The 60948-nt window shown below is 48.3% G+C and overlaps 1 protein-coding gene across 1 annotated transcript; it reads left to right on the top strand.

The window, feature by feature from the left end:
* The first annotated feature begins 412 nt into the window (after nucleotides 1-412).
* Nucleotides 413-25646, top strand: LOC114888696 (disintegrin and metalloproteinase domain-containing protein 29-like). Its single transcript, XM_029211000.1, has 2 exons — nucleotides 413-572; nucleotides 17937-25646. Exon 2 carries the CDS (start codon nucleotides 23001-23003, stop codon nucleotides 24813-24815), a length of 1815 nt encoding a protein of 604 aa, XP_029066833.1. The 5' UTR covers nucleotides 413-572; nucleotides 17937-23000; the 3' UTR covers nucleotides 24816-25646.
* Nucleotides 25647-60948: the final 35302 nt, after the last annotated feature.

Raw genomic sequence — 60948 nt, 5'->3', positions numbered from 1 at the left:
TGATCTACCTAATCAAACACAAGTTCATGTAGATTTTCTCCTATGTTTTCTTCTATAATTTTGAAGTTGTGCCTTTTAAATGTGTCTAAGAATAATTTTGAATGAGTTGGCATAAGTTGTAAAGTTCGTGTCTACCTCCATTTCATGTCATACGGTTTCCAGTTAACGGCTCCTTAACTATTTTTGGAGAAGTTATGGGACACAGTCTCCGTGTCAGTGAACGCCCAAAGTTGGATGTGTTCCGCAGTTCTGCCTGCAGGGAGCGCTGTGTCCTGTGAACTGTGAGGGACGCGCGGCCTGCAGTTCCTGCACTGACCACACGGTGGCGCTGAGCTGGCCTCTCCGACCCAGGGCGCATGCGTGTTCCCCCTCCCTGCCTGCAGCTGAGAGGAGTTGTGTCTCCTCAGGCACCGCCGAGGCTTCGGCTGGGACGCCCGGCTCAGCGTCTCTGCTGACAGCAATTCAGTCTCCTTAGGACTCGCTGGGGTTTCGGTTTCAGGACGACGCAGGCCTGTGTCCACGCTGACGGAAGCTGGGTTTCCTGAGGACCCAGGCGACGCCGGGAGGAAAAGGTGAGAAGAAGTGGGGAGAAGCTTCCTGTGGGCGACTGACGGCTGACGGGGGTGCGTCTTCATGCGACCCAGGAAGGGCTTGGTGTGCGAAGCTGGGTTTTTAGTCACTTCGGCGTGCTGTGTAGCCAGCATGTGGTATGGGGTGGCCAGTTTTCCCAGCACCATTTATTGCGGGGCCTGCCCTTCCCCTCGGTGCGTCCTTGGCCCCTTTGTCATAAATGAACGGCCCCACGCGTGCGGGGTGGATTCTGGGCTCTGCGTCCCGTCCCTCGGGACCGTGCGCCTGTCTTTGTGCCAGTTCCGCACAGTTTGGGGACTGCAGCTTCTCAGCGGAGTGTGGAGTCAGGGAGGGAGATGCCTCCAGCCCGTTCTCCTTGCTCAGGGTCGCTTCGGGGTCCTTTGCGGCGCCACACACGTTAGGAGGATTTGCTCTGTTTCTGTGAAAACTACCATTGGAATTTCGGCAGGAGTTACGCTCACTGTGTACATTGCTTTGGGAAGAATGGACGTTTTAACACGATGAATTCTTGCGTTCCATGAGCACGGGGCATCTTTCCATTGACTGTGTCTTCAGTTTCTTCAAGTTTTCGGTGTGCGGGTCTTTCACGTCCTTCGTTAAATTTATTCTAGGTATTTTGTGCTTTTTGATGGAATTGTAAATAGCTTTTGTTTTTTCCCTCTTTCTGATGGTTCGTGATTAGTGTTTAGAAATGCAGTTGATTTTCTGTGTATTGATTTTGTAACTTCACTGAGTTCATTTATTATTTCTAATAGTTTTTTGGTAGAGCGATGTAGAAAACTGGAACTCGAAAATCCCACTGTTTCTGTCATATTTAGGTCATCCACAACACCAAAGACACAGTGTCTCCTACTAGAATCTTCCCACAGTGCCTGTCAGTTCCATGTGGACTCCTATAAGGGCAGTTAGGTTCATGACTTTGTGGATCTGGGTTAAGGCTTGGCCTCCATAAGGAAGTGTAATATTTTCTCTGCCTTTCTGGTGTGGTCTTGACATGGTGTTTTGGAAAGTTATTGACTTTGCAGTAACTCCAAACCTACAGAAACTTGTAATAGCAGAACAAGGTACTGTGTGTCTGCACACTCAGATTACCCAGACTTCCTTGCTTTGCTGCTTTAGCCACTGAACACAAAATACTCCAGTGCATTTTACCCAAAACGGGGCCCCCCTTCCAGGGAACCACCACGTAACCTCCAAATGAGGAAATTATGATGGTTTCCACATTGCAGTCCAATCCACAGGCCCACTTCAACTTTCACCAGCTGCTCCAGCTCTAGGGGAATGTCTTTTCCCATTCTGATCCAGGTTTCTTTTTCTGGAACAATTACTGATACTTTCCCTCATTTTCACAACCCTGATGGATTTAAAGCACACAAGATGAGTATGATCTGGGTGGCTTTTCTGTATTGTCACATGTATCAGTACTTCATTTATTTTGTGTGTGTGTGATTAAATGTATCGATCATTTACCATTTAAACTATTTTAAGCACACCATTCTATGGCATTAACCACACTCACATTGTTGTACAAACATCCTCACCATCCACATTCAGATCTTTTCAGTTTTCACCGGTGAAACTCTGTAGCCGTTAAACACGAATTCCCCTCAGCCCCTGAGGGCAACCACATTCTACTTTCTCTCTCTGAATTTGACTTTTCTGGGTACCTCATATAAGTGGAATCATATCATTTTTGTCCTTTTGTGACGGAGTTATTTCACTTATCTTTTTTTTTTTTTTTTTTTGCGGTACGCGGACCTCTCACTGTTGTGGCCTCTCCCGTTGCGGAGCACAGGCTCCGGACGCGCAGGCTCAGCGGCCATGGCTCACGGGCCCAGCCGCTTCCCGGCATGTGGGATCCTCCCGGACCGCGGCACAAACCCGTGTCCCCTGCACCGGCAGGCGGACTCTCAACCACTGCGCCACCAGGGAAGCCCTATTTCATTTATCTTAATGACTTCAAGGCTCATATATGTTGTAGCACGTGTCAGAAGTTCCTTAATTTTTAAGGCCGAATGACATTCTTTTGTGTGTATACCACATTTAGTTTATCCGCTCATCCATCAATGGACACTTGGATCGCTTCCACCTTTTGCTATTGTGATTAATGCTGCTGTGAGTATGGGTGTACCCTTATCTCTTCCAGTCCCTGCTTTTAGTCTTTTGGGTATATACCCTGATGTGGAATTGATGGATCATATGTTAATTCTGTGTTTACCTTTTTGAGGAGCTGCCGTCCTGTCTTCCACAGGGGCTGCACCATTTCACTTTATTCCTTTCATGCCAGAATAACATGGCGGTTTATGGACCAACCCCATTATGTTTATCCATTTACCCACTGATGGACGTTTGCATTGTTTCTTCCTTTTGGCTCTTGTGAATAGTGCGGCTATCAATATATATGTACACCTGTTTTCAGTTCTTTGGGGTCTCTATCTAGGAGTGGAGGTGTTGAACCATATGGTAATTGTACATTCATATTGTAAACATAGGTTGCACCCTTTTCCATTTCCGCAAGTCATGTTTAAAGGTTCCAGTTTCTCTGCATTGTTGCCAACATTTGTTATTTTTAATTCTCTTGATGATGACCATTTTAGAGTGTGTGAAGGAGTTATTGCATGTGGTTTTAATTTGCATTTCCCTCCTGTCTTGTCATCTGCTTGTTGACCATTTTCATGTCTTGTGCAAAAAAGGGTCTATTTAAGTCCTCTGTCCATGTTTAAAATTGGGTTGTTTGTTTTTGTTGATGAGTTATGAAAGTTCTTGATATACACTGGATAAAGAAAGACTCATCAGATATATAATGTGGAAATATTTTCTTCCATTATGTGGGCTGTCTTTTCACTTTCTGGATTGCATCTGGTCATTGTCAAGCCACAGAGAGAGGCTTGACAGACAGGGCTGTGAGGGACAATTATGTTTGACTTGGCCAACATGTCAAATCGACTTGGCCGACACATCACATTTCCTTCAAGCCTCCAGATCTGTGAGATAATAAATTTCTATCGCGTATAGCTGCTCAGTGTGTGGTATTTCATATGGCAGCCCTAGAAAATAATAAAGATTTTGGTATCAGGAAGAGGAAGGCTGCTTAACACTTACCTACACATGTGGAAATATTTTTAGATTTGGGTAATGAAAAGAGGCTGGTGTTGGTGTGCTTAGTAGGAAAAGCTCAGATAGATTGGAAGACCTGTTGGTAGAAAATGTACATTGATGGAGATTATGGTGAGGGATCAGAAATGAAAGAGGAAAGCTGAGAGAAAGCTTCTGTATTCTTAGAAATACATATATAAGCATAAACAAATGAATGTTGGTGATATCTCAGATGGAAATGGAGAACATGCCATTGAAAACATGTGGAAAGGTGAACCTTGTAATAAAGTGGCAGAAAACTTTTCTAAATAGTATTAGGTTGCGTGTACAAATTAGAACTTGAGTGTGATGATTTTGGATGTTTAGCTGAAGAGATTTCTAAGCAAACTATTGAAGAAAGTATGGCCTGATTTCTTCTTGATGCTTGCAGTTATGAGAAGAGAAAGTGAAGTGAAGAGACAATTATTAAGAAAAGCAGAAAGAAATCCTGAAGTTTTGGAAACATCTCAGTCTATCCAGATAACCTACTTTTGAAATAGAGCCAAGGGTGTGCCTGGAAAAACTTTTGCTAAAGGGTTGATGCCTGTGATTCATACAGTCAACCATCTCAGCAGAACCAGGAATAGCTATGTGGTCATACAGGAAAGGCCTGTGGAGGATCCTCTTGTCTGATGACCTGAATCTCATGAATTGCATAGAAGGCCAAGAAGGGTTTTGAGAGTCTGACAGTAGCAGACACAACGTTCCTCTGGACTGAAATAACCAAATGGGATGAAGTAGAGAAAGATTGAGTTGAGGACAGGGACAGACGGAGTGGCTCGCTTGGTTGCTACTGCCACCCAGTGTTCAGAGGGCACAGGCTGAGGTGCCAGGGTCACAGACAGGTGGGCCCAGAGGACAGAGCATGCAGATGAAAGGGAGCAAAATTTGCCACCCTAGTGTGTCTCATTGTCTTGAGGATTAAATTAAGGTTATTCTTTTTAAGAACAGAAGAGTCAGGAAGAAATTTTGACCTCCCCCTTAGCTACCTATAGAATTTAGATAGAGGACCTGTTACCAAAATAGAGCTGTCAGCAGAAATATGTGCAAAAAACATGGGCTAGGTGTGGTGGTGTGGGGGCCAGGAGACTCAGCAGGGCCTAGAGATCAGAGTCCACTCTGTGTCCCATTGTCTCCACTGGCCCAGCAAACATTTATTTATCAAACATCTACTTTGCCATTTTCATGTGAATTGCCTTCTTCCCCTTTGAAGTCCCAAACCACTAACCCCAACCTGCTCTTTCGCCTTTACCTTAAGATGATATTTAAGGTGAGTTACTCAGGTTTCCTGGGTCTCTCCCATGTATACATATTATTGAGTGTTTATTGGAATTTTTCCTTTTAATCTGTTTCATGTCAATTTAATTTTTAGACCAGCCAGAAGGACCTAGAAACGTAGAGGAAAATTTCTTCCTCCTTGATAGAGCCAATACATTTTTTTTTTCTTATCTTAAAATCCAATAGAATTTGCTCTGTTTCTTTCTGACTTGCTTGACACCTGGTTTACATCATTTTCCTTTTTTGCCTTGGGAATGGGAAACTCTATCCTATGCCTGCCCCACCAGTGTAATTTGAAAGCAAAGAACTTGGGTTAAAGAACAACAAATTATAAAACTTATAAAAATAGCAAGTGAGACTTTATTCAATACTACTGCAACACGAGGAAGACTGGACTAAACTCCAAATACAACAGGGACAAGTGGGGATTTATACCAACTGGCAGAGTGATCAGATGTAAACTCACTTATAGGAGGTAACAAAGGTCAGAGGATCTTCTTAAACTGGCTTAAGAGGTTCTTGCTAAATGCAGTCAAGGTCTTATATCTCAAAAGGTGGAAGATCAGGAATTTGATCACATATCAAGGGTGGAGAAATTCTCAGTAAATTGACTTAGTAGGAGTCTTACTAAAGGCAGGCCAAGGTTGAGGTCTCCTCAAGAAGGGAGTTCAGAGGAGCGTCACTAAAGTTTGATCAAGGAGGGAGTCTTTGTCAATCCACCTTTCTGGCTCAAGGTAAGAAGAGGCATTCTTCTTTCCTCTGTACAATAGAAGTCCATTTCTTGTTCAGTGGGTTTTTGATTGTTAAGGGCCTCCTGTACTGTGTGTTGAGAGTTTATAGTAGAGGATATTGTTTGTATGGTGTGAGCCTTTAAACCTGCAATAAGGGGGATTATCAAGAGAGTAAAATAAAAGCAAAGATTAATGGTTGAGCTTTGTTTTTATTTCCATTTCTCTAGGAGGTGGGTCAAAAAGGATCTTGCTGTGATTTATGTCATACAGTGTTCTGCCTATGTTCTCCTCTAAGAGTTTGATAGTGTCTGGCCTTACATTTAGGTCTTTAATCCATTTTGAGTTTATTTTCATGTGTGGTGTTAGGGAGTGTTCTAATTTCATACTTTTACATGTACCTGTCCAGTTTTCCCAGCACCACTTATTGAAGAGGCTGTCTTTTCTCCACTGTATATTCTTGCCTCTGTTATCAAAGATAAGGTGACCATATGTGTGTGGGTTTATCTCTGGGCTTTCTATCCTGTTCCATTGATCTATATTTCTGTTTTTGTGCCAGTACCATACTGTCTTGATTACCGTAGCTTTGTAGTATAGTCTGAAGTCAGGGAGCCTGATTACTCCAGCTCCGCTTTTCTTTTTCTCAAGATTGCTTTGGCTATTCGGGGTCTTTTGTGTTTCCATACAAATTGTGAAATTTTTTTGTTCTAGTTCTGTGAAAAATGCCAGTGGTAGTTTGATAGGGATTGCATTGAATCTGTAGATTGCTTTGGGTAGTAGATTCATTTTCACAATGTTGATTCTTCCAATCCAAGAACATGGTATATCTCTCCATCTATTTGTATCATCTTTAATTTCTTTCATCAGTGTCTTATAATTTTCTGCATACAGGTCTTTTGTCTCCTTAGGTAGGTTTATTCCTAGATATTTTATTCTTCTTGTTGCAATGGTAAATGGGAGTGTTTTCTTAATTTCACTTTCAGATTTTTCATCATTAGTGTATAGGAATGCCAAAGATTTCTGTGCATTAATTTTGTATCCTGCTACTTTACCAAATTCATTGATTAGCTCTAGTAATTTTCTGGTAGCATCTTTAGGATTCTCTATGTATAGTATCATGTCATCTGCAAACAGTGACAGCTTTACTTCTTCTTTTCCAGTTTGGATTTCTTCTCTGATTGCTGTGGCTAAAACTTCCAAAACTATGTTGAATAATAGTGGTGAGAGTGGGCAACCTTGTCTTGTTCCTGATCTTAGTGGAAATGGTTTCAGTTTTTCACCATTAAAAGCTTTTGCACAGCAAAGGAAACCCTAAACAACACCAAAAGACAACCCTCAGGGGCTTCCCTGGTGGCGCAGTGGTTGAGAGTCCGCCTGCCGATGCAGGGGACACAGATTCGTGCTCCGGTCCTGGAAGATCCCACATGCTGCGGAGCGGCTGGGCCTGTGAGCCATGGCTGCTGAGCCTGTGCGTCCGGAGCCTGTGTGCCACAACAGTGAGAGGCCCGTGTGCTGCAAAAAAAAAAAAAAAAAGAGTAATGTACCAAAGTGTTCATTGCAGCTCTGTTTACAATAGCCAGGACATGGAAGCAACCTAAGTGTCCATCAACAGATGAATGGATAAAGAAGATGTGGCACATGTATACAATGGAATACTACTCAGCCATAAAAAGAAACGAAACTGAGTTATTTGTAGTGAGGTGGATGGACCTAGAGTCTGTCATACAGAGTGAAGTAAGTCAGAAAGAGAAAAACAAATACCGTATGCTAACGCATATATATGGAATCTAAGGAAAAAAAAAAGGTCATGAAGAACTTAGGGGCAAGACGGGAATAAAGACACAGACCTACTAGAGAATGGACTTGAGGATATGGGGAGGGGGAAGGGTAAGCTGGGACAGAGTGAGAGAGTGGCATGGACATATATACACTACCAAACGTAAAATTGATAGCTAGTGGGAAGCAGCCGCATAGCACAGGGAGATCAGCTGGGTGCTTTGTGACCACCTAGAGGGGTGGGATAGGGAAGGTGGGAGGGAGGGAGACGCAGGAGGGAAGAGATATGGGAACATATGTATATGTATAACTGATTCACTTTGTTATAAAGCAGAAACTAACACACCATTGTAAAGCAATTATACTCCAATAAAGATGTTAAAAAAAAGATTAATGGTTGAGGCAGACTGAAATGACAATTTCTTAGTCCAGAGTGCAGCTAATCAAGAAAATTTCTAGACATTTGGCACAAAATATCTTTAGATGGTGGAGTGCCAACATCAGTGCCAGTCTGATGGATTTCTTGGATGGATTTACTGAATGTTCCAGGTGGTGGCATAGACATCAGAGGGATTTTGATAAGATTGTCCACAGTCATGGTATTTCCTGGAGCAGAGACTAAAAGGTGCAGAAATTAGGTGAACCACACAGGAGCCTACACAGCGGCAGCTCCAGGCACCAAGGTTATTCGCATACCATCTTCTGAAGTTTCTTTGAAGTTTTTGTCAAGTTGTCCTGCATCAGCTCACACGGCTTCATTAGGTACTGGGGGGAAGATCAGCTACAGACAACTTAGAGTCACAGTGAGGATCTGGGTAGTCACGTTTTGGTTCTTCATGATGTGAATTCTGGAGGGTGGGATAAAATTCGGAACACTACTTTGGAGAGACGTAGCCAGATAGTGAAGGCAGCTACAAGAGGTGAGAATTTGTTAAGGGCCAACTAAATATGAGAAATGGCAGGATCAAAACAAATTTACAGGTAGATAAATACCTTCTCAGAAAATTAACTGGGCTGGAATCTCATAACCCAATAGGACTGGCTGTGGTTTTCTACTGAAACATAAAATCTCTCCATATAGTCACCCTACTTGTGATGAAACCTTAACAAAGTAAGGTTATCCTTTTTTACAAAATTCATCTGTTCTAATTAGATTTGGCCTGATTATTCACACATGTTCAGCAAGAATGATTACTGACCACATGAACATTTTAGTATGTTTTGGTTGAATTTTTCTTAAGGAATCTCAGGTTGTAGTCTTAAAAGCCTCTTGAGGTTAGGAAGACATGCCGAGAACTTACCACCAGACCTCATATGCAGTAGCTATAGATTTGGGTGAATTCCTGTCTTCTGTCATCATTATCTCTTCTATAAAATATTCTAAGGTTCCTGGTCCTATCAAGAAGTGCCTTTCCTTACTTTCCTGTAAGGCTGGGTACCACATGAGCCAGGATGCAGGCCAGTTATCCTGAGATGTCTTTGTAACCATTGGCAATAAAAAACAACTTTAGTGTCTTGAACTCTCAGGACACATCTGATTTTATACACATCACTCTAAAATATGACAGTCCAGTCAAAGCCTTGGTTACATGGCCAATATTTCCAAGTATGTTCTGTTATAAGGAGGGTAGATTCTGAATAAACCCATGCAAAAAATCAAATTCTGGCAGGAAGTGGAGCATTACGAACTTGGAAGACATTTTAACAGTTTCTTATGGAGTTAAACATACACTTACCATGTGACTGAGGAGTGGGCTACAAAGTACCTACCCAACTGATTTAAAATTTTATGTTTGGACTTTTCTGGTGGCACAGTGGTTAAGAATCTGCCTGCCAATGCAGGGGACACGGGTTTGAGCCCTGGGCTGGGAGGATCCCACGTGCCGCGGAGCAACTAAGCCCGTGCGCCACAGCTACTGAGCCTGCGCTCTAGAGCCCGCGAGCCACAACTGCTGAGCCCGCGTGCCACAACTAGTGAAGCCCGCGTGCCTAGAGCCCATGCTCCACAGCAAGAGAAGCCACTGCAATGAGCTCATGCACCACAACGAAGAGTAGCCCTCACTTGCCTCAACTAGAGAAAGCCCGCGCACAGCAACGAAGACCCATCATAGCCAATAAAAAAAAAAAATTTTATGTTCACACAAATGCCTTCATGGGAATGCTTATATCAGCTTTATTTATTTGAACCATTTTCCAGTCTCTGAATTTTGCTCGTATGGTGATTGGTTTATGGAAAATTCCCAAAATAATTAGTGAATACTCATATCTATTGGGTAATTTCAATTACATAAACCCATTTTCTGAGGCACCTTCAACCTAAACATCTCTGTCACCTCCTCAGCCCCAGCACAGCCAACCTCTCCCTCGGGGTTTCTGACATACTCAGGAGGAGGTTTCAGCCCAGGGACTGGGAAGTTCCTTCCACGTAGCCACTGGTGCCAGAAGAGGACCCTGCCAGTCCAGCCTGTGGTGAGGGCTGAGAGACTTCTGTGGAGGATGCTACGTGGTTGTTGGATGATGCTCTCAGGGCAAGACATACCCATATTTCACCTAGGGTATCTCAACTTATTTGCCCATTGATGAGGCAGAATATTTCACATCCAGTGCCTGTCTAGCCAAGGAAAGATGGATATCCCATGGGCCATACTCAGTGGGATGCCAAGGCCCAAGTCCTAATCCTCGTCTGAGAATATGTGTCCCCCATCACATCCTTGACCTCTGTGCAGACAGAGTTCTTCAAACTGAGAAAGAAGCCCCACAGGACATGCCTCTCTCTCTCTTTTTTTTTTTTTTCTGGTACGCGGGCCTCTCACTGTTGTGGCCTCTCCCATTGTGGAGCACAGGCTCTGGACGCACAGGCTCAGCGGCCATGGCTCACGGGCCCAGCCGCTCCGTGGCATGTGGGATCTTCCCAGACCGGGGCACGAACCCGTGCCCCTTGCATCGGCAGGTGAACTCTCAACCACTGCGCCACCAGGGAACCCCCATGCTTCTCTTTATGAACCCACCTTTGAATGACAGGGAAACAACCTGAACATGTTCTGAGCTTTGATAACTAAATGTTACTCCTAGGGTCAGACTGTCTCCCCAAACTGTGCAACCATTGGATTAAAAAAATCCTGTTTTCCACTTCTAAGAATTAGGATATCTAGAAGGCCTACAAACTTACCTGTTAAACACAGTTCTCATTGCCTTATTGAGTTGGGTATGTGTTCCCAATAGAATCCAATATTAGTCACACAGGAGTAAGCAGTCCTTACCAACTCTTAATTTAGATTTGTTTTAGCTGAAAAGAGAAGACTCAGTCCCTGAGAGGAAACCACTCCTCAGTTCCTCCTGCATCTTCTCCTGGGACTGCAATCCTGTGCTGGGTGGGTCCTGAGCACCCCCAGTACCACCCTGCAGGGAAGGGTCCTGCCTGGTCTCACATTGTATTTACCTCAGTATCTCCAGTCCAGTATTCAATGGCTGTGCCTTGCCTTCAGAATCCTTTTACAGTGACACCATATTCTTTCTACATCATCTCTTGAAATAGTGAATCGGCCTTACTAAACCCCCATACTTTACAGGGAGACCCCAAGCAAGGATTTTATGAAACCACAAGGGAGCCCTTTCCTTGGAGGTGGCAGATGCATTGATACAGTTGACAGTCGTGTGAGTCAGTCAGGGGCTTTGGGCGTTCCTCTCATTTCCTTTGGGCTCCTCTGGTTTAATATTATGTCAGAGAACACCTGCATATAGAAGCCATGGATCTCAATGCACACATAACATCTAATATCCCAATAATACAGACACACACGCACACACAAACACACAGTGGCTAATTATCATAGTAATGCACTTGAAATTTCTTCTTTTCTATAACTAGCACATGGGCAGTGCCCTCCGTGCCCTGACACACACTGACCCTAGGCTTGAGTGTGTGACTTCCTTTGACAAACAAAAGCAAACACAGTAAAGTGGAGACTGGAGTGTGCATGCACGTTGGGTTTGCCTGTTCTTGAAGAATCTGGACACTGCAGTTGCCCCATGGGAAGGGTACAGGCTTGCCCCACACTGTCAGAAGTGGGGCACAGTCACAACATTTCTCACTCATAGTGCTGCACCTGAGGGACCCCAGAGACCCCTCCTGCAGGAAGGAAGACCCTGAGAAGTCTGAGGAGGAAGAGGCAGCGTTGTTGTCAGCTGACTTAGGTGATGCTCTTCTACTGGGTCACCAGGTGGGTGGGACAGTAGCAGGAAGATGAGCTAGGTCAGCTCCGTGAGGGATGCCCTGGCTTTTGCAGGACACCTCATCACCAGAAGTTTCTCCATCCTCGGGCTCAACCCTGCTGGCCATCTTTCCTCTTGACCGCCTTCCCTGTGGACCTAAGACCCCAGCATCTGACAGGTACATAGACCCACTGCTTAATCACCCACAACTGCGCCAACTGTGGGAAACCTGCGTCGTCTTCTACGTCTCCGGTGGGACCCGGATTGTGATTACACCTGGGTCCACCAAAAACTCCTGGAGGAGGAGGGAGACTTTGTCACAGAACACTAAGGAAAGAGAGAAGAACAGACTGAGGCTGACGAGCGAGGGTCCTGAGTTTGGTCTGTAAGCTGCAGGTGTCAGAGGCTTCAACCTGATCTCCTGTTCTGGACTTTGTCTCACTGTGGTCTCTGGGCATCCCTAAGTTCTCCTCCTTGGAGGGTCTGTGTCTTGTAGCACTTACAGCTTTCATCCACTAGTGTTATCCTGGAGCCTCAGCACTGTGCTAGTCGTCTGGGGGAGAGGGGTCTTATATATTCTTATGATTAAATCTCAGTGAGGCAGTTATCCCGTGTCTCTAATCTGTGATTCTCACAGGGTTTCTGCGGTGGTGTCAGGGTGGGACTTGTTCCCTTCTGATTACCCACCTGATTCACAAAAAATTATGACCAGGGAGCTTGACCTTATTAGTTGCACAAAAATGTTTCCTAATTTTAGGGAGAAAGAAAATAGAGATATGTGACTCATGAATACTTAAAAAACTTAAACGAAGGAAAGGCATTTAATAAATATAAACAGTATCAGAAATTCTCTTTCAAAAAGAAAATGAAACATTATTCATCTGTTATTTTTTTTAACTTGTCAGAGTATGTTTTCTGCTAAAATATACGTAAAAACCTGTGTGTGTATGTATGTGTGTGTTAAAATGTAGCCAGATTTGTTTTCATCAGGTATGGTGAGACACATGGACGTGGAAGTGATTATCAGTTTACACTCACAGATCCCTAGAAACAGGGGGCACACACCACACAGGGGCCACTCAGGGAGGCACTGGGGTTGGTCAGGAGACAGAAGAGGGGGCTGGACATGCACCAGAGACCTGATTGGGGTTTTGGAATGGATGAGGCAGGGTAGGTAAGCTGAGTAAAATTAGCACTGGATAGCTTGAATAATTTTGTCAGGCTCTTGGGCATGTGCGGTCCCTGGTTGTCTGAGACCTGGCCCTGGGGTGATCCAGGTCAGGAGGAATGTGGAAAGGTGTGTGAGAGCTTGTAAGAGAGACAGAAAATAGAGATGTGCTCTGGATTGGTGGCTTGTATATCAGAGGTACACCTGCAGGAAGGTGTCTGATACCTGCGGGAATTTGCAGCCCAGGAAGGGCAGTCTGTGCAAGATCAAGGCCCCCCAAATCAGAACATTGAGAATACAGAAATAGGAAAATACAGTTGCTACAGTTGTCCCTGCAGTGCTCTGGCTTCAAATTAAGGGAACTTTGCGTGAGTGACTTTCAGAGAATATGGCAGAAGTCACTCTAAATGGAATAAAACATTTTACTATGAGAGTAGGAAGAACAAACACAAGTAAAAATATAAAGATTCCTTGTAAACTGGCTCATCACCAAGTCCCCATTTGTATGGCATTAGCCAGGAAAATAGATTTGAAGTTTTGGGGCTCTCTAACAGTACCTGGGCGGAGTTGTGAAGAGTATTAGAATATGCTCAGGTCAAGGAGACGGGTCCAGAAGTTATGCCCTTTGAGAGTATGAACTGTAAGTAAGTTTATGCAAAGGTAGCAGTATTTGTGTACGGCCAAGGCTGTAGTAGGAGCGGGTGGTCCTGCTCCATAGGGGTCAAGGTGTAGACTGAAAGGAGGCCGGTGCTTCCTGGAGACAACATTTATGTCCATTATTTTCTTTCTTCTTTCTTCTTTAAACTTCTGCTCCCTGCAATCATTCATTCATTTATTTATTTATATTTTTGGCTGCGCTGGGTCTTCGTTGCTGCGCGCGGGCTTTCTCTAGTTGTGGTGAGCGGGGGCTACTCTTTGCTGTGGTGTGCAGGCTTCTCATTGCAGTGGCTTCTCTTGTTGCAGAGCATGGGCTCTAGGTGTGCGGGTTTCGGTAGTTGTGGCCCATGGGCTCTAGAGCGCAGCCTCATCCATTATTTTCTTTAAATAAAGACTTAATTTTTTTGAGAGCAGTTTTAGGTTTACAGCATAATGGGGGGCAGTACAGAGCTATCCCATATACGTACTGACCCCCCACATGCACAACCTCCACCATCATCACTACCCTCAGATGGCACATTTGTTATAGCTGATAAACTGTCACGACACGTGGCAATTACCCGAAGTCCATAGCTTACCTTAGGGTTCACTCTTGTACGTTTCACGTGACTTTAGAAATGTATGACGTGTGTCCAGTATTAAGGAATGATAAGGAGTATTTCCCTGCCCTAAAAGTCCTCTGACTTCACCTGTTCATCCATCTTCCTCTTCCCGAACTCTACACAATCACTGATCTTTTTACTGTCTCCATAGTTTTGTGTTTTCCAGAATATCACAAAGTTAAAAGCTTACAATATGACGCCTTTTCGGATTGGCTTCTTTTACTTAGTAATATGCATGCCTCTTCCGTGTCTTTTCATTCTTTTATTGCCAAATCATATTCTATTGTTTGGATGCACCACAGTTTATCTCTTCACTTACTGTAGGACATCTTGGTTGCTTCCAAGTTTTGTCAACCATGAATAAAGCTGATATAAACATTTGTGTGCAGGTTGTCACGTGGACCTATGTTTTCTATGTCTTTGGGTAAATACCAAGGTGTACGATTGCTGGGTCATATGGTAAGAGCATGTTTCCTTTCATAGAAACTGCTAAAATGTCTCCCAAAGTGGATGCACCGTCTTGCGTTACAACAAGCGGTGAATGAGTTCCTTTCCTTCTACAGCCTTGCCGGCATGTGGCAGGTAATTGCGATGTGTCATGACAGTTTATCAGCCTTGCCGGCATGTAGTGTGGTCCATGTTCCAGATTTTGGCTGTTTGAATAATTGTGTATAGTCATCACATCATGGTTTTACTTTGCATTTCCCTGATCACATGTGAAGCAGAGTTTCTTCTCATATGCTCATTTGCTATCTGTTTATCTCCGTTGGTGAAGTTTCTATTCAGGTCTTTGACCCATTTTTTTTAAAATAATTTTTTTAAAATTTTTGGCTGTGTTGGGTCTTTGTTGCTGTGTGCGAGCTTTCTCTGGTTGCGGTGAGTGGGGCTACTCTTCGATGCGGTGCGCAGGCTTCTCATTGCAGTGGCTTCTCTTGTTGCAGAGCACAGGTTCTAGGTGTATGGGCTTCAGTAGTTGTGGCACATGGGCTCAGTAGTTGTGGCACGAGAGCTCTAGAGCGCAGGCTTAGTAGTTGTGGCGCACGGGCTTAGTTGCTCCGTGGCACCAGGGCTCGAACCCGTGTCCCCTGCATTGGCAGGCGGGTTCTTAACCACTGCGCCACCAGGGAAGTCCCTTTGGTCCACTTTTTAATCAGGTTTTCTGTTTTCATATTGTTGAGTTTCAAGTGTTCTTTGTATAATTGGGTAACAGTGCTTTACCAGATGAATCTGTTACAAATAATTTATCCTAGGCTGTGGCTTGTATTCTCATTGTCTTGACATTGTCTTCCACAGAGCAGAAGTTTTAAAATTTATTAGAATCTAGCTTATCAAAGATTTATTTTATGGATCCTAAAAAGTCATCATTCATTCTACCCCAAATCATCTAGGTTTTCTCCTGTGTTATCTCATGGAGGTTTTAGAGTTTTGAATTTTACATTCAGTTTTGTGAACCATTTTCAGTAAAGTTCTGTGAAGACTATAAGGTCTTTGCCAAGATTCACTTTTTTGCATGTGGATATCCAGTTGTTCCGTTTGCTAAAAAGCCCCATTAATTTTCAGAATGGCACAGATAGGAGTAATGTCTTCCAGACTTTGCTTTAATCTTGGGAAAACGGGGGTGTACGTTTTGGCAGAGAGCAAGGATTATACCAGGGTTGTGGTGTAAGCAGAGGGTGAGCCCAGACACATAGTAGAAATCCCAATATCAAAAGAAGAAAAGCAGTAAAGGTTCTGTGTTCATCATTTGTGTTTTAAGAGGGAACGTCCACAGGCTTTACTGGGGCTCAGGATTTAGCATCCAGGATGAAGTCATCACCAGTGGGAAGGTCTTGAGTTGGACGGGTATCATCTGGGATGTGGACTGGAGAACCCCCAAGTGAGTTCCTGTTGCAGTGGATGTGGGTCTCAGCATTTGCCATGGTTGTTTGAAGCAGTGTCTCTGTGGCAGAGTGGGCTTCCAATTGTAATCTACTGAAAACAACTAGACCGTTACTAATTAGATCAGCAATCATCAGGATGATGTGAGCTGTGCTTGACCCGGTCTCTGTTATTGTTGTTGTTTGTGGGCATATAGGGTCCTGTATCAAATGAGCCACCTGCCCTGTAGGACAGGTTATGGTTAGTGCTTCCAGGAGAGTATGTGCCCTAGATCTGGTGTCCAACCCTTTTGGTATGGGGGAAAGATACTAAAATATATTAAAAAATAAATCAAGCCATGGGGAAAGGGAGAGAAACATTCAGGGGATTATGTGCCAGACTGGAATTTGGAAAGGAATTATTTGAGAAGAGCATTATGTTTCTAATATCAAACATCTGTCTAGGTCCTATCAGGGACATGATGGTTCTGTTGAATGATATTCCAAGACCCTACATTGTGTGTATTGAAAATAAAATGTGTAGTTTAGTTACTATTAGTAAAGTCTATAACTCCAAAGGAAATAAATACTGCCCTAGTAAGGCATTGTAGGTCTTAGCATACATGGAAATATGTGTCATTTTGATTTATGTTTTAGGTATCTTTGAGGCAAGAGATTCCCAGATACTTTTACACCAAAGGGGACAATTTTTGGACAATGGCCCAGTAGTTTATTATAAATGAGAAGATGGGGTTATTTGTTGTCCAGGGTATCTACTGCCAAGACCACTGCACCTGCCCTGTCCCTCAGACTAGACCTCGTGCTCCTGAATCCAGAGAACTCCTTGGTGTCCTGATTACACCCTGCAGCCCAGCCCCTCCTGTCTCCCTGCAGGGAGGTTTGTGTCTGGGCTCACACTGATCTCCCTTTATTGTGTCTCTTGCACAGTAATGCATGGTTCCTGTCCACGGCTCTCAGGCTGTCCATTTGCAGATATAGCATGTTCCTGGCATTGTCTCTGGAGATCACAAGTCAGTCCTTCACAGAGTCTGCATAGTTAGCACTACCAGTACCAATATTAATGGATGAGACCCACTCCAACCCCTTCCCTGGAGCCTGGCACACCCAGCTCATCCAATAGCTACTGAAAGTGACTCCAGAGGCTGCACAGGAGAGTCTCAGAGACCCCCCAGGCTACACCAAGCCTCCCTCAGACTCCACCAGCTGGACCTCTGCAAACACAGAGACATCCTGGTCAGGAGACTGTCACACATCCACTGATTCCCTCACTCATATCCCCTCACATCCTCAGGATCTCTTGTTCTCCATCAATTACCTTGTAAAATAGCAACAAAGACAAAGCAGCTCAGCCCAGACTCCACGGTGAGGTGTCTGTATTCAGTCCTTGCACAGCTGATGCCGAGGCAGGGCCATAACAGTGAGGTGTGGGGGTCCTCCGAAGGACGACTTGGGCTCGAAGATGCCCCAGCTGGTCCCTCCTTGCACTGAAGGACACTTGGTGTCCCATCCAATCTTACTTCTCTCTCTGTCACTCAGGGTCAGAGCTGCATCAGGGCTGACATCGCTCTCAGCGACACAACCGTACTTTCCTAAAAACAAATTCCACGCAGATGGGATCCATTTCCGATGACTGCTTTCAGGTGACCTGAAATAACTGAAAGAATACCTTAGCATAGTTATTGATAATATGAGCCTGCTTCTTTAGGCAAATATAAAATATAAAATAACAAAGGCAATGGTCAGTTTTATGTGTCAGCTAGCCTGGGCTCCCTCTCCAGTTATTCAGTCAATCCCTAATCCAGGTGTTACCCCGAAGGTATTTTGTAGATGTTGTTAAATTCTATCATCATTTTACTCTAACCTAGAAATATTATCCTAAATAACCTGGTTGGGCTTGGTTCAATCACAACAGACCCGAAGAAGATGCAGTTCCACAGTGGACAGCAGCTTCATCTACTACTCGAGATTTCCAGCCTGGCCTTCCTGACGTCTGGCCCCAAGAAGGTTGTATGTCTCCAACCGGCCGCACAGCCTCCATCCTCCAGACTTCCCAGCACAGCAGAGTGTCCATCAGGCTCTGCTGGAAGCCACAGGTCAGGGGGGTGACCCCACAAGAGTTTGATCAGGACAAGTTCAAACTCCACATCCTGTTGTGTCTAAACAAGCATCACTGCCTTGAGTACTCGTGTCCACTTAGCTTCCCCAGCGGGTGCGTGTGCAAAGGGCAGCAGCACGTCCTGGTCCACAGCAAGTCTAAAGTCCCATCACACCTTCCCAGGTGCCTGCAGGAGCCACAGCCTGGGCCACACCTAAGCTCCAGGTAAAGGGTCTGCCCCTGGGGTTTAGACCACAGAAAGGTCATGACCCCTTTTCAGAGAGTGGAAGGAGAAAGGGTTTGGGGACAAAAAGATGAAGGAGAAAGAAAACTGATTCACAGAAGAAGAGACAGCCTGATCAGTGTTCACTGTTCAGCGTTGAGTCTGGTGAGAGGAAGGTTAGATTGAAAATCCATCAGCTTCTCTCAGGGACTCGCCCAGCCTTAGGCTCCGTCTGGCTGGGACCAGGACAGCAAAGACTGTCCTTGTCTAGGATTTCTATTGAGGTCTGTTCTCCCAGTCTGATAGGAAAGCAGCAACCAGCTTCCTCAGGCCTCCTCACATCCCTGTTTCTGGTGGCCATGAGCAGTCATTACTGGCTCCGTAGGTGGGACTCTGCATTGGCGCACGTGAGACTGTGTGCTCGTGTTAGAGCAGAAGCTTCTAATCAGAGATCTATGGTCGGCAAACAATTACAAACGTAGAGAGGGTCTACGAGAGATGGTGAGACGCAGAGGGAACCACAGGCTCTGGCAGGAAACCTCCGCCTTCATCTGCACCTGCTCGTGTGGCTGGTCTCTGTGCTCAGTGGGTCCTGAGCACCCCTGGGGGCCTCAGCCCTGCCTCATGGTCCTCAGTGAAACCTGCAGCCCAGACCCTCCTGTCTCCCTGCAGGGAAGTTTCTGTCTGGGCTCACCCTGACCTCCCCTCCCTGTGTCCCTCGAACAGTCTGCAGCCATGCCCTCGGTGGTTACAGAGCTCAGCTGCAGGGAGAACTGGTTCCTGGGTGTGTCTCTGGAGATGGGGAGTTAACTCCTAGGGGCTGGGGCTGGGGCTGTGTCATCTTTCTAGCATATTCCTGATGACCAGTGCAGCCCCTACCCCAAGGGCTGATGGATCCCAGCTCCAGCAATAACCACTGGTTGGGATGAGGAATCCAGAGACAGCACAGGTGAGGGAGAGGGTGTGCAAGGTGCAGTCCTGGGCCCAACTCCTGTACCTGCACCTGGGACAGGACACCTGGCAACAAGGAGAATCAGTCGCTGTCAGTCACCTGTGGCCACAGCCATCCCCACAGCCCCGTGTCTGACACCTGCGACCCTTGTCAGGTGACACCTGACACCTGGGGAGGTGTCACCAGGCAGAGGAGAAGAACCCACAGCCTCCTCTTCTTCCGGACCACAGTTCTGCCTTCCCCAGGGACCTCAGCCCTGTCTGCGGAGGGAGCTGTGAGCTCCTGCAGCCCAGGGGTGGACTTTACCCTAGAGCTTGAAGAGGAATTTTCATATTGGAAGCCTTGTCCTTAGAAGTGGGGAGAGACTGAAGAACTCCTTTTCTGCCATTTCTTATTATTGCTAACCAACATATAATCATTCTCCTCACTTTCTAAGGACTCAGATTGTTTTCTATCCATAACGGCCCTTTTCTCCTTGCTTTTCAGTTAGTTTTTGCAGGTGTTAAGTGGAAGAAATAATCCTACTCTATCTTCTGACGTTTGAGAGCTGACATCTTAAAGTTCACTCCTCTCTTCTTCCTCTGCCCACTGCTGGGAAATTTGGTGAGAAGCACAGCTTCTCCCTCCTTCGATGCAGGTGGGAGATCAAAACCACGTGAGCCCCGCCTGTGAGCACAACACTTAACCCTCCCACACCCAGGAACCACATTGAAAACCCTAATCCGTCTCCATTGCTGGTGCTCTCAAACCATTTCTGATGTTCTTGAGAGGTCTGCCCTGCTCTCAACAGACACCTCAATAATGGAGGTGATAAATTTTTCAAATTCCTTTCCTGTGTGCCTGTGGCATCATCAGACTGAACTTCTATGTGGAGCTTTGGTGGGGGACGGGTGTCACCATGCATTGCCTTGATGTCCACTGTTAGTACTGTTGGTGCTGTGAGCATGGTGTCAAGCCAATAACCACCACCGCCAGGGCCTGCCTCCTCTTGCTTTGGGTGTGCGATGCCGGTGCCGCCCGATACCCATCATGCACTTTGAGGTGCTGCTCGCTGGCTGGTTGTGCTCTGAGCTGTGCCGCGTAGTGCTGCCTTGTTGGCTGCAGCAGAGCCTCTTGTATGGATTTAGCCAACTTACTTCAGAAGGTTTGAGAATTAACTGGTATTTATGGACAGGAGTAAACAGTCGTAAGGGACTCCGCCTTCTGTGCATGGGAGTGTTTTCCTCCTATGGCAGCACATCTTCCTAATTCAGAGGTTTTAGAGTTAAGCATAGAATCACGAGGCAGAGATGGGCCGGGGGAGACTGCTCTAAGGAGAGGAAGCCCCAGACCCCGGCAGGGAGCAGCCCTGAACCTCCATCTGCGCCTGCTCCTGCAATCAGCCTTGCGTCGGCAGTGCTGACCTCCCTCTGAGGCCCTGAGATCTCCTGGGAGACCCTGACTGTTACCCGCAGCCCCCACACCTGCCCCTGCGAGGAGGCTTGTGTCTGGCTCACCACGCACTCGGACTGCAGTGTCTCAGGCACAGCTGTGCCTGCCTGCACTCCTGGCCTTGGAGCTGCACAGCTGTGAGAACACTTGCTTCTTGGTTGTGTCCATGGAGATGCTGACTCAGGACTGGAGGTCATGCTGTCCTGAGTGTGCCCCTGAGCCCAGGCCACAGCAGCCGCTCCAGCCCCTTCCCTGGGTGAATGTGGATCCTCCACAGGGGATATTCTGAAATTGGGAACATGTGGACGACACAGGTAAGGCCGAGCCTCTCCATGGAGACCACCTCTCCCTCATGCCTTTGTACAATGTGGTTCTCAGCCTGGGTACCTGGGAAGAGAGAAAAATCCTGAGTCACACAGGCACATGGCCTCATCCCATCATCCCATTTCTGAAGGAAAAGTCTGATTCTCTTCAAGTGGTTTGAGGTATGCAGTTAAGTCAGACTTCTCGTCATGATGCGTAGGCAGACAGCAGGGCTTGTGGCCTCCGGATTCTGAGGGGGGAATTAGTGCAAGTCTGTAGTACTGTACCTATGCAACTGGGCCTTCAGAAAGCATTCCATGCTGACGAAAGTACTTTCATGGAAGACATGGTATGAAAAAACAAGCTAGAGTCCATTGTCAGCTAACGGGCACCAAAGGAGATTGTGAGATATAATTTTACAGTAAAATGAAAACAGGCCCAGATAGAAGATGGGAGAAGAAAAAAGAAATGAGAAGCAAAAAGGTAAAAGCCATATGTGTAAGCATAATTAAATGGTGAAGAGAGGGAAAAGAGTACATCATCTTGTACAGGGTATAAATTAATTAAAGAGTAGAATTAACATTCAGAAGGTCAGTGGGAATTCGTTTGAGAGAGCAGAACTGGGAGCTCGTAGGGTGAAGCCCTGGGACTGCACGGGGGTAAGGGAAACATCATTAGGTTTCTATGCGTCAATTGTCCTCACCCTGTGCTCTGCGAAAGCCCTAATGTGGAAGTGAACGAGCGTCTAACTCTCGCCCTCTCAGAGGGGAAAATTAGCCGGTGTGTTAGATCCATCAGGGATGAGCAGGCCCAGTTGGGATGGGGAGGAATACAGAACAGCAGGCAGAAGGCAAGGAGTAAATGTCCTACCTTGGAAGTCCATCCCCGATCACATCCGGTGTAAACGGCAGGACTATGTTTGTAAATTAAAAGGGAAATATTCGTAGTCTGGAGGACAATGAAATTTTTCTTCTGATCATGACCTGATAACTAGATTTTTTTCCTCCCCTCAAAACAAGTACAAAATTTCACAAGAGTGAAATATTTGTTCTCTCACATTGGGAACCAACAGAGAGAAGGGATCAGCACATGCGCAGGAGGAACCTACCGCCGTCCAGGAAAGAACCACAGAGAAGGACTAGAGGGCGCACCCCTGGGGCTCTCGTGGTCAGGAGCAGGGTCTCTCCTCACCCGCTGGGGCAAGGAAAATAAAATCTGATAAATAAGGGAGCACCAGATGGTGGCCTCTGAAGGGTTTTACAGAGCATTGAGGAACGATGCTGACCCCGTATGCCCTCAGTTCCACGGTAGCACTCATGGACATGGTCCTCCGCTCTCCCACCTCAGCCCTGGCTGAGTTCATATCCAGACCTATCCACTGCCACGCCCTGGGACTGTTACCTAATCCCATTAGGAGACCCACCCAGTGACCTCTTTTGCTCTGTCACTGTCTCCTTTTTAGGAAGTGGCCACAGCAGATGGTGTAGACCTGGCTCCTCTGGGATCCTGCTTTTAACTCATTGGCAGATGTCCCTGAGCAGAGCCCCAAGGCTGGCAGAGGGCCAGGTCACTCGGGGGGCAGCCGTCTTGCGGCTTGGACTCTGGGCAGTACTGGCTCCAGTCCAGTGCTCTCAAGGCCGTCCCTCATGGCGCTACATCTCTTCGGAGTTGGTGATACCCAGGAAGGAGTTGCACCGAGGCAAGGGTGTTCAGACGCCAGGCTGGCTCTCCTACAGCCTGCGTTTTGGGGGCCAGAGGCACGTTATCCACATGCGGCGCAAGAAGTTATTTTGGCCCGGACACCTGCTGCTGATGACTCAGGATGACCAAGGAGCCTTGCAGATGGACTACCCCTTCATCCCTTCAGATTGATACTACCTCGGCTACCTGGAGGAGATTCCTTTTTCCATGGTCACCGTGGACACGTGCTATGGCTACCTAATTCGGCTACCTGGAGGAGATTCCTTTTTCCATGATCACCGTGGACACGTGCTATGGGGGTCTTGAAGGTATTATGAAGTTGGATGACCTTGCGTATGAAATCAAACCCCTCAAGGATTCGGAAAGGTTTGAACGTGTGGTTTCTCAGATAGTGGCAGATGCCAGTGCAACAGGACCTGCATATGGACCGGGACACAAGGAGGATAGACACCCACTGCTCCCTGAAGCAGATGTCAGTGTAGCCCCCAAGAGTGGTGCTAGGGTGTTTGCAGCACATAAGGGAATTATGAAAGGATTTGTTCAATATTCTAATTCAATGTATCGTGTATACAACAATGTGTCTAAGTGTGTGGAAATCCTGGTACATATGTGTAGTATAGTGGACTCCTTTCAACAAGGTCTTGCTGTAAGGTTCTATCTAGTCGCAGTGGCACTATTTAATGAAAGAGATCCAACTGTCATGAATGACTATAGAGTACCAGGTGGTGCATACACTCGTTATCACGCAAAGAATTTCAGACTAGTCATAGAAAGCACTCCATCCTTGATGGTAATCCGTGCTGGACCACGGCCAGGCCAGTTTGAGCCAGAGACTTATACCGTGTGTAACACTGATCGTAGCCTGCTCTTCGTTGGTTATCTAGGCAGACATTATTTAATATTAGCTATCGTGTCAACCCAACTCATTGGGAGAAGTTTTGGTCTGTGGTATGACGGTGATAACTGCTATTGTATGCGAAGGACCACCTGCCTTATGGCAAAATACCCAGGCTTGACAGATGCCTTCAGTGACTGTTCCATCGGGCACTGGTGGAACATAGTAGTGATACGGGGCAGTTGTATAGTTAACACGACGGTGAGCTATTTTAATGAAAGCCTGATAAAGACGCGTTGTGGAAACTATATAGTAGAGGATTGGGAGCAGTGTGACCGTGGCTCCTTCAAGCAGTGTTATAGCAACAAATGCTGCGAGTATGACTGTATGTTGGTGGAAGGGGCTACTTGTAATGAAGGACTATGCTGTACAGACTGTATCTACTCTGAACCTGGGACACTCTGCAGACCAATCCAAAATACATGTGATATTCCAGAGTACTGTTTTGGAACAACCAGTCAATGCCCGGAAGACTTTTATATGCAGGATGGAACGCCCTGTACTGAAGAAGGCTACTGCTATCATGGAAACTGCACTGACCGCGCCATGCACTGCAGAGAAATCTTTGGAAGACACGCTGCTAACGCTCATGATGTCTGCTATACAATAAATCAAAAAGCCAATCGATTTGGACACTGTACAAGAAATGATAGGGTGTTGAACCATGCTGCTTGTGGAGAAGCAGACATAAAATGTGGAAGGCTGCAGTGTAGCAATGTCACTCATGTTCCCCGGTTGCAGGAACATGTTTCATTCCATCAGTCAGAGATCTCAGGGGTCTGGTGTTGGGGAGTAGGCCGTCACTATTCCCCAGAAACAACTGATGTTGGTCATGTGAGAAGTGGTACCCCCTGCGCTCCTGAGAGGTTCTGTCTCAATAGCACCTGCAGTGCTCGTATAGGTGCAATAACTTATGACTGTCCCCCTAAGAAACGCAGTCATAGAGGAGTTTGCAACAATAGGAGGAATTACCATTGCCGTGTAGGCTGGGAGCCTCCCCTGTGCTTAAAGAGAGGTCCTGGAGGGAGCATGGACAGCGGACCCAGTTCAAGGAGAATTCGCTCGGTAGAAACAAGCCAAGCCTCGATCCTATATTTGAAGCTGGTCTTTGGTCGCATTTATGCCTTCATAGCTGCACTCTTTTTTGGTGTGGCCACCAATGTTAAAAATGTCAAAGACCTCCAGAGTTAAGGAAGTGTTGTAGGTGATAAATAAATTATAAACCAGCCTCCCGACCCCTGTACAACCATTGGTAATGTAGAAGTAATATCAATATATATGATGAAATCAGTAATAAGATGGCAAAGATGAATATCATGTTCTTGAAATCTGCGGGAGATGACGGCGGGTTTCCGTACATCAGGGGCGGTCGAGAGGCATCGATGTTCTCACATCAGGTCTCTTTGATAGGTCGCTGATCAGCGCTCCGAAATAAATCTTGAAAAACCACTTGTTGGTGCCCTCTAATATTTTGTAAACTCTAAGAGAGCAAATTGAGCCTGAGACTTTGGCCCGGAGAGAGACCTGAGTCAGCAGCTGGGTCTTGACCTGAGTTCACTGGTCCCAGTAATAACAAAAATTTTCATGGGCTTCTTTCGGGGCAGCTTCATGACATTTCTCCAAATCAGTGCTCTTGAACACTGGGGTTTTCCGCTTCCTCTATTTAATCTCTTCTTCTCTAAACCCAAAGTGGGTTCAGGGTAATAGAGGGCCCCTTCCAACCAGCACTGTCTGTCTCCTTCTGGGGTGGCTGTGGTCTGTGGGATGAGAGTGATGTGGGCTCCATTCCCACCTAGCATAAACTAGGACACTCTGGAGAGCATATTTCCCAAGGTGGGACATGGAGATCAGGAGGCTGAATGTAGCATTCACTGAAATTCCATCAGAAAGTTAGGTAGAAATGTCTCTCAGTTACTCTGGCATTCAGAGGGAGTCCTGTGAATGTTAATCCTTCCCTTCCTTCTTGCATCTACATTTCAGTGCACTTTCAGTGAATGTGAGCTGAGGAATTCCTGATGAATAACAGACACTAGTCTTTTTTATTTTATTTTATTTTTTATTTAACATCTTTGTTGGGGTATAATTGCTTCACAGTGTTGTGTTAGTTTCTGCTGTATAACAAAGTGAATCAGCTGTACATATACATACATCCCCATATCCCCTCCCTCTTGCGTCTCCCTCCCACTCTCCCTATCCCACCCCTCTAGGAGGTCACAAAGCACCGAGCTGATCTCCCTGTGCTGTGTGGCTGCTTCCCACTAGCTATCTATTTTACATTTGGTAGTATGTATATATATATAAGTCCATGCCACTCTCCCACTTCATCCCAGCTTACCCTTTCCCCTCCCCATGTCCTCAAGTCCATTTTCTACGTCTGCATCTTTATTCCTGCCCCTAGGTTCTTCAGAACCGTTTTTTTTTCTTTTTTTAGATTCCATATATGTGTGTTAGCATATGGTATTTGTTTTTCTCTTTCAGACTTACTTCACTCTGTATGACAGACTTTAGGTCCATCCACCTCACTACAAATAACTCTGTGGCCTTGCTCTCCTCTCTTAGGGACTGTGGCATCGTCTCCGTAGAAGGAGGTGGGTCAGCTTGAAGCCCGGTTCCCTCTTCTGCACGTTTCTTCTTTCTCTCCCAGCGATGGTGCCGGCCGAGCTGTGCCAGAGCAACCAAGGCAAAAGGGTCGTGCACAGAATGACTGAGAACTTTCACCAGGTGCCGTGGGCTCCGCAGAGGCAGTGACCCAGGACTGAGGCCCCAGAGCCTCCTGAGTGTCGTGGCCCCGGTGCCCCTCTCAAGGGAGTTGCTGTCAGGCTTGATAGTTGAAGCAGAGGTATGGTATGGATACCATACCTCACTGATAGAAACTATTCCTTTTCTTCCTTTGGAGAAGCAGGTGTCCTACTTTGTTGGGGAGACCACCTTTTTAATAAAGAATAATGATAAGCTGTAAGTACATATTAAGGATTAGGTTATATACATGTAAAAAATAATCATAAAGATCAAGAATCAGAACCTGATGAGTGGACACCCAGGAGTGCCCTTCCCTCATCCCAGCCTCCTCCCCGCCGTGAGGTGGCTGCTCTCCTGATGTTGTGTCAGTGACTTGTCCTCATAGCTTATGCCCAAGCACGCATCCCTAAACAACGCAGCCCAGCTTTGCCTGGTTCCAATGTCCATAAGTGGGTGTACCGTGCTTGCTGCTTTATTGCTCTTGATGGCTCAGCATTGTGGCCATGAGATTCTTTCATCTTGTGAATATAGTTTTTTAAAAAATAACTTTTATAGTTTTACTACCTTTAAACACAATGTACTCCATTGCTGTGGAATATTCCTTCCTAGGAGCGTGCATGGTTCATTTCTGCATCCACCTGTGATGGCCTTCGGTTTCTTTCAGGTTTGGCTCCTGTGGCTGCGGAGTCCATGTCCGTGTGTCCTGGTGCAGGGCTGGGGGGTTTGTGTTCAGCTGGGAGGAACACTGTGGGTCTGTTTGCACGGAGTGTGCTCTCTGAGGCCAGATTGTTTCACAAGTGGTTGCACCGCCCGCTGCGCACCAGGCTTTCCGTTGCTCCACGTCCTGCTGAGATTTGATCCTGTGTCTTCATGTCTGCCATTCCGGTAGGTGTGTGCACAGTCGTTTTCTCATGGTTTTAACCCCTCGGTTGTTAGTGAAGTTGTGCATCTTGTGGCATTCATGGACTACTTCCTGTTGTTTTTAAAAAAGTTTTAAAAATTGTGGTCAAATACACGTAACATAAAATTTACTGTCTTAACCATTTTTAAGTGCACATTTCAGGGTCATGAAGTAATTCTCACTGTTGTGCAACCCTGACCGCCATCCTCCTCCAGAACTTTCTCATCTTGCAAAACTGAAACAGTCCCCGTTAAACACTCACTCCCCATGGTCCCTCCCTCAGCCCCTGGCACCCACCACCCTACTTTCTGTCTCTGTTTCCGACTGCTCTAGGGGCCTTGTATGAGTGGATCAAGCACTGTTTGTTTTTTTGTGTCTCGCTTACATCACTGAGCATAATGCCCTCAAGGTTCATCCCTGCTGCAGCCTGTGTCAGAATTGCCTTCCTTTTTAGGCTGAATAACATTCCCTTTTATGGATGGACCATGTTTTGCTTCTCCATTCGTCCGTTAATGGACACATGTAATATCTACGTTCATTTCTCATGTCTTATAATATTTGCGGAGTAACATCGGAAAGTCCTGTGAATCAAAAGTCATTTGCCATTAAGTTTTTTCTTAAACCTTTTATTGTGAAAAACATCAAAGCTAAGAAAAAGGGAAGAATACATGTCAGCGTCACTTGTGTTCAGGAATTAATGCTTTACGGTATTCACTTTATTCCCTGTGTGTGCTATGCGTGTGCATGTTTGCATACGTGTGCTGTGCATGTGCATAGGTATGTGCACTTGCACACGTTAGTGTGTGCATGGGCATATGCGTGCGTGTGTGTTCACATGCTAGTGTGTGAATATATTTGTGCCGTGCACCTGCATATGTTTGTGTGTGTGTTGTGCTTGCCTGTGCGCACACTGTGTGTTTTCTGGAACCACTTGCAAGTTGGTTGCAGACTGAATTGTGCCCCAGATATGTCCGCACGCACCTGCTCTAACAATCCTGTGGAGCCACGTAAAGGTCACAGATCTCAGGGATTTAAATGGATGGAGCAGGATGTCCTGACACAGAGTCTCTCTTCCAATGACTGTCACTGTCTGAGTAACATCCTTCTCACCTTCCTTAAGCCCCATTCAGGGTGCAGTTTAGACCCCCATTACATTCAGTCACCTGCCCCAGGTCCCCTAAATCTACAATGTCACAATGGGAGAGCCCGGCCAGGGCCTGGGGTGCCCCTCCTGTTGGCCTGGCCTCCAGTCCCTGTACTTGGCTCCTGTGTTCCCATCTCTCAGCCAGGCCCCAACTTGGATGGGGCCACCACCTCTTTCCTCACAGGGTCCCATCGCCCAGTCAAGGGGGTTCATTCTCCCAAACTCAGCATCAGGAGGGGGGTTGACCGCCCACACTGGGTCTCCTTCATGTGAGACCCTGTGCTTTTGAAAGAGCAGGCGCCCTGCCCTTGGGGGGTGGGGGGCTGGGGGGTGACATGCGGCCCACGAAGGGCAGGTGGGTCCCCGGGTGGGGCGAACCAGTGTGCAAGGAGTTCCGCGGTGGGTTCTCCTCTCCAATGGCTTCTGTGCCCCTACCTCTCCCTGTGCCTCCCCTCGAAGACAGCGCGGTGCCTGGGACGGGAGCCATAGGAGCCGTCAGCCACCGCCCCCTCTACACACACACACACACGTACACGCACACGCTGCAGGGAAGCAGGACCTGAGTGCAGGGCTCTCAGCGGCCCTGAGCGCCCCGCCCGGAATCGGCCAGCAGAATGGACAGACCGGATCTCCCGGCCCGGACCATGCAGGACTGTCCTGCCTGGGCTTCCAGTGCGGCCGCCTCCTTCTGGAAGCCTGGGAGGCTGGAATCAGGCCCCTTCTTGTCTGTCCTGGCAGCAGACTGGGCTGTGGTCTAAGAAGTTCGTGGCTCACCCGTGGACCCGGACCATCAGGTGGCCAGAGAAATTGGTAGCATGTCTGTTTTGCCTGTTGAAATGTTTAATGACAAAGATTTTGTTCAGTTTCCTGATGTGGGTGTCCAAAGATGAGAGACCCGTGTGTGTGATCTGTACCTCCTATGAGATCAGCCCTAAGCTAGTTTAAACATGATCAAGCTCTGTCTACACGGTAGATTTAGACCTCTGCCTGTCCTGTCTACTGATTATGTTTAGAGCTGACCATGTGTTGTCTATAATAAGAAGATTTAGACCTGACCATGTTCTGTGTACGCTAGGACTATGGGGACCTGGGTAGAGACCCGGCCTGGCCTCAGTACTGGGAAGCTCTGTGCCTGCACCCGAAGGTCAGTGCTTAGATGTCTGGGGTCTGGAGCTGAGGTGGGCTTGTCTAAGTAACAGCCTCTCTTCTGAGTGTGGTTACCTGGTCCTCCCAAGGGTCAGTGCTATGGTCGGGGCCTTAGTCTTAATCCCTGCAAGGTTCACCTTCCCTGGGGCTTGTGGAGAATCCGCAGGGGAGCTACCTGCCGATTATTCCAATTCACCAGCATGTGCATGGTGCGTAGGGAGGCAGGTTTAGCTGGTGAATTGATTGCAGGGCAGGCAGATCGGGCAAAAGGCCGATGGGTAACAGCTGAGGCTGCTGCTGAGCTCTCCTTCCAGTCTCCCGTCCCTACTCAGAAGCGTCCAGAGCTGCCCCTCGGCTTTCAGCCCTGCTCTCCTGTGAGTTTTCTCAACATGTAAGTGAGACAAGAAAGGACTGAGCCTGCCAGAACCAAGCAGTGTGTTTACCTCTAGCATGAAAGCTTTAAACACAGGTGAAATCAACAGAACCAAAGGGAAAAGAGGAGGACTTCTCTGGGACAAGCGTGGGCAGAGGAGACCCACCTGACACTTCTTTTGCCATCCCAGGAGGTCCCAGGAGCCCAGTTTGTTTCCACATTAGGGGAGCCACCAGCAGAGCCATGGTGTCCTGACCAAGGGGAGGTGTGACCCCCAGGTGCAGGGTCTGGGGAGGTGGAGTCACCTGGTGAATGTGGACCTGTGACCCCAGGTGGGGGAGTCTGGGGAGAGCGATTCACTCTGGGACTGTGGACATGTGACTCAGGTGGAGGGGCCTGGGGAGGTGGGTCACCCTGGTGAGTGTGGATGTGCGACCCCAGGTATAGGGTGCAGGGACTGTGTGGGTCTCACCACATCTGCATGGGTCAGGATCACATGTATGGGGAGACCCCATATGTGCTCTTTGACTGCTGTGTGTCTTTTCGCCTCTGAGATTTCCAACCTCTGCATTAAGGGTGTTGCCCTGATTAACCTGTGGTACCTTTTCTTCTCTTAATCTTGTCACATTCATATGAGGTCAGGCATGTTTGAGTGCGTTGCTGCTCTGTGTTCTGGTGAGTGACAACACTTGGTGGTATATTAATATCATATCATATGTCTAATCTATGGGGGTCACCACTGGCTGGGTCCCCCTGGACAGAGGTCAGGTGAGCACAGACTAGCCCCCCACTAAGAATGGTCCTCCACGTGCCATGTGAGGGTACCATGATGGCCCCTAAGTTGGGGGACTGTGTTTGGGCCTCCAACAATTGTGATGAAGGGGAGTCAAAATGGAATCTCAATTAACAAGACATTATTTTAAGAATTTATTTGAAGTGAAGTAAAACACACGTCACATACCTTTACCATCGTCACCATGTTAAGGGCACGTTTCTGAGGCATCAGATATTCTCACCTTCTCGTGGAGCCATCGCCACCATCCCTAGAACTTTTCATCTTGCAAAACCAAAATTCCACAACCATTGAAGTCTCACTCCCCGTTCCCTCCCACTGCCCCTGGCACCGATATCCACTTCAGTTCCTGAGTTGTGGACTCCAGGGCACCCGCTGGAGTGGAATCCTGCAGTGTTTGCTGACGGGTCACTTTGGAAGAGCTGACTTTCAGTCTGAAGCTCTGCCTGTTTGCATGTGAAGAATCTGCATTTAAGGAGAGGGTGTATGAGGAAGGGGGTGTATGAGGGACAAAGGCATCTGGGGTGCAGGTGAGCCAGGACCTGACCAGCTGCCTTTTGGGTCCTCTGGTTCCACCTCTTGGCCTGTGGCTCATCTGCATCATCACTGGCCCCGCTGGCACCCCTGGGGTGTTGTTGTCTGAGTGAGATTCCCCTGGTGCCCCTGCTCTCCTCCCCTCCTCCTGCTGGTTGGGGAGGGAGCTGCTTGCTGTGTGGTCTCTACTCCTGAGGCACGAAGGACCCTGCAACATGGACCTGCAGAGTGTGGGTGTGGTCCCAAGAGCATGGGACCCACATAGGACACAGCATTGGGGCATGACAAGTGCTAGGGCTGCCTCATCACTGACAGGGAATGTTGCCAAGATCCTGCTTGGGAGGGTGCGGTGGGTGGCCTGGGACCCCAGGGGCCCCATTCCTATCCTGGAGCTTGGACAATGCATCCCCATGGGCTCCAGATTCACCCCATATCTCAGCCATATCCCTGTCCTGTCTTTGAACTCAGGAAAACGAGCTCTCTTGTCCACAACATCGGCCTGGTCCTGTTGGTATTAGGGTTCTTTAATTTAGGCGTCCTGGGATAGTAGCTCTTTTTAGGCCTGAGAAGGAACAGCTCAGGAGTGTACAGCAATTTCAGATGAAACTAATATTCAGTGACTATCTCTATACTGCTGGGCTGTTGACTTCTATTAGTCATTATTCTCCTGGTTTTAGCTCTGATGTGGGGATTACAGAGGAGTCAACATTTAAATCTTCATAATCTGTGTATTTGTAGCATCAGTATCATTACTGACCCATAGTTTGTACGGTTTGGGAAGAGTTGATTTCATGTATCATGTAAAGGATTCACAGTGATGATAGGGCAATTAAGATTACAATAATGGCTGGTAAATTGTTCACATTTTCTCTACCTGTGCATCTATTGTATGTATATGAGGTAGTTTAGTTGTCAATATTAGTGAAATAATATAGAGGACTAGAGAACTTATTTTAAAAATAACTATTAATGTGTGATTATGAACATGTAAAAGTTCTTCCATAATCGGTGATGTTACATCTTGAGAGCCTAGAAGAAATTGATATACCTTTTGATACACAGGAATTTAGCCTATGATTTAACTTTGACAAAGTTACATCACTTTTAACTTTTATCTCATTTATTGAGAAAGACATAATTGTTATGGTGTTGGTTTGAAACTGGTTGAAAAGGACTTGAGTCCTTCCTTATTTTACATTTACATAGGTAGGATCTTCAAACATAGGATATGGTGGAGGGCATCCGTGTAACCATTCTAGGTTAGGAGTAGCAGTTTCCACTGCTGAGACTTCTCGTTTGGATGCAAATGCTTTTCAAAGTATGAAGATTATTAGCATTACTGCTGCTACTGAGACGAATGAGCCTAAAGACAAAATACTTCATGTTGTGTGTGCCTCAGGGTCCTCAGACTAACGTAGTGACATCCCTGAGAGGCCAGGAAAGCGCTGCAGGAAGTCGTATTTACTACGGCAAATAAACCTGTGACGTGACTGTTTGCTCATGCTGAGTTAAGTGTATAACCTGAGAATAGTGGGAATCAGTGTAGGAAGCCTCCTATAATAGTGAAGGCTTCTCCCATGGACACTACCTCATGGAAGTGTGCTACTACATAGTATGTATCCTGGAGGACAATGTCCGGGGATGAGTTGGCTAAGATGATTCCTGTCAAACCACCTACTGTAAAAAGGAAAATAAAGCCTAAAACTCATAATAGAGTGGGAGCTCATGTAATATTACCTCCGTGAAGAGTTGCTGATCAGGGACTTCCCTGGTGACGAAGTGGTTAAGAATAGGCCTGCCAATGCATGGGACACGGGTTCGATCCCCGGTCCGGGAAGATCTCACATGCTGCAGAGCAAAAAGCCCGTGCGCCGCAACTACTGAAGCCCACGCGCCTAGAGCCTGTGCTCTGCAGCAAGAGAAGCCACTGCCATGAGAAGCCCGCACACGGCAACAGAGAGTAGCTCTCACTCACCGCAACCAGAGAAAGCCGGCGTGCATTAACGAAGACCCAACGCAGCCAAAAAAAAAAAATTAGGGCTTCCCCGGTGGCGCAGTGGTTGAGAGTCCGCCTGCCGATGCGGGGGGCGCGGGTTCGTGCCCCGGTCCGGGGAGATCCCATATGCCGTGGAGCAGCTGGGCTCGTGCGCCGTGGCCGCTGAGCCTGCGTGTCCGGAGCCTGTGCTCTGCAATGGAAGAGGCCGCAGCAGTGAGAGACCCGCGTACTGCAAAAAAAAAAAAAGAAAAATTAAAAGAAGAGTTGCTAATCGGCGAGATACTTTTACTCCTGTAGGGATAGAAGTAATTACGGTAGCTGATGCAAAGTATGCTACTGAGTCGACAGCTGTCCTTATGGTAAATATAAGATGGGCCCACAAGAGAAATCCTAAAAAGCCAGTGGACATGACTCATAACATTCCCAAATAGATGAAAGGCAGTTTTTGTCCTAAATAGTATGTAATGATATGTGAAATTATAACAAGCCCTGGTAGGCCACGAATACACACTTCAGGGTGACCAAAGAATCAGAATAGGTGTTGGTATAGGATTCGCTCTCCTCCTGCAGGGTCAGAGAAGGTCGTGTTGAGATTTCTGTCTCTTAACAGTATGGCGATTCTGGCTGCTCGGACTGACACTGGTAATTATGGTAATATGGCTATAGCTGGGGAAGATTAAACTAATAATGGTTTTTGGTGTTGGGATAAGACTGCTGATTTTGGATTAAAGACTATAGTAATACAAGAAATAGCACGAAGAATTGAAGAGACACCTGCTAAATGTAAGGAGGAAATGGTTAGGTCGACAGAGGCTTCTGCGTGGGTCAGATTGCAGGCTAGAGCTGAATACATAGTTCCACTGGTACCAGAACCAGCTTCTACTATTGGTGATATGAGTAGGAGTAAGAATGATGGGGGAAGTAGTCAAAAGTTTATATGCTTTATTTGGGGAAATGTTACCTCAGGTGCCCCAGTTATTAGTGGCCCAAGTCAGTTTTCAAACCCTGCAATCATAATGGGTACAACTGTAGAGAATATTATTACAGGTGCAAGGACTGTTATGACTACGTTAAAGATTAGGGCATCTCCAGGTAGCGCTCCAGGTTAGCATAGCTCAGCCTGGATTAATATACTTAAGGTGCTGCCTGCTACTCCAGCTCAAGCACAAAATAGTAAATATAAAATGCTGATATCTTTGTGATTTGTTGAAAATAATCAGCAGTGTATGAACAGAGGTAAAATGACTTGAGCTAGCTTTAGACTGTAAACCTAGAGACAGAGATTGAGCCCTCTGCTCTTGTCCCGTTTAGCTGTGGATCTAGATGGGGTCAATGCAGGTTTCATCACAGCCCCTGAATGAATTTTGTAACAGTTTCTCCCTGTGGTTTTTTTTAAAAATTTATTTTTATAAGGGAGTGTAGCTGATTTTCCATGCTGTCTTTCTTGCTGCTGCACATCCACTTGATTCACTTACAGAGAGACATCCATAAATTCTTTTTCACGTTCTTACCAGTCGTACATATTCTTTTCTGGTGACTAGAGTGTGCTGAGTCCAGTTTCTTGAGCTATAGAGTAGGTCTTGTCGATTACCTCTTTGGTCTTTGGAACGGTATCTGTGCTAATTTCAACCCTCTGGTTTATGCCTCACCCCACCCCACCTTTCCCCTTTAGCAGCCATAAGTTTGTTTTCTAAATGTGTGACTCTGTTTGTTTTGTAATTTAGTTCATGTGTAGCCATTTTTAGATTCCACTTATAAGTGATATCTTATGCTAAGTGTCTTTTTGTGTCTGACTTATGTCACTTAGAATGATCGTACCTAAGTCCACCTGAGTTGCTGCAACTGTCCTTATTTCATGGCTGAGTAATATTCCATTGTACAGAAGTACCACATCTTCTTTATCCATTTTTTGCTTCCAAGGACATTTATATTGTTTCCAAGTCGAGGCTCCTGCAAAAGGGCTGCACTAACAGTTGAAGTGCCTGTGTCCTATGGATTTATGGTTATCCCGAGATATACACCCAGGCGTGGAAGTGCCGTATGCTCTGTAGCTCTATTTTTTTTAATTAATTAATTTTTTTTGCCTGTGGTGGGTCTTTGTTATTGCACGTGGGCTTTCTCTAGTTGCAGCAAGTTGGGGATACTCTTCGTTGAAGTGCGTGGGCTTCTCATTGCAGTGGCTTCTCTTCTTGCGGGGCACAGGCTCTAGGCGTTGGGCTTCAGTACTTGTGGCACATGGGCTCAGTAGTTGCGGCTCATGGGCTCTAGAGCACAGGCTCAGTAGTCGTGGCACAGAGGCTTAGTTGCTCCGCGGCATGTATTATCTTTCCGCACCAGGGCTCGAACCTGTGTCCTCTGCATTAGCAGTTGGATTCTTAACCACTGCGCCACCAGGGAAGTCCCTATAGCTCTGTGTTTTAGAATTTTTAGGAAACATCATACCCTTCTCCAGCGTGGCTGTTAGCAGTTGACATTCCCACCATCAGCGCAGCAGGGTTCCCTTTTCTCCACGTCCTCTCCTCCATTTCTTGTTTTTACACTTTGTGAGGACGGCCATTCTGACTGGGGCAAAGCGATGCATCTTTGTAGTGTTGATTTGTTTTTCCCGCATGTTTGGTTGGCACAAGGGCGTATGGATTTACACTGTACGCCCTTTTTGGCCAACTGAATCGTAGGCAATGTTGAGCAGCTTTCATGTGCTTTAACGGCGAGTCCAGTCTACGTCTTGCAATCCGGTTCCTGCAATTCTGCCTTGTTTTCAAGTCCTTTTCAATTACTTACCCCAAGACATTTTTCCACCATGGTTGTCATTTACAACCCTGCAGGCGTTGTGGATTGCAGTGCCCCTGAGCACCTGTCTTCAACATGTTTCTGGAACCGGCCACAAAGTGGCAGGATTGCTTTAAGCCCCATTCTGGTTACAGGGGCAGCCTGAGCCTTTGGGAAATTCCTCTTCCTGATGGGAAATTAGAGTGTGGTATGTGCTGTCCAAACACGTAGAGCTTGTTTCTCATTCTTTCCCCCCATTCCCCTTCATCCTCCGGACAAATTCCAAGCCGTGCACGACCAGCTGTTGAGTGTGTTGACTTCCCCAGGTGGGGAGACTCTAAGGAACGAGGCTGGAGCGGGGACCCCTCCCCCAGGACATGTGGAGGTAAGGTGACTTTTCCAAACTCTTCCCGCCCATCCGGCCCCCCATCCTCTGGGGTTCTATCCGGACACTGCGTGGTTTACAGCGGTGCGGGGCTCTGGCGCTGCCCTCCAGGGAGCAGCCCTGCTACCCGCGCCTGCAGCGCCGCCTGCTGGTCTCTCGTCCTCCCGCCGGGCACAGTCTTCCACCTTCCCCACTGCCTCGGATGCTCTGCCTCCGCACTGTCCTGTGATCAGCCCCTCGTCCCCACCGCCATCACCCCCAGCTCCACACCCCTCGTCCAGCCTCAGGGATGACCCAGGACCCTTCCTGGGCTCCCCGCCTGCCCATCCTTGGTCGGTATCCCTCAGTCCACCTGTGCAAACAGGTGAGGATCCCCTCCAGAGGTTCCCAAACGCTTCACCCCTACATCCTCCCCGGAGTCGGCCCGTGCCCTGTCGGGATGTTCCACCCTCACCAAGCCCCCAGGTACATGGCAAGGGCAGACATCAGGCCTGCTGCGTGCACTGCTGTGCGTCCGTCTCTATACACAGGCATGACACTGCCCAGGGTGCAGGAAAGGCAGCCTTACCTCGGGATGTGGGGAGAGGGGCTGCCCACAGGGTGGACGTCAGCTCTCGGCTCACCAGGCAAGGGCAGCCGGGTTCTTTCTCCTTGGACCCTTTCTCACCCAGCCGGACCATGACCCGGCTTTGTTCCCACCCCCGTTGTCCCTCCATTGGCCTCGCTCTTGTGAGCAGAGCAGGACAGTGTGGTCTGTGGTCACAGGCTGAGACACACAGACACTGGCTGACCTGCGTGCACCCAGCTGACCCCATGGAACGGGCACTGCACCAGGGCCTGTGTGGTGTGGGTTCACCTGCCCACTGAGAAGCCGGGCCTCTGTCCTGGCTCCAGAGGTCACCTTGAGTCTGACCGGAGTGTCTGTGCTCCGTGGGCCTCGCTCCAGGCTGGTCTGTGCTGACGGCGTGATACACGGTGGCGCTTCCTGAGTCGCCCCCGGGGGCTGGAGGCTAAGGTCAGGCACATGGTGGTCCCCACATTGACGTGACAGACCCCAATAAGCCCTGCACTTCAGGACTCAGGTGGGCTTCCCTGGGCTGCCACAGCCGAGGAGGCTGGACCATGCTCGTCACCTCTGTCCTCGCTGATTTTAACTTGCATCCTTCACCATAATAAACCCTGAGTATAACAGCTTCAGGGAATTCTGGGAGCCTCCAAGAGAAAAGAAGCCAGGGAGGGGGTCTCTGGGTCCCCAACTCTGCAGTTGGGGGCAGAAGTCGGTGGGGATGATCTTGGGGCCCTGGAATCTGAAGGGCCCCCCTACCAGGGGAGGGGTAGGAGACCCCGGGTGGTAGTTACGCTGAGTCCAAGGCCCTCCTGCATAGGAGGCATCCTAGCCCCAGGGATCCTGAAGAGACCAGCTCCCTCCTCCCCTTCGCCTGCAGGCCTGGTCCCTGCTCTTGAGAGATTCCCTAGGGTGGGGTCCTGGTGCTGGAGGTGCCCCAATGCTGTGGCCTCCTGAGCCTCCAGGGAGGATAATGGGAGTGGGGGAAGACCTGTTCACAGAAAGGGAGCTTCTGCCAGAACAGAGCCTGGGTCTGCTGCCCCCGACCCCAGGTGCACTGGGGCAGGAATGTGAGAGCGAGGCTCCGTCCTCTCCCAAGACACACAGGACACATGGGCGCTGGTCACTGGACTCCCGCACAATATTAAAATCTCCCACGCAGGCCTGATGGATGAGAGACACTATTTAAAGACTATTAATGGGGCCAGGGGGGCCCAGAGGGTGAAGCTGGGGGTGGGGAGAGTTGGAAAATCACCCAAGGACACGCTCTCCCTGCAGCGACCCCCCAGGTGAGCTCAGGTGGAGGTGGACCCATCAAGTCAGAGCCCACATTCGGGGTCTTTTGGGGACAAATAGCCAAGCACCCCCAGTACTTGCCTTCACCTGCTGCAGTTAGGGCCTGCCCTGTCTTCTTCATGGTCAAGTTCTCACCCCTCCCAGAAGGCATCTTGGGGGTTAATGGGATGGGGGTGTCCATGGCAGGACTGGAGGGTCTGTGGTGGGCTGGAGGCCACATGGCAGGCAGGAGGGCTCCCACCGATCCTGCCGGTCCACACCTCGCGGTCATAGGCCCGCACAGAGTCCACCAGGCTGTGGATGTGGTAGAAGGTGCCGGGGACCGGTCCAGCCCATGTAGGTGTCTGACCACAGAGCGGTCAGTGTAGGGTATTCACAGGGAGCCCTGGCCGTGCTCGCACCCTCCCAGGAAGGACACGTCAGCATGATCCCTGGAATGACTGGGAGGTCAGCCGGCAGCGCCACCCACCCAACCTCACTGTTACCACAAGAAACAAGAGACAACTCCGTGAGGAAACACAGAACATCGCCAGCCTGATGCTGTCCTGAGGAAGGTCGGCTGGCATCTGGGAACTGGGTGCTATAGTGGGTGGAATGGGGGGGTCCCCCAAAGAGTTATGTCCACGTCATGGCTCCCTGAATCTGAGAATGGAACCTTATTTGGAAGTAGGGTTTTTGCAGGTATAATTAGTTACGAATCTGAAGATGAGGTCATCCTGGATCTGGGTGGCCCTGAATCAGTGACAGTGTCCTTCTAAGAGACAAGAGGAGAGACACAGACACACAGGAGACACCATGTGAAGACAGAGGCAGAGATGGGAGGGATGTGGCCACAAGCCCAGGGACGCCTGGAGCCCCCAGAAGCTGGAAGAGGCAGGCAGGACCCTCCCCTGGAGCCTCCAGAGGGAGCGCGGCCCTGGGACACCTTGACCTCAGACGTCTGGTCTCCAGGACTGAGAGAGGACAGGTTTCTGTTGCTCTGAGACTCCGTTTGCGGTCGTTTGTCACAGCTGCCCTGGGAAGCTAATGCAGCTGGTGAGCAGCTGCCTACCCTGATCTAAACCTTCCCTCCTCCCGTTAGGGGCAGCCCCTGCGCCCATGCTGTTTGCACAAACCATGTGGCTCATGCTGAACCCCGGCTCCCCTTCTGGGCACTGGCATTTTGGAGGGTGAGGGCAGACGACACCATGTGAGCAGCCCCCAGCCGGGTGCAAAGTCTCTAGTGAGCTTCCCTGGGGGCATGGGGGTGCGGGTAACTGTTGTGGTTCTGCCCTTTGTCGCTGGGGGAAGAGAGACCCTAGAGACTCTCGAGGGAAGGAGGGGGCATGAAGGGTCATGAGGTGACCGGAGCAGGGGCCCTCCCTCCCGGGCATCCGTACTGTGTGCTGTGACCCATCTCAGCTGTGAGCACACAAGCCACAAGCATGTGCCGAGTCCTGTGAGCCTCCCAACCAGTCCCTGAAGGTGAGGGCGGCCCTGCAGACCCCAGCCCTCTCCTCCACGTCTAGTAGGTGGAAGACCCACTTCTCCTTGCCATTCCAGAAGCGGTTCTGGAGCTGTCCTGGGAGGGCTTCTGGGGTTATGCAGGCTGAGCCCGTTGCTACGCCCCCACTTCCCCACAAGAGCCTCCAGAGCAAGCAGTTTGCCCTGTTGCCTGAATGACCGCCCACCAGTTTTCTCAGGAAAGAATCAGGGGTTTCTGTAGCAGCGTCTGCAGGCAGCTCTGCTTCTGGGGGCCACGTTCACATCTTCTGTGTAAACACCAAGAACCTTCCCTGACATGTGCCCCTGGCTGACCACCTCCGCATGCTGACCACAGGTCCCAGTGTGGGCGTCAGACCGACCGCCCGCCTCAGCCTCCTCTTGTTGTCAGAGCTGCTCCAGGCCCTGCTCAAGCCCCGTGCACCCACCTTTCACAGGGCTGTCCTGCACCCCCACCTTCAGCAGGAGTTCCCCTAAGTATTTAAGTGAAGGGGTCCAGAGATAAGGAAGGACGCTACAAACAAACAGATGGAACCAGCTGGGACCAAGATGGCAACGAGTGTGACCTCCAACCGACCCCGAGTCTCATCACATGTTGAATTTACTATATCTGCATATTAAGTGACACACCCACCGGCGGCCATGGCTGGACATGAAGGACCAGAAACGGGTAAAAGGAGGTGGTACCCCAGCCCCTTGGAAGAAGCCCCGCCCCTTTCCCCGGAAGGCCTCTTCATCCCATCACTAGCCTCACTGCTCCTCCCTTTGTCTTTACTCTTTGAAATTAAACCGCTCTCTCCAGGAGGGCGAGAAGGTGATCTGTGAGCTCAGTTCCCGCTTCTCCACTCTTTGGCCACTGAGTAGAGCCTGTGCTGTGTTGGTCTTGGCTTTGGTTCTGTTATTTGCCTACTTGAACTCACGTGGGAAAAGGAAACCTTCCCCGCTGAGGCAGAGCATCTCACAGGCTGGGGCCCGAGCAGGGTCCATGTGACTTCACTTGGTAACAGTCTGTAAGGGCACGGTGGTCTCTGCCCGCGGGGTGGGGAGGAAACACCTAGAGCCACAGCACCGGCTCCGTGGACGGCACGGCCCCTCGTGGGCCTGGACCATGTGCTCTCGTCCCCCCACGCCTGACACCCCTGACAGTCGTGACGTGGTGACACTGGCTGCTGGGCGTCCAGTCAGGGGGGACCAGAGGCAGCACCTGGTGCCAGGTGAGACGTGCCTTTTCATGGGCAGGGGACATAGGAGATATTAGGACTTTGTGTCTAGAAAACAAACCAAGCGGCTAGAAGGTAATCTGAGCTGTGGACTTGAAACCCACGTGCGAGGTGAGGGCTCCCACTGGACACTGGCTCGGGAGCTTCTGCACAGGCGATACCACACCCGTGCTTTCCGCCCGACCCCTCCAGGTCTCCCTGTGGGCACAGCTGGGCCTGCACCCCTCAGGCTCCCCAACCCAGAGCCTGGAGGGCCCGACGCTGGCAGGGCCTGGGGACTCAAGGGGTCCCTCCACCAACGCTGCTCGGCCCCTCCTGCCCAGTGAGCAGGGGAGGGAAGCCCCGTGGCGTCTGAGGCCCGGCACAGGCGAAGCTCGCAGCCCCCCCCCTTCAAGGACCCCCGGCCCCACCCTGCTTCCGTAGGCCCACCGCCTGCCCCTCCTGGTGCCCGCGTCCCACCGACCCCCATTCCCGGTGTGGACGTCCACGAGCACAAGCTGCTCTGTGTCCTGTTCCCACATGGGACACCCCCATCCCTGCTTTTCCCTAATGACGGCCCGGACCCCGAATGTTCTGGGCAGGAAGAGGGCAAGGAGGACGCCGGCCTGTCCCGTCTGCCTCCCGGGGGCCCAGACACAGGGCTCGGGGCTGCTGGGCCTTGAGGTCTGGATGCCCCCAGGTGTGGGATGAAGCTGCCACTGCCCGCTGGAGCTGCTCCTTCCGAGACTCAGGAAACAGAGGGACCCAAAAAACGGAGCCCATCCCCAGGCTCTGCTGCAAGTCTGGTCGGATTTGCTCTCCCGATCCTGAAGACAGACCTGGGGGAAACAGAGCCTGCGATTCCCACACTGACGGTGTTCTGTGGAATTTCCACTAGACCCCTTCCTACCCTGTTCTGAGCAAATTACTAGTCAGTCCATGCTACCATCACCTCACGAGCAGACCGGGAAGCTGAGGCTCCGAGAAGCCAAGTAACCCAGCCGGAAGCACAGCTGTGGGACCACGGAGTGTGGTCTGCACCCGCCGCCCGCCCAGGGGGACTGCCCACTCCCCACAGCTTCCACGCCTGTTCCTTTCACCCCCTCCCGGGACCAGCTCACAGAGCCTCCTCTTGGGGGGATTCACTTACCTTCCTCTAACAGGATCCGTCTCACTATCCTGTTCTGGGATCACCCGGAAGCTTGTCACTGAAGCAGGATCAGCCTCACGTCACCAGGGCAGCTTTCCTGGATCACACTCACCACCTGCACGTCCACTCCTAGCTCAGACCCAGAAAGGCCCCCTCGGCCCCGAGCCCCATGGCTCTGCCTGGGCTCCCACCCCCTCCTGCCTGGTCCGTCCCTCTCATGTCCCCTGCAGCGTCACCAGGAGCTCCCACCTGCCCCAGGCAGGCTGTCTGCTCTGTCCGGGGGAGGCCTCTGTGGTGTCAGGTGGAAGACACAAGAGGTACCCGTGGGGCCTCCCTCACGCAGCACAGTGGCCAGCACCCGCCTACTCACCTCATCACTCTAGATGGACGGCGGTTCAGGGGGCCTGTGGCATCTCCCGGTTCTCATTTCATCCCAGCGCTGCCCGCAGGGAAGTAGTCAAGCAACCCTGTGCCGGCTGCATATACACGCCCCCCTCCCAGCCCACGGGGCTCTCGTGGCCAGGCCCCTCCCAGGGTATGGAGCTCACCTGGGCAGGTACCCAGCAGCCCACGGGGCTCTCGTGGTCAGGCCCCTCCCCAGGTATGGAGCTCACCTGGGCAGGAACCCAGCAGCCCCCGGGGCCCTCATGGTCAGGCCCCTCCCAGGTTACGGGGCTCACCTGAGCAGGCACCCAGCAGCCCACGGGGCTCTCGTGGTGAGGCCCCTCCCAGGATACAGAGCTCCCCTGGGCAGGTACCCCGGCAAGGCTGGGCACACAGGAACCGTGCACGTAGCCCTCATTTCACAGCACCCCCAGCTCACCTGTTCATCAGAGCTGACCCTGAGCACCTCAGAGCAGGACCTGAACTAACAAACAGCAGCTCAGGGACACGTCTGTGACCCTGGGCTTCACTCTGTGTGGCCTCCTTCCGCCTGGTCTTCCAGAGGCTTCCACTGCAGCCGGGGCACCAGGCCTCTGTCTCCACCCACCACCCCTCCTCGCCCTGACTCCTGGGTTCCTCTCATTAGGAGAGGGTCTTGAAGTTGTCTCCCACTCATGGGCCAGATAAAATGATTAGAAAACAAGCCAGAGCTGCAGCCCCTTGTCTATCCTGACTCAGGAGCCCACACCTGTTCCTTGGACCTGGCCGGTGCAGCAAGGCCCATTTTCTGCAGCTATGAGCCCCCGAGGGGCGAGGATTGGCTGACCTGGGCAGCATGACCCGGCTGGCCAGCCCTCCCCACGTGTGCCTGGGTTGAGGTCTATATAAACACCGCTCCAGGCAGCAAGAGCCCCTGCAGCTGTGCCTGACGCCATATTCTCTGCCCCGTCAGCAGTCTCGGGGCTGGGCGGGTGGGAGTGAGTGAGAGGCCACGGCTCTGTGGGTGGCCCGGTGTGAGTGGGGCTCTGCTGGACTTTCTGCAGGAGTTGCCAGGCTGCCACCTGCTAAAGAAGAGGATGTGTCACCCGTAACTGCTGCTGGAATTTCTTCCCGGGCAGAGGTGAGGAAGGAAAAAAGCAGTGGGGGCCTGGACAGGAGGGGTACCTCAGGCAGGGAAATGGAAAGCTTCCAGAAGAGCGCCCGGGGCCAGGACCATCCTGGCTGGCCTGCAGGCACCAAGTCGGCCGGTGTGCTGTCGCTGCGGTGGCTCCACGGCCCTTCCTGTAGGCTTTCAAGTCCTTGTACATATTCAGGTGTTTTACCTGGGAAGGGTGGGAACAGTTCAGCAGCAGCTGGCCTGGGGCTCAGCTCACGTTTACTCACAGATGCCTCGGCACGGTCCCCCAGCTTTGCAATGAGGACGCTCCTTGCGGGGTGGGGGGGCTGCTGGCTGCATGCGAGACGATTCCCCACCTCCAACCAACTTCAGAATTGTTTACCACTGGAGCAAGTGTCCTGATAGGGTTTTCATCTGTGTAACTAGTGGGTTCTTAATTAGCAACGTGAACGGTGACATCAGAAGTCCTGAATCAGGATGGAAATACTTATCCCCAACATGTACAGGGGTAAAAACCTGGGGAGGCCGTGTGCAGCCAGCACCCTCAGGGATGGGCTTCTGACTGACCCCTCAATATTCTGGTGTCCAGCCACTGCTTTAGGATTTCTGGGGCCCAATGCTGACCCTAAGCGTTCTGTAACCCAGCCTTTGTGGGCGTTTAATGAGACCCGTACTCCAGGGTCCTACAGAGCAGGGTCTGTGTGACCGTTCTGTGGCTTCTGTAACAAATGAACACAAGCTGGGTGGTTTAAAACAACAGGAATTCATCCTCCCCCAGTCCTGGAGACCAGACATCTGAGATCAAGGTGTTGCAGGACAGAAGTCCCTCCAGAGGCTCCAGGATAGGGTTCTTCCTGCCTTTTCCAGCTTTTGGGGGCTCCAGGCATTCCCAGGCTTGCGGCTGCATCCCTCCCGTCTCTGCCTCTGTCTTCACGTGGCTTCTCCGCTGTCTGTGTTTCTCCTCTTTTGTCTCTCATAAGGACTCTCTCAATTGGATTGAGGGTCACCCTAACCCAAGATGACCTCATCTCTAGATCCTTAACTACATATACAAAGACCCTTTTCCCAGATATGGTCCTGTTCACGTGTTCTGGGGGGGCACATCTTTTGGAGCCAGCATTCAACCCATTACCTGTGTATAAAATAACCCTCATTTTAGGAGATTACCAAGATCCCGTATGGACTGGCACAGACAGCAGCCATGTGGGTTGGGGTGGGGAGAATGAGGACCCTGGAATCACCTGGAAAGGATGAAGTCCTGGCTGCATTAGGTGAGCTCTTCCACCAAGGGGCCGGCGGAAAGAGCCACTCCACTCTGTCCATGGAAAGGGACCCAGTGCCGAGTCCAGAAATGGTTATATTGCAAAGCGGGCTCTCCTGGGATCTCATCATCAATAGCATCATGTAACCAATAACTACGGGCTTGGGGGAATCGGTTTCTGGCACGTGATGACGGCACTGTCTCTTTAAGCTCATCCAGCCTAGAATAGGAATGTTTGAAGGAGAAGAGTTTGGGAGATTGCGAAGCTTGGTTGTCAAGGAAACTGAGCAGGTTTGTCAAGGTTGTCAAGGAAACTTCTCCCTTAAACTGAAGGCAGGGCTGGGAGAGCTGAACTCCAGGGATCTTTTAAAGGGGCTGCTCTGAAGCACCATTGCCTAAGAGGAGGTCTCAGCGTGAGCTGGGGTTTGAGAAAAGTGTGATGAGATGAAGCCTGACTTTCTGTGACAGCTGGGGAGGGCTTTGTAAAGCACCTTGGCTTTTAAGGCAAAGATTGTTGCTGGAACAAAGTGTCTCCCCAAACTGGGCTGGAGGTCAAGATGTCTCTGTCCCTTTCTTGTGAGAGTCCAGGGCAGGTGGGTGTCAGGTCCCAGGCTCTGGCCCCCTGGTTTCTCCTCCCTGCTTCCAGGTGAGGGCTCCAACCAGCAGGGTGGGGTGACCAGGTGGGCATCATGCCCTCCATCCTAGGATGCAGGCTGGTCAAGGCCGTCACCACCTCCACCCCTTCCCCTTGGTAACACGAGACACTACACCCCAGCTGGAAGGGGTGGGAAGGCTGGGAGGTGCAGGGTAGCTGTGAACAGGAAAAAGGGAAATGGGTTCTGATGGGCGGCTGTGCGGCTCTGCTGTGAGGGTCACCTGGACGGTAGCTCACAGACACTGGGTCCTGTGAAGCTTCAATGCTTTGTGGTTCTGGAAATCCTATAGGAGACGATCCACAGCAGGTGAAGCTAATGCTTTCAGTGGAGGTGGTGAAGCCAGAGATCTGCAGTTCAGACTGAAGGTGCTGATGTGGGCGTACATACAGGACAAAATCATCTTGTGTGAATGTAGTTCAGGCACATTTAACGTGAATGCAGCCGTGTTAATGCCTAGCATCTTCTATCTTGTGCCTCCCCTCAGGGACCCCCTCCTCAGTTCCTGAGGATCCTGTAACTCACGTACAGGGGGATGGAGAGTGGGCTCTGTCCAGTCTGAGCCCTGAATTAACCCTGCGTGTGAGTCTGCTCAGGACTGCCGTAACAAATAGCACAGACTGGGCAGCTTGAATAGCAGACCTATCTCCCAGTCCTGGATGCTGTCGGAGATCAAGGTGTGTGCACGCTGGCTTCTCCTGAGGCCTCTCTCCTTGGTGCTTAGACAGCCATCTTCTCCCTAGGTCCTCACATGGTCTCCCCCTGTGCCTATCTGTGTCCTAATCTCTTCTTGTAGGACATCAATCCTATTGGATTAGGATCCACCCTACTGACCTCATTTTTACCTTGATCACCTCTTTAAAAATCCCATCTCCAAATACAGCCACATCCTGGGGTCCTGGGGGTTAGGGATTCAGCATGTGAATTTGGGGGGACGTGACTGAGCCTATACCATCCTCCTCAGGAACCAAGTGTGCTTCGGTCCTTCTTTCCCTCAGGTCACGAGGTGATGTAATGGCTCAAGGAGAGGCCACTCGTGCAGAGTGTGTGTCCCAGCTGGGGAAGCCTTCTCTGCTCTCTCTGATCAGGCCGTGGCAGTGCCGGCCCAGTCCTGAGGTGAGCAGTTCTGGGGTTTCCTGCCGTGTCTCCCGGCCTGCTGAGGTGCTCATTGTCAGGGAACCCAGGAGCCAGCAGCCGAGTGGGGATGCCGGGGACTCTCAGGGCCTTGGCAGATGTCTCTCCCGGCAGATACCCTAGCGAAAGTGGGGAAACATTTGGGGGATTACAGGTGGGAGAGAGTCAGTCTCGTTTATGCTTCAGAAAGACCAGGTTGGGGTGGGATGTGAGACGCACCGTGGGGCAGGGAGCTTTGTCAGGCCTGATGGAGGAACCAGGCACCAGATCGAGCTTGGGCCAGGGCTGTGGGCGTAGAGGGGAATTAGTGTGGGAACTGGCCACAGACTGTTGTCAAAATATCGGATTCCCTGTGCACCAAGGCCGAACAGAAATACGGAGACGGGGGTTTGGAGGAAGAGAGAGATGGCTTTATTTTTCTGCTAGGCAGCAGGGAACACACAGCCGGCTAGCGCCTCAAGAACTGGGCACCCCCTCCTCGAGAATCAGGGAAGATTTTATACGTGGGGCTCTCGCAGTCGGGGTATAGGATAAGGATAAAAGTAGCGAAGGTCTTGCATTCCTCCTTTCCTCTGCATTATTTCAAAAGAGTCATAGCTGGCGTCAGGCCACCCGGTAATTGGGTCCAGCAGTCTGGTAATTGCGTCCGTTTGCCTCTGGTTTATTGGCGGTGACCTTGTTTCTGAAATGCAAAAACCATAGGGGGTGATTTTTTAGGAGGGGCGTATAGAATGTAAGTGCTGGACATAATAGGGTTAGGGAGTGAGAGGCAGGGGATGTAACTCTCACAGAGTCAGGGGTGATGGGTGCCGAATGTAAATTACATAGTGTTAGGGACTGAGGTTAGCTTTGTAAAGTACAAATCTAGTTATTACAAATGAATGACAAAGGAAAACAAGGAGTGATGAACTCTTTCAGGCCAGGTTATGTTTCTTCTCTAGCCTGTTCTCTGTTCCCTTTGTTTTCCTTGTTCTCAGGGGAGGGAAAACTTCATTTCTATTTTTGCTGCAAGAAGACTCTGGAGGAGCAGGTGACAGTCACTGGGGCACAAGGAGGGTGGGAGCCTGGGAGACCCCAATGTTACCGAACAAAACATGGGTCCGCTTGCCTGAGTGCAGTAAAGCCAGTCTACTGACACCGGGTGTGGTGAAGGAAGGTGCAGCCTTAATTGTCAAAGTGCCAATGCAAGGAGGCCAGGCAGCCTGTGCTCTAAAACCCCAAACTCCCTGAAGGATTTCAGCAAAGCAATTTTAAAGGCCAAGTGAAGGAGGGGGGTCGCAGCGTATGTGATCAGCTGGTGCACAATTCTCTGGTTGATGGTGAGGTAACAGGCGGTTAACATTATAAATTCTTAGGCGCCAGAAGTTCTGGGGCTACCTGTTCATGATCATCAAGTACTTAATTTCTTCCACTTGGTGGTGGAGGAAGCGTGCATCAGACACTGTTATCCAGGTACTTCAGAGAGGAGATACAGCAGAGCATGTGGGGGAGGGGTCTGTCCTGGGAAGGCCCCGTAGGGTCCTGCTTGGTTACACCTGGTGCCTGGGCTCGGCAACCTGGGAAGGTGGGGCTGCTCCTGGGTGTGGGGAGCTGAGGGATCCCAGTCCTCTGAGGGGCTTGTTAGTCCCCAAGGTGAGATGGGGGTGCAGTGAGTGGACAGAGGCGTCTGGCCTGGGGGAGGGGCCCAGGCTGGAAATGTCACTGGAATCATCGCAGGGAGCGAGAGGAAAGGCAAAGTGCGGGCAGATGGGTCACAGCAGACTACGTGCAGGTGACTGCGGTCCTGGTGGAAGCAACTCAGAGCCAGAAAGGAGTGGCCGTCAGGGGCTCAGCTCCATTCTCCTGTTCCTTTGTAAAACCGCTGTGTCAGAGTTTGAGACACAGCCAGGAGACGTCTGGGCCCAGTGCTTCCATGGCTTCATCAAAGGGCCCAGGGGGAACAGAGAACCACTGCAGGCCCCGCCCATGTCCGCACTGGGAATGAACCCCATCGGGGCTCCTGGGCTCACAGACTTGAGGGAACCTCTGTCCTCAGGACCGGTCTTCCTCCCTCCTCTCACCTGCTGGTCAGAGGCCCAGGAGCCCCCAATCTGGCTCCACCCCCAGGGCCTGGATTCAGAGTCCCAGGAACCCCCAACCTGGCTCCACCCCCAGGGCCTGGATTCTGGGACAGTTTAGGGGTAAGCAAGACCCTCACGCTCCTTTATCTGCCTGAGGGTGAGAATGTCTTAAACGCTGCAATTGACTGATTATGGAGGGCTGAGTGTTTCCAGCAAGTACGGGCGTGAAGTTCCTGTGTCTGCATGAAGATCTGTGTGTTTCCCTCGGCCCGTCAACATCCTCCCAGGAAGCCCAGATCCAGGATTACGAGGGCAGAGGCTCTCCCCTTGCTTATCTGTAACTTCCCACTCCCACAGCAAGGAACCTGGCTCCCACCATCTGCCATTTATCTGTGCATTGCTCCTTTCCAGGTTACATGTGCAGAGGTTTCAGAATTGTTAGCTACTACACCCTGGAAAGAACTTCGTAGAATAAAGCCCACTGTTTATATATGGTCCATTTTGCCTTTAGTCTACAGATTCCATTCATTTCCAAAGGTAACTTAGGTCAGCACCTTTTATCCCATCCCCTACAGTGAGCTGCTTCCATATATTTCTAATACAGTTAGATTCTGTGACATTATGTGTTCCATCCTGCAACACTCCTACAACCTAAATAACTAAATTTGAATAGATTATGATTGGCCCCTTGGGCTATGCACATCTGTGGGCTTAGACAAATGCATAGTGACAGGTATCCACCCTAGAGTATCACATGGACTACTTCAACCCCCCACCCCATGATCTGCTCATCATCTACGTAGCTTTGCCTTTCCCGGAATGTCATCAATGGGGTCATGCTGTGTGCAGCCTCCACAGACTGGAGTCTTTCACTTAGCAGTGTATACTGAAGATTTATCCATGTCTTTCCATAGGTTGGTGGTGCATTCTCTTCTGCTGAGTAGTATTCCACTGCACGTGTACGGGAGGAAGAACAATTTTCCCTCTACTTTTCTAGGTTCTTGGTTGAGGCCACCCCTGCCCCTGTAATAAAAGACAGATTACCAGGAGAAAAGCCGAAGTTTAATAACATGTATACCTTCTGAATACAGGGGGGATGCCACGGAAAACTGAGTCACTCCCTGAAATGGCCAAAACCATCCCCTTAAATACCGTTTTCAGCTAAAAACAGAAGAAAGATGCTGGGGAAGTGGGGAAGGCCAGTTACGGCAGGTTATCATGCAAAGCACAGTAAACAAGGGTATGACTGTTTGCACGTTTAAGTCAGGACTTCCCCATTGGAAAGAGTTACTTAAGATTATTCTTCTATGTTTGGTGCAAAGAGGGACATACCCTCATAAATGGAGATTTCTCTGTTGTAAATGTCCTTCATAAAACGGCAATCTCAGTTTCCTGAGATTTTTTAAAAAATTTATTTTATTTTTGGCTGCATTGGGTCTTTGTTGCTGCGTGCAGGCTTTTCTCCGGTTGTGGCTAGCAGGGGCTACTCTTCATTGCGGTGCGTGGGCTTCTCATCGTGGTGGCTTTTCTTGTCGTGGAGCACAGGCTGTAGGCGTGCAGGCTTCAGTAGTTGTGGCAGGTGGGCTCAGTAGTTGTCGCTCGCGGGCTCTAGAGTGCAGGCTCAGTAGTTGTGGCGCACAGGCTTAGTTGCTCTGCGGCATGTGGGATCTTCCCGGACCAGGGCTCGAACCCGTGTTCCCTGCATTGGCAGGCGGACCCTTAACCACTGAGCCACCAGGGAAGCCCTTTTTTTTTTTTTTTTTTAAAGCAGACCAATAATCCTGATGCCAGAGAGACATATTTTGGGGTGGCATATTCTACTCGCCTTGACACGGATGTACCCCAATTTACTTATGCATTCATCTTTTGAAGGATATCCTGATTTCTTCTAAGTTTTTAGCCATTGTGAAAGTGATGCTGTGCATAATTGCATCCTTGTTTGCATTTGGACATAGATTTTCAAACCAGTTGCCTAAATACTGGAAGCATGATTGTTGGATCCCAACGTGAGACTTGTTTAGCTTTGGAAAAAACTGCTAAATTGTCTTACAAAGTGGCTGTACATGCATCCCCCCAGCTATGAGGGAGAGTTCCTTTTGTTCTTCACCCTCTAGCAATTGGTATTGTCATAGTTTTGGAGCTTAGCAGTCCTAATAGGTGTGCTGTGATATCTCATGATTTTAATTTCTAATTCCCTAATGGTATGATGTTGAGCTTGTTTCTGTATGATTTTTACTATCTGTTTATCTTTTTCGGCGGGATATCTGTTCAGATCATGCTGTTCACATTCATGCTGAGAGGAGCCCTGTCTCCTCAGGATCCGCTGGGGCTTCAGCTTTGGGACACTGGGGGGTCCAGTTCATGCTGACAGGAGCCTGGTCTCCTCAGGACCTGCCGGGAGGTCATGCCGCTGGGGGAAAAGGTGAGGAAAAGTGGGGAGAAGGTTCCTGTATGTTGCTGACTGCTGAGGGTGTCTGTCTTCAGAAGACCCAGGAGAGGAAGGGCTTGATGTGGAAAACTGGGTTTTTGGCCCCTTTTGTGTGTGGTGTAGACAGAGTGCAGTGTTGTTCTTTGGCGCGTGGCGTCTGGTTTTCCCAGCACCGTTCATTGAGGGGACTGTCCTTTCCCTGGTGTGTGTTCTTGGCTCCTTTCTTGTGAATGAACTGACCACATACCTGTAGGTTTATTTCTGGGCTCTCTGCTCCGTGTGCCTGTTTTTGTGCCAATTCCACACTTTTTTGGGACTGTAGCTTCGTAATGTACTGTGGAGTCAGGGAGCTAGATGCCTCCAGCTTGTTCTCCTTCCTCAGGGTCGCTTTGGCTCTTCTGGGTCCTTTGTGGCTACAACACAAATGTTAAGATTGTTTATTCTGTTTCTATGAAATGTCATTGAAATTTTGGTAGTGGTTACGTGTATGCGTACATTGCTTTGGGTAGCATGGACATTTTCACAATATTTTCACCCATGCGCATGGGATATCTTTCCATTGATTCGTGTCTGTTCAGTTTCTTTCATCAATGTCTTAGTTTTCAGTGTGCAGGTCTTTCAAGCCCTTGGTTGAATTTATTCCTAGTTTTTTGGGGGATGAGATTATAAATGGAATTGTTTTCTTAATTCCTCTTTCTGATAGTTCATCATTAGTGTATAGAATCACAAATGATCCTGCAGTTTTACTGAATTCATTTTTTTAGTTTTGACTGTCTTTTTGGTGGTTTTATGTGGAAGCCTAGAATTCAGAAATCCCACTGTTTTCCACTACACCCAGGTCATCTACAGCACCCAAGACCTAGTGAATCTTAATATTATCTTCCCACGGTGCCTCTCAATACCATGTGGACAAAGTGATTAGCATCACCACTTTGGTTGAATTTGGTCTGGGTAAGTCTTGGCCTCTAGCAATGTTTGATGTCGTCTCTGATTTTATGGCATGTTACTGACATGGTTGTATTGAAAGGTATTTTCTAGTAAATTTCAAATTTAAAGTTTAAATAGCAGTACAAAGTTTTCTACCTTCACACCAAACACTGCAGTGTGTTTTAGCCCAAACAGGGCCAGTCTCCCAGGGAACCATGACATAACCCCCCAAAGGAGGGATAATTATGGTTTCCACATTACAATCCTATCCACAGGACCACTTCAGCTTTCACCAGCTGCCCCAACTTTGTGGAAATGTCTTTTCCCATTCTAATCCAGGTTTCTTTTTCTGGAACCATCACTGGGATTTCCCTCATTTTAAAAACCTTCATGGATTGAAAGTGTACAAGATGAGTATGATCTCGTGGATTTTCCTGTATGGCTTCTTTCACTTAGGATGTCTTCAGTGTTTATCCATATTGTAACATGTATCATTTTTTTCATTGTGATTGAAAACACATAACATTTATCATTGAAGTCATTTTAAGTATACAGTTCTATAGCATTAAATACATTCACATTGTTGTAAAAACGTCCTCACCACCCATCTCCAGAACTCTTTCATTTTCCCCAAGTGAAACTATAACCATTAAACACTTATTCCCCTCAACCCCTGGCAAACTTATTCTACTTTTTGTCTTTGAATTTGACTTATCTGGGTACCTCATAATAGTGCAATCATAGAATGTTTGTCCTTTTGTGTCTGGCTGGTTTCACTTAGCATAATGACTTCAAGGTTCATCCACATTGCAACCTGTGTGAGAATTACCTTAGTTTTAAAGGTTGAATCATATGCCATTGCATATATACTACCCTGTACTTATGCATTCGTCTGTTGAAGGACACTCGTGTTGCTTCCGCCTTTTGGCTACTGTGAATAATGTTGCTATGAATATGGGGTACAGATATCGGTTCCATTCCTTGCTTTCTAATATCTTGGGTGTATACCCTGGAGCAGAATTGAGGGATCATATGCTAATTCCACGTTTAAGTTTTTAAGGAGCCGCCGTACTGTTTTCCACAGCGGCTGCACAATTTTACTTTATTCCTTCATATGACAGAATAACGCAGCTTACGGATCTACCTTATTTTGCTTATCCATTCACCCTTTGGTGGACATTTTAATTGTTTCTACCTCGGGCTATTGTGAACGGTGCTGCTATGAATATTGGTGTATAAGTTTTTATTTGAACACTGCTATCTGTTCTTTGGGTATATATCTAGGAGTGGAGTTGTTGAAACATGATAATTACATTTTTATGTTTTTGAGAAAATGCCAAAGTTTTGTACACATAGATTGCACCATTTTACATTTCCATAAGTAAAGTTTAAGGGTCCCCATTTCCCTACATTGTTGCCAACATTTGTTATTTTTATTTATTTTTGATATAGCCATTCTAGTGTGTGTGAAGGGCTATCACATTGTGGTTTTAATTTGCATTTCCATCATGACTACTGATGTGTGACATCTTTTCATGTGCTTGTTGACCACTTGTATGCCTTGTGTGGAGAACAGTCCATGCGAGTCCTTTGTGCATTCCAAAAATTGGGTTGCCCTTTTACTGAGCGGTAAAAAGTTCTTGATATATTCTGGATAAAGACTCCTATTAGATACATGATGTGCCTATGTTTTCTTCCATTCTGTGGGCTGTCTTTTTACTTTCTGGATAGCCTCTTTTGATGTACAAAGGTGTGTAATTTTGAGGAACTCCAGATTATCTGTTTTTTTTCTTTCATTGCTTGTGTTTTAGTGTCAGATCTGAGAAACTATTGCTAAATGCAAGGTCATGAATCCCTTGGTTTATTCCAGAGTACCATCATCCCTCGGTATCCACTGGGCTAGGGTTTAGGTCTGGGGTTTGAGTCAGGTCAGGGTTTAAGGGTCAGGGGTCAGGGTTTGAGAGTCAGGGTAGAGGGTCTAGGGGTCTGGGGTTAGGGTGTTAGGGTTAGAGGTTAGGGTTCCTTAGGGTTAGGGTTAGGTTTAAGCATAACTGGCCCCCGTTGCCCTTCCTTTCTCTTCTCTGAGGTCTCCAGGATGGATAGGATTTGCCCAGGGTCACACATGAGTCAGGGAGTTGAGCTGGACCACTGTCTTTCTACCCTCCAGTCCTGGGCTCTGAGAGAAGAATGAAATGTCTGTACTGTCTCTGAGTGTTTCACATTGAACACGATGTCAGTCACGGGTTGTGGAGGGTGTCTGGAGTCATGCATGGTTCCTTCCTGCCCTCCCATCTGGGAAAGGTGGTGTTGCCCCTGCTCTGCCTGGGCAGCCCCAGTTCCGGCAGAGTGCCCAGACAGGAGGGCACTCAGTGGACATGTGTGGATTAATGCAGGACTGGGTGTAGCCACCTGCCAGCCCCCTGCCTACTTGAGGGCTGGTGGGGCCCTCCTGGGACTGCAGGCATCCTTTGTCCCATCTGAGTGGGTAGCAATAGACAATCAAGTCTCTGGCAGGACAGTCCTTGGCCTCTGACCATTCAGGCAGGCATCTGTGGTCCTCTAGCTCGGTTCAGCCTGGGCCCTGTCAAGACCCCACGGACAATTAGTGAGCTGACCATGCTGCTGAGCAATGGAACAGCTACCTGGGCAGTGTAGACATTCCTCTGAGATGTTTCAACTACCAACATCCATGCGGTTGAGAATAAGGGCCTCCCCTTCACAGCCTTCACAGCCTTGTAGCCTGCCAAGAGAGGTAATAACCCTCTAAATATTTGAGTGTGTCCCTGACACAACAACCATACAGCACACCGTGGCCCTTCAATCCTTTGTCCTTTTAGGTGTTAGAAATTTTTTTAAATTATAATGGAATTTTATTAAGAATTTATGTTCATCAAGACAATCATAATAGTGTCTAAAAGCAACCCATGGGCAGAAAAAAATATTTATAGTATATTTATCTGACAAAGAACTTATACCCATGATATATTAAAAAGAACTCCTACAAATCAGTAATCTCTTGCAAATTACACAACACATAAAAAACTGTACAAAAAGAGTTGAACCCTTCTCACAAGAGAATGTCCAAATGCTTAATAAACATAAAAAGATGTTGAACTTCATGAGCCACAAAGGAAATGAAAATTAAACACCCACAATGGAAGATGATATATTTGTAATACAGTTGCATGGCACAAAACTGGTACCCAGAGTATAATAAAGTATTTCTGAAGATCAAATCAGTAAGACAGACTCTACCCAATAGAAAAATGGGCAAAAGACTTGAACAGGCTTTTCACAGAGAAGAAAATCCAAAGAACCAATAAACCAATAAAGGTGGTCAACTTCCCCCATCATCAGGGAAATACAAGTTAAAAACCACAGTGAAATATTACAACATAATGACTAGTCAAGTAAAGTCTACCAATAACAAGTGTGGGTAATAATTTAGAACTAGTTGTTAGAAATTTTGACATATTCATTAAGAATCAAAGTTATGGGAGAAACTGGGCCTCCCAATGGGAGGTTCACACTGAGACTGCATTGTCTTGGAGAGCCATATGCATCCACGTGGCCTCTGGAGAGCCTGCCGATTATGGGTTCCATGGCATTGAATAATTCTCGAGCCTCCCGTTACTTCATTGCACAAGAGTTTCCTTACCACCCTAGCATTTGGTTTCTTCCCTTAGTAAAGGAGAGAGAAGAAACTGGAAAAGGAGCAGTATTGTTTTTCAGGGATGGGCAGTTAATATGGCCAGGGAGATGGCATAACTCAGGGCTCCCACCTCTCAGGGGCAGGAATGAGGTGTGTGTGTCTTCTGAGGGCACATGGGCTGTTCTGGGCCAGCCTCTGAGATGTGAGGACCTGGTGCCCAAGGAAGAGACTTGAGTTTACCACCACCAATGATCCTGACTTTTCAGCAAGTGAAAGAACTTCTTGCAGTCTTGGGAGGGACAGTAAGAGCACTGGATGAGTCGCTGCAGCCCCTGACCCTAAGTGAACCCCTTTCTTCCTTTTGTGTCAGATTCTGTGTTGTGCAGTGAGCTGTCATTGACATAGAATCTGCTGCTTTCTCCCAGCCAGCATCTGTTCTCATGTCCAAGCCTAGTGCCTCAGTTTTCCTTTGGGAATTACATCCCACCTGCTTCCAGTCCAAACAGTTCCAGAAGGATGAGCCCATGTTCCACCCAGCTTGAAGATGGGTTTACAACCCGCATCTAGCCAGTCTCATTTTCCATCTTCTGGTAATGGGTCAAGGATGAGTGAAACCCAAGCCAGGCCAAAGGTATTCAAAACCATGACTTTTCTTAGAACTCAAGAAAAGGAGAAACTTTTTCTTGGAAAAAGGATGGTGAGTGGTTGTCAGCCTAGAACTGCTGTTGGCCCAAGGGCAGTGAGAGAGCCTGTGCCTGTGAATGGGGTCTCCCAAAGGCACTGAGCAAGACAAAGCTTTGGAGAGAAATAAGGTCACCCTGAGAGAGTGTGAGACACTGGACCTGCCAGGTGCAAACCCATTCTTCAACTTGCCACTTGCAAGTATTAAATTATTTCTACCCTTACAATAAATACTAATTTATTTGACTTCAGTAAGTGTGTCCAGTCTCTGAGAATAAAAAAAGTCCTAGTTGAAACATCTGAATCAGTAATCCCTGGTCCATCCTCAGGTGTCCTCACTGGGTAGGCGTGGCTGGGGTAGGTGAAGACACTGGGTGGGGTCATAAACTAGGGGAGCTGGCAAACAGCTCTGTCCCTGCTCCTTCCCTGTCCCGGGAGAGGGAAAGCCTGGAACAGTGGTAGGGTAGCCAGTAGGGGAAGAGGTTCCTCAGTGGTTAATCAGTCTTTTTGTATTTTCCTTAATTTAGGGTCCATTTGGGTAATGTGTTTTTACAAAGAAATCATCCGTTTTCTCTAGATTTCCAGTTTGTTACAATAGGTTTCTCTTATTTGACTTTTAATTTTTCCAGTCTGATTTTCTACAGAATCATCACAAATAATGAACAAATACTGATACTTACTATTAACTGAAGTCCCTATTCACGTTCCCTTTGTTATACCTTTCCTTGTTCCAGGATCTCAAAGGACATGGGGTCATCATGCGTGTTTAGTCTCTTCTGGACTCTGACAGTTGCTCAGACTCTCCTTGTTTCCATGACCTTGACAGCGTGGAGGAGGGCTGCTCAGGTATTCTATAGACTGCCGGGCGCTGGGATTTGCTTGGTGGTTTTGTCGTGGTTAGACTTGGCTTTGAAAAAGCAGGCCACAGAGGTGAAGTGCTTCCTCTTCACTATATATCAAGAGGACAGGCTCGTAAGGAAACTTCTCACTTATATTCTTAATTTTGGTCACCTAGCTGAGGTAATGTTTGTCAATTTTTCCCACAGTGAGGTTAATTTTTTCCCATGTCCATCCTGTGTGTCTTATGTAGGAGGAAGTCATAATGCAGAAGCCACACTTGAGGAGAGAGGGGTGAGCTTCACATCCTTGATGGACAGCTGAGTGGCTCTATACATTGTTTAGAAGCTTTCTGCATAGGAGATTTCTATTAAACACCATTCATCAAAAACTCTGTAACTTATTTTTACCAGTTTGGACACGTGAATAATTATTGTAAACTTTTGGTCATAAGCCGGCACTACATTATTAGACTGCTTAGTTCATTCTTGCTTTGGCTGTTGAGAGCTTTTTCCATTTGCTCCTGTTTCCATTTTACATAATTTTTCTTTTGTGGGTTTTAAAAATTGTTGGTGCTTCTTTACCTTCTGATATTTTAAGATTATCCTGCTTCATATATTTACTGTCTCAGTCCTAGCATCAGCCCTTTCTTCAAAGAGCCCTTGTTCCTTTTATTAGAGAATAGTATTAAAGACTTACATGTGGGAGCTAAATATGCTCCGCTGACAGTGCATGGAAATATGTGCATGTATCCCAGCCTGTGCATATACACATAATTATAAAGATTTCCGTGTGGAACTATGTGTAGGCTAAAGAGTTTATACTGATGTCTCCAACCTGATCTGTTATGACATGGATATCGCAACCTTCCTTTGTTGGTGACTTCTCACTTCAGTGGTTAAGAAACCTGGCTTCCACCATTTGTCATTAAATTCAGTGCTTGTCCCATCCGATGACTGATATAGTAGTTTCAGTACTGTTAGCTACTACCCCTCCTGGGAAAGGACTTACAGAGTCCGCTGTGTATGTATGGCATATTTTGCCTTTGGCCTACAGATTCCTCTCATTTCCAAAGTTAACTTAGGTCGGCCTATTTTGTCCCACCACCAACAGTGAGTTTTTTTCATACTTTTCTAAATCAGTGATTGTTTGTTGCATTCTGTATGCCAGTCTTTGACACTCCCATATCTGAAATAACTAAATTTGAATAGATTATAATTTACTTTTTGGGCTGTAAAAAAAAAAATCTGTGGGTGTAGACAAGTGCATAGTGACAGGTATTCACTACTAAAGTATCATATAGACCTCTCAATCACATATTCCATAAACTGTTTACCATGAGTGTTTTGCCTTTTCTAGAAAATGTCATATAAATGAGGTCATAGAGTGTGTAGCACTTCAGACTGGATTCTTTTACTTAGCAATATAAGTGTTAGATTCATCTATTTTTTTTTTTTGCACGGGTTGATGATTCATTCCTTTATATCTCTGAATATTATTGCATTGCATGTATAGGAGAGGAAAAATAATTTTCCCTCTACCCTTCTATGTTCTTCATTGAGATCCCCCTTGTAATGAAAGGGAGATGAACTGGAGAAAACAATCAGAAGTTTAATATACACCATACATACCTCCTGTATACTTGAAAGATACCCAGGAAATCCTAGTCTGGCCCAAGCCATTACCTTAAAGGCTACCTTCAGCTAAGAATAGAAGAAAGATGTTAGGGAATGGAGGAAGCCATTTAAGGGAGGTTTTAGGCAAAGCACAGTAAACAAGGGTATGGTTGTTATGCAGATTTACATCCAGACCTATTTCATTGACAAGTTTTTTTTTTTTTAAATATTTATTTATTTGTCTGCACCAGGGGTTAGTTGCGGCATGTGGGACCTAGCCCCCTGACCAGGGATCGAACCCAGGCCCCTGCATTGGGAGTGTGGAGTCTTAACCATTGGACCACCAGGGAAGTCCCGACAAGTCTTTCTTGATATTTAGTCATCATTCAATTCCTGATCCAGAGAGGGACATACCCTTACAAATGGAGATATCCTTAATAAATGTAAATTTACCTCATAAAAGGGCATTTTCTACTTGGTTTTCAAAAATTCTCCTGGGTCTGCTCTTTTTAAAATTAATCAGTCCAAAATAATCCTTTTGTCAAAGGGACATATATTGGGGTCGTGTATTCTGCTCCCCTTGACATGGATGTGCCCTAATTTGCTTATGAATTCATCTACAGAAGGACGTCCTGATATCTTTAAGTTTTTAGCCATTATGAATAGAGCTGCTGTGCATTACTTGATCCTCGTTTTTGTTTGAACACAGGTTTTCAAAGCAGTTGTCTAAATACAAGAGGTACGCTTCTTGGATCCTAAGGTAAGACTATTTAGATTTGGAAAAAACTGCCAAACCATCTTTCAAGCTTGGTTGTACATACATTCTATCAGCATCTTGAGTATATTCTTGTCTGCTTTTTTAGTATCTGTTTATCTTCTTTGGCCAGGTGTGTGTTTCAATCTTTACCAAATTTTAATGGCACTGTTTGGTATAATTTGAGTACAAACCTTTTATCAGATATGTGTTTTGGAAATAGTTTCTTCCAGTTTGTGGTTTGTCTTTTGGCTTTCTGAATAAGTTCTTTCATAGAGTAGAAATTTTGAATTTTATAAAGTCCACATTATCAATTATTTTTCTTTTGTTGATTGACTTCTGGTGTTGTGTGTTTAAAAGGCATCACCAGACCCAAGGTCATGTAGATTTTCTTTTTTAAAAAAATAATAAATTTATTTATTTATTTTTGGCTGCGTTGGGTCTTCATTGCTATACGCAGGCTTTCTCTAGTTGCAGCGAGCGGGGGCTACTCTTCGTTGCTGTGCGCGGGCTTCTCATTGTGGTGGCTTCTCTAATTGTGGAGCATGGGCTCGAGGTGTGCCGGCTTCAGTAGTTGTGGCACGTGGGCTCAGTAGTTGTGGTGCATGGGCTCTAGAGCACAGGCTCAGTAGTTGTGGCCCATGGGCTTAGTTGCTCTGAGGCGTGTGGGATCTTCCCGGACCAGTGCTCGAACCTGTGTCCCGTGCATTAGCAGGCAGATTCTTAACCACTGCACCACCAAGGAAGTCCTAGATTTTCTTTTTTCTTTTAGAATTTTTATAGTTTGGTAATTTAAATTTGTCTGTGGGTACTTCGGACGCACAGGCTCAGCGGCCATGGCTCACGGGCCTAGCCGCTCCGCGGCACATGGGATCCTCCCGGACCGGGGCACGAACCCGTGTCCCCTGCATCGGTAAGCAGACTCTCAACCACTGTGCCACCAGGGAAGCCCTATGGGCACTTTTGAGTGAATTTTGGTTTACGTTGTAAAGTTTGTGTCTACATTCATTTCATTACATATGGTTTCTAATTAATTGTTCCTTAACCATGTTTTGAGAAGATACAGTGAGATACTTGGCTCCATTTCAGTTTGGATTTCCAAACTTAGTATAAACAGCAGAACAGCATTCAGGATGAAGCCTTTGGGTTTGTGAGTGTGGCGCTCCCGGCACTTCTCTGATGTCCCACAGTGGGCTATGAACACACCTGTCTGACCCTGGGGGCACAGGTGCATCCGGCCCACAGACTTTGCTCTGTGACAAGATGACCGGAGCTTTGTCTCCTGTCAGGGCTTAGGTTTCTGGACCACGGGGCAGTGTCTATACTGACTGGAGCTGGCTTTTCTCAG

This window comes from Monodon monoceros, unplaced genomic scaffold (genome assembly GCF_005190385.1).
Source record: "Monodon monoceros isolate NGI ecotype Baffin Bay Population unplaced genomic scaffold, NGI_Narwhal_1 Super_Scaffold_9, whole genome shotgun sequence".
Taxonomy (NCBI): Eukaryota; Metazoa; Chordata; class Mammalia; order Artiodactyla; family Monodontidae; genus Monodon; species Monodon monoceros.
This window is presented reverse-complemented; position numbering and strand designations above follow the sequence as displayed.

Bases quoted from the DNA above. Each gene is read 5' to 3' on its own strand.
- LOC114888696 (XM_029211000.1), top strand. From the start codon at position 23,001: ATGATCACCGTGGACACGTGCTATGGGGGTCTTGAAGGTATTATGAAG.